Genomic DNA, 72089 nt, shown 5'->3' with positions numbered 1-72089 from the left:
ACACAGCACAGCAGTAATGCAATGTACAGCGTTCAGCAGGTATACACCAAGCCTCACTAGTCACACAGCACAGCAGTAATGTAATGTACAGCATTCAGCAGGTATACACCAAGCCTCACTAGTCACACAGCACAGCAGTAATGTAATGTACAGCGTTCAGCAGGTGAACACCAAGCCTCACTAGTCACACAGCACAGCAGTAATGTAATGTACAGCGTTCAGCAGGTGTACACCAAGCCTCGCTAGTCACACAGCACAGCAGTAATGTAATGTACAGCGTTCAGCAGGTATACACCAAGCCTCGCTAGTCACACAGCACAGCAGTAATGCAATGTACAGCGTTCAGCAGGTATACACCAAGCCTCTCTAGTCACACAGCACAGCAGTAATGCAATGTACAGCGTTCAGCAGGTACACACCAAGCCTCGCTAGTCACACAGCACAGCAGTAATGCAATGTACAGCATTCAGCAGGTACACACCAAGCCTCGCTAGTCACACAGCACAGCAGTAATGCAATGTACAGCGTTCAGCAGGTACACACCAAGCCTCGCTAGTCACACAGCACAGCAGTAATGCAATGTACAGCGTTCAGCAGGTACACACCAAGCCTCGCTAGTCACACAGCACAGCAGTAATGTAATGTACAGCGTTCAGCAGGTATACACCAAGCCTCACTAGTCACACAGCACAGCAGTAATGTAATGTACAGCGTTCAGCAGGTATACACCAAGCCTCACTAGTCACACAGCACAGCAGTAATGTAATGTACAGCATTCAGCAGGTATACACCAAGCCTCGTTAGTCACACAGCACAGCAGTAATGTAATGTACAGCGTTCAGCAGGTATACACCAAGCCTCGCTAGTCACACAGCACAGCAGTAATGCAATGTACAGCGTACAGCAGGTATACACCAAGCCTCACTAGTCACAGAGCAGTAATGTAATGTACAGCGTTCAGCAGGTATACACCAAGCCTCGCTAGTCACACAGCACAGCAGTAATGTAATGTACAGCGTTCAGCAGGTATACCCCAAGCCTCGCTAGTCACACAGCACAGCAGTAATGTAATGTACAGCGTTCAGCAGGTATACACCAAGCCTCACTAGTCACACAGCACAGCAGTAATGTAATGTACAGCGTTCAGCAGGTATACACCAAGCCTCACTAGTCACACAGCACAGCAGTAATGTAATGTACAGCATTCAGCAGGTATACACCAAGCCTCACTAGTCACACAGCACAGCAGTAATGTAATGTACAGCGTTCAGCAGGTATACACCAAGCCTCGCTAGTCACACAGCACAGCAGTAATGTAATGTACAGCATTCAGCAGGTATACACCAAGCCTCACTAGTCACACAGCACAGCAGTAATGTAATGTACAGCATTCAGCAGGTATACACCAAGCCTCACTAGTCACACAGCACAGCAGTAATGTAATGTACAGCGTTCAGCAGGTATACACCAAGCCTCACTAGTCACACAGCACAGCAGTAATGTAATGTACAGCATTCAGCAGGTATACACCAAGCCTCACTAGTCACACAGCACAGCAGTAATGTAATGTACAGCGTTCAGCAGGTATACACCAAGCCTCACTAGTCACACAGCACAGCAGTAATGCAATGTACAGCATTCAGCAGGTATACACCAAGCCTCACTAGTCACACAGCACAGCAGTAATGTAATGTACAGCATTCAGCAGGTATACACCAAGCTTCACTAGTCACACAGCACAGCAGTAATGTAATGTACAGCGTTCAGCAGGTACACACCAAGCCTCACTAGTCACACAGCACAGCAGTAATGTAATGTACAGCGTTCAGCAGGTACACACCAAGCCTCGCTAGTCACACAGCACAGCAGTAATGTAATGTACAGCATTCAGCAGGTATACACCAAGCCTCGCTAGTCACACAGCACAGCAGTAATGTAATGTACAGCGTTCAGCAGGTATACACCAAGCCTCACTAGTCACACAGCACAGCAGTAATGTAATGTACAGCATTCAGCAGGTATACACCAAGCCTCGCTAGTCACACAGCACAGCAGTAATGTAATGTACAGCGTTCAGCAGGTATACACCAAGCCTCGCTAGTCACACAGCACAGCAGTAATGCAATGTACAGCGTACAGCAGGTATACACCAAGCCTCACTAGTCACAGAGCAGTAATGTAATGTACAGCGTTCAGCAGGTATACACCAAGCCTCGCTAGTCACACAGCACAGCAGTAATGTAATGTACAGCGTTCAGCAGGTATACACCAAGCCTCACTAGTCACACAGCACAGCAGTAATGTAATGTACAGCGTTCAGCAGGTATACACCAAGCCTCACTAGTCACACAGCACAGCAGTAATGTAATGTACAGCGTTCAGCAGGTATACACCAAGCCTCACTAGTCACACAGCACAGCAGTAATGTAATGTACAGCATTCAGCAGGTATACACCAAGCCTCACTAGTCACACAGCACAGCAGTAATGTAATGTACAGCGTTCAGCAGGTATACACCAAGCCTCACTAGTCACACAGCACAGCAGTAATGTAATGTACAGCGTTCAGCAGGTATACACCAAGCCTCACTAGTCACACAGCACAGCAGTAATGTAATGTACAGCATTCAGCAGGTATACACCAAGCCTCACTAGTCACACAGCACAGCAGTAATGCAATGTACAGCATTAGCCTCACTAGTCACACAGCACAGCAGTAATGTAATGTACAGCGTTCAGCAGGTATACACCAAGCCTCGCTAGTCACACAGCACAGCAGTAATGTAATGTACAGCGTTCAGCAGGTATACACCAAGCCTCACTAGTCACACAGCACAGCAGTAATGTAATGTACAGCGTTCAGCAGGTGTACACCAAGCCTCACTAGTCACACAGCACAGCAGTAATGTAATGTACAGCGTTCAGCAGGTGTACACCAAGCCTCACTAGTCACACAGCACAGCAGTAATGTAATGTACAGCGTTCAGCAGGTATACACCAAGCCTCTCTAGTCACACAGCACAGCAGTAATGTAATGTACAGCATTCAGCAGGTATACACCAAGCCTCACTAGTCACACAGCACAGCAGTAATGTAATGTACAGCATTCAGCAGGTATACACCAAGCCTCACTAGTCACACAGCACAGCAGTAATGTAATGTACAGCATTCAGCAGGTGTACACCAAGCCTCACTAGTCACAGAGCAGAGCAGTAATGTAATGTACAGCGTTCAGCAGGTGTACACCAAGCCTCACTAGTCACAGAGCAGAGCAGTAATGTAGTGTACAGCGTTCAGCAGGTATACACCAAGCCTCACTAGTCACACAGCACAGCAGCAATGTAATGTACAGCGTTCAGCAGGTATACACCAAGCCTCACTAGTCACACAGCACAGCAGTAATGTAATGTACAGCGTTCAGCAGGTATACACCAAGCCTCGCTAGTCACACAGCACAGCAGTAATGTAATGTACAGCGTTCAGCAGGTATACACCAAGCCTCACTAGTCACACAGCACAGCAGTAATGTAATGTACAGCGTTCAGCAGGTATACACCAAGCCTCACTAGTCACACAGCACAGCAGTAATGTAATGTACAGCGTTCAGCAGGTGTACACCAAGCCTCGTTAGTCACACAGCACAGCAGTAATGCAATGTACAGCGTTCAGCAGGTATACACCAAGCCTCGTTAGTCACACAGCACAGCAGTAATGTAATGTACAGCGTTCAGCAGGTATACACCAAGCCTCGCTAGTCACACAGCACAGCAGTAATGTAATGTACAGCGTTCAGCAGGTATACACCAAGCCTCGCTAGTCACACAGCACAGCAGTAATGTAATGTACAGCGTTCAGCAGGTATACACCAAGCCTCGCTAGTCACACAGCACAGCAGTAATGTAATGTACAGCGTTCAGCAGGTATACACCAAGCCTCACTAGTCACACAGCACAGCACTAATGCAATGTACAGCGTTCAGCAGGTACACACCAAGCCTCACTAGTCACACAGCACAGCAGTAATGTAATGTACAGCGTTCAGCAGGTATACACCAAGCCTCGCTAGTCACACAGCACAGCAGTAATGTAATGTACAGCGTTCAGCAGGTATACACCAAGCCTCGCTAGTCACACAGCACAGCAGTAATGCAATGTACAGCATTCAGCAGGTATACACCAAGCCTCGCTAGTCACACAGCACAGCAGTAATGTAATGTACAGCGTTCAGCAGGTATACACCAAGCCTCACTAGTCACACAGCACAGCAGTAATGTAATGTACAGCGTTCAGCAGGTATACACCAAGCCTCACTAGTCACACAGCACAGCAGTAATGTAATGTACAGCGTACAGCAGGTATACACCAAGCCTCACTAGTCACACAGCACAGCAGTAATGTAATGTACAGCGTTCAGCAGGTATACACCAAGCCTCACTAGTCACACAGCACAGCAGTAATGTAATGTACAGCGTTCAGCAGGTATACACCAAGCCTCACTAGTCACACAGCACAGCAGTAATGTAATGTACAGCGTTCAGCAGGTATACACCAAGCCTCGCTAGTCACACAGCACAGCAGTAATGTAATGTACAGCGTTCAGCAGGTATACACCAAGCCTCACTAGTCACACAGCACAGCAGTAATGTAATGTACAGCGTTCAGCAGGTGTACACCAAGCCTCACTAGTCACACAGCACAGCAGTAATGCAATGTACAGCGTTCAGCAGGTGTACACCAAGCCTCACTAGTCACACAGCACAGCAGTAATGCAATGTACAGCGTTCAGCAGGTATACACCAAGCCTCGTTAGTCACACAGCACAGCAGTAATGTAATGTACAGCGTTCAGCAGGTATACACCAAGCCTCACTAGTCACACAGCACAGCAGTAATGTAATGTACAGCGTTCAGCAGGTATACACCAAGCCTCACTAGTCACACAGCACAGCAGTAATGTAATGTACAGCGTTCAGCAGGTATACACCAAGCCTCACTAGTCACTCAGCACAGCAGTAATGTAATGTACAGCGTTCAGCAGGTATACACCAAGCCTCACTAGTCACACAGCACAGCAGTAATGTAATGTACAGCATTCAGCAGGTATACACCAAGCCTCACTAGTCACACAGCACAGCAGTAATGTAATGTACAGCGTTCAGCAGGTATACACCAAGCCTCACTAGTCACACAGCACAGCAGTAATGTAATGTACAGCGTTCAGCAGGTATACACCAAGCCTCACTAGTCACACAGCACAGCAGTAATGTAATGTACAGCGTTCAGCAGGTATACACCAAGCCTCGCTAGTCACACAGCACAGCAGTAATGTAATGTACAGCGTTCAGCAGGTATACACCAAGCCTCGCTAGTCACACAGCACAGCAGTAATGTAATGTACAGCGTTCAGCAGGTATACACCAAGCCTCGCTAGTCACACAGCACAGCAGTAATGCAATGTACAGCGTTCAGCAGGTATACACCAAGCCTCGCTAGTCACACAGCACAGCAGTAATGTAATGTACAGCATTCAGCAGGTGTACACCAAGCCTCACTAGTCACACAGCACAGCAGTAATGCAATGTACAGCGTTCAGCAGGTATACACCAAGCCTCACTAGTCACACAGCACAGCAGTAATGTAATGTACAGCGTTCAGCAGGTGTACACCAAGCCTCACTAGTCACACAGCACAGCAGTAATGTAATGTACAGCGTTCAGCAAGTATACACCAAGCCTCGCTAGTCACACAGCACAGCAGTAATGTAATGTACAGCGTTCAGCAGGTATACACCAAGCCTCGCTAGTCACACAGCACAGCAGTAATGTGATGTACAGCATTCAGCAGGTGTACACTAAGCCTCACTAGTCACACAGCACAGCAGTAATGTAATGTACAGCGTTCAGCAAGTATACACCAAGCCTCACTAGTCACACAGCACAGCAGTAATGTAATGTACAGCGTTCAGCAGGTGTACACCAAGCCTCACTAGTCACACAGCACAGCAGTAATGTAATGTACAGCGTTCAGCGGGTATACACCAAGCCTCGCTAGTCACACAGCACAGCAGTAATGTAATGTACAGCGTTCAGCAGGTATACACCAAGCCTCACTAGTCACACAGCACAGCAGTAATGTAATGTACAGCGTTCAGCAGGTATACACCAAGCCTCGCTAGTCTCACAGCACAGCAGTAATGTAATGTACAGCGTTCAGCAGGTATACACCAAGCCTCGCTAGTCACACAGCACAGCAGTAATGTAATGTACAGCGTTCAGCAGGTATACACCAAGCCTCACTAGTCACACAGCACAGCAGTAATGTAATGTACAGCGTTCAGCAGGTATACACCAAGCCTCACTAGTCACACAGCACAGCAGTAATGCAATGTACAGCATTCAGCAGGTATACACCAAGCCTCACTAGTCACACAGCACAGCAGTAATGTAATGTACAGCGTTCAGCAGGTGTACACCAAGCCTCACTAGTCACACAGCACAGCAGTAATGTAATGTACAGCATTCAGCAGGTATACACCAAGCCTCACTAGTCACACAGCACAGCAGTAATGTAATGTACAGCGTTCAGCAGGTGTACACCAAACCTCACTAGTCACACAGCACAGCAGTAATGCAATGTACAGCATTCAGCAGGTATACACCAAGCCTCGCTAGTCACACAGCACAGCAGTAATGCAATGTACAGCGTTCAGCAGGTATACACCAAGCCTCGCTAGTCACACAGCACAGCAGTAATGTAATGTACAGCGTTCAGCAGGTATACACCAAGCCTCACTAGTCACACAGCACAGCAGTAATGTAATGTACAGCGTTCAGCAGGTATACACCAAGCCTCGCTAGTCACACAGCACAGCAGTAATGTAATGTACAGCATTCAGCAGGTATACACCAAGCCTCACTAGTCACACAGCACAGCTGTAATGTAATGTACAGCGTTCAGCAGGTATACACCAAGCCTCACTAGTCACACAGCACAGCAGTAATGTAATGTACAGCGTTCAGCAGGTGTACACCAAGCCTCACTAGTCACACAGCACAGCAGTAATGCAATGTACAGCATTCAGCAGGTATACACCAAGCCTCGCTAGTCACACAGCACAGCAGTAATGCAATGTACAGCGTTCAGCAGGTATACACCAAGCCTCGCTAGTCACACAGCACAGCAGTAATGTAATGTACAGCGTTCAGCAGGTATACACCAAGCCTCACTAGTCACACAGCACAGCAGTAATGTAATGTACAGCGTTCAGCAGGTGTACACCAAGCCTCACTAGTCACACAGCACAGCAGTAATGTAATGTACAGCGTTCAGCAGGTATACACCAAGCCTCACTAGTCACACAGCACAGCAGTAATGTAATGTACAGCGTTCAGCAGGTATACACCAAGCCTCACTAGTCACACAGCACAGCAGTAATGTAATGTACAGCGTTCAGCAGGTATACACCAAGCCTCACTAGTCACACAGCACAGCAGTAATGTAATGTACAGCGTACAGCAGGTATACACCAAGCCTCGCTAGTCACACAGCACAGCAGTAATGTAATGTACAGCGTTCAGCAGGTATACACCAAGCCTCGCTAGTCACACAGCACAGCAGTAATGTAATGTACAGCATTCAGCAGGTATACACCAAGCCTCACTAGTCACACAGCACAGCAGTAATGTAATGTACAGCGTACAGCAGGTATACACCAAGCCTCACTAGTCACACAGCACAGCAGTAATGTAATGTACAGCGTTCACCAGGTATACACCAAGCCTCGCTAGTCACACAGCACAGCAGTAATGTAATGTACAGCGTTCAGCAGGTATACACCAAGCCTCACTAGTCACACAGCACAGCAGTAATGTAATGTACAGCGTTCAGCAGGTATACACCAAGCCTCACTAGTCACACAGCACAGCAGTAATGCAATGTACAGCGTTCAGCAGGTATACACCAAGCCTCACTAGTCACACAGCACAGCAGGAATGCAATGTACAGCGTACAGCAGGTATACACCAAGCCTCACTAGTCACACAGCACAGCAGTAATGCAATGTACAGCGTTCAGCAGGTATACACCAAGCCTCACTAGTCACACAGCACAGCAGTAATGTAATGTACAGCGTACAGCAGGTATACACCAAGCCTCACTAGTCACACAGCACAGCAGTAATGTAATGTACAGCATTCAGCAGGTGTACACCAAGCCTCGCTAGTCACACAGCACAGCAGTAATGTAATGTACAGCATTCAGCAGGTATACACCAAGCCTCACTAGTCACACAGCACAGCAGTAATGTAATGTACAGCGTTCAGCAGGTGTACACCAAACCTCACTAGTCACACAGCACAGCAGTAATGCAATGTACAGCATTCAGCAGGTATACACCAAGCCTCGCTAGTCACACAGCACAGCAGTAATGCAATGTACAGCGTTCAGCAGGTATACACCAAGCCTCGCTAGTCACACAGCACAGCAGTAATGTAATGTACAGCGTTCAGCAGGTATACACCAAGCCTCACTAGTCACACAGCACAGCAGTAATGTAATGTACAGCGTTCAGCAGGTATACACCAAGCCTCGCTAGTCACACAGCACAGCAGTAATGTAATGTACAGCATTCAGCAGGTATACACCAAGCCTCACTAGTCACACAGCACAGCTGTAATGTAATGTACAGCGTTCAGCAGGTATACACCAAGCCTCACTAGTCACACAGCACAGCAGTAATGTAATGTACAGCGTTCAGCAGGTGTACACCAAGCCTCACTAGTCACACAGCACAGCAGTAATGCAATGTACAGCATTCAGCAGGTATACACCAAGCCTCGCTAGTCACACAGCACAGCAGTAATGCAATGTACAGCGTTCAGCAGGTATACACCAAGCCTCGCTAGTCACACAGCACAGCAGTAATGTAATGTACAGCGTTCAGCAGGTATACACCAAGCCTCACTAGTCACACAGCACAGCAGTAATGTAATGTACAGCGTTCAGCAGGTGTACACCAAGCCTCACTAGTCACACAGCACAGCAGTAATGTAATGTACAGCGTTCAGCAGGTATACACCAAGCCTCACTAGTCACACAGCACAGCAGTAATGTAATGTACAGCGTTCAGCAGGTATACACCAAGCCTCACTAGTCACACAGCACAGCAGTAATGTAATGTACAGCGTTCAGCAGGTATACACCAAGCCTCACTAGTCACACAGCACAGCAGTAATGTAATGTACAGCGTACAGCAGGTATACACCAAGCCTCGCTAGTCACACAGCACAGCAGTAATGTAATGTACAGCGTTCAGCAGGTATACACCAAGCCTCGCTAGTCACACAGCACAGCAGTAATGTAATGTACAGCATTCAGCAGGTATACACCAAGCCTCACTAGTCACACAGCACAGCAGTAATGTAATGTACAGCGTACAGCAGGTATACACCAAGCCTCACTAGTCACACAGCACAGCAGTAATGTAATGTACAGCGTTCACCAGGTATACACCAAGCCTCGCTAGTCACACAGCACAGCAGTAATGTAATGTACAGCGTTCAGCAGGTATACACCAAGCCTCACTAGTCACACAGCACAGCAGTAATGTAATGTACAGCGTTCAGCAGGTATACACCAAGCCTCACTAGTCACACAGCACAGCAGTAATGCAATGTACAGCGTTCAGCAGGTATACACCAAGCCTCACTAGTCACACAGCACAGCAGGAATGCAATGTACAGCGTACAGCAGGTATACACCAAGCCTCACTAGTCACACAGCACAGCAGTAATGCAATGTACAGCGTTCAGCAGGTATACACCAAGCCTCACTAGTCACACAGCACAGCAGTAATGTAATGTACAGCGTACAGCAGGTATACACCAAGCCTCACTAGTCACACAGCACAGCAGTAATGTAATGTACAGCATTCAGCAGGTGTACACCAAGCCTCGCTAGTCACACAGCACAGCAGTAATGTAATGTACAGCATTCAGCAGGTATACACCAAGCCTCGCTAGTCACACAGCACAGCAGTAATGCAATGTACAGCATTCAGCAGGTGTACACCAAGCCTCGCTAGTCACACAGCACAGCAGTAATGTAATGTACAGCATTCAGCAGGTATACACCAAGCCTCGCTAGTCACACAGCACAGCAGTAATGCAATGTACAGCGTTCAGCAGGTATACACCAAGCCTCACTAGTCACACAGCACAGCAGTAATGTAATGTACAGCGTTCAGCAGGTGTACACCAAGCCTCGCTAGTCACACAGCACAGCAGTAATGTAATGTACAGCGTTCAGCAGGTATACACCAAGCCTCGCTAGTCACACAGCACAGCAGTAATGTAATGTACAGCGTTCAGCAGGTATACACCAAGCCTCGCTAGTCACACAGCACAGCAGTAATGTAATGTACAGCGTTCAGCAGGTATACACCAAGCCTCGCTAGTCACACAGCACAGCAGTAATGTAATGTACAGCGTTCAGCAGGTATACACCAAGCCTCGCTAGTCACACAGCACAGCAGTAATGTAATGTACAGCGTTCAGCAGGTATACACCAAGCCTCGCTAGTCACACAGCACAGCAGTAATGCAATGTACAGCATTCAGCAGGTATACACCAAGCCTCGCTAGTCACACAGCACAGCAGTAATGTAATGTACAGCGTTCAGCAGGTATACACCAAGCCTCGCTAGTCACACAGCACAGCAGTAATGTAATGTACAGCGTTCAGCAGGTATACACCAAGCCTCACTAGTCACACAGCACAGCAGTAATGTAATGTACAGCGTTCAGCAGGTGTACACCAAGCCTCACTAGTCACACAGCACAGCAGTAATGTAATGTACAGCGTTCAGCAGGTATACACCAAGCCTCACTAGTCACACAGCACAGCAGTAATGTAATGTACAGCGTTCAGCAGGTATACACCAAGCCTCACTAGTCACACAGCACAGCAGTAATGTAATGTACAGCGTTCAGCAGGTATACACCAAGCCTCACTAGTCACACAGCACAGCAGTAATGTAATGTACAGCGTACAGCAGGTATACACCAAGCCTCGCTAGTCACACAGCACAGCAGTAATGTAATGTACAGCGTTCAGCAGGTATACACCAAGCCTCGCTAGTCACACAGCACAGCAGTAATGTAATGTACAGCATTCAGCAGGTATACACCAAGCCTCACTAGTCACACAGCACAGCAGTAATGTAATGTACAGCGTACAGCAGGTATACACCAAGCCTCACTAGTCACACAGCACAGCAGTAATGCAATGTACAGCGTTCAGCAGGTATACACCAAGCCTCACTAGTCACACAGCACAGCAGTAATGTAATGTACAGCGTTCACCAGGTATACACCAAGCCTCGCTAGTCACACAGCACAGCAGTAATGTAATGTACAGCGTTCAGCAGGTATACACCAAGCCTCACTAGTCACACAGCACAGCAGTAATGTAATGTACAGCGTTCAGCAGGTATACACCAAGCCTCACTAGTCACACAGCACAGCAGTAATGCAATGTACAGCGTTCAGCAGGTATACACCAAGCCTCACTAGTCACACAGCACAGCAGGAATGCAATGTACAGCGTACAGCAGGTATACACCAAGCCTCACTAGTCACACAGCACAGCAGTAATGCAATGTACAGCGTTCAGCAGGTATACACCAAGCCTCACTAGTCACACAGCACAGCAGTAATGTAATGTACAGCGTACAGCAGGTATACACCAAGCCTCACTAGTCACACAGCACAGCAGTAATGTAATGTACAGCATTCAGCAGGTGTACACCAAGCCTCGCTAGTCACACAGCACAGCAGTAATGTAATGTACAGCATTCAGCAGGTATACACCAAGCCTCGCTAGTCACACAGCACAGCAGTAATGCAATGTACAGCATTCAGCAGGTGTACACCAAGCCTCGCTAGTCACACAGCACAGCAGTAATGTAATGTACAGCATTCAGCAGGTATACACCAAGCCTCGCTAGTCACACAGCACAGCAGTAATGCAATGTACAGCTTTCAGCAGGTATACACCAAGCCTCACTAGTCACACAGCACAGCAGTAATGTAATGTACAGCGTTCAGCAGGTGTACACCAAGCCTCACTAGTCACACAGCACAGCAGTAATGTAATGTACAGCGTTCAGCAGGTATACACCAAGCCTCGCTAGTCACACAGCACAGCAGTAATGTAATGTACAGCGTTCAGCAGGTATACACCAAGCCTCGCTAGTCACACAGCACAGCAGTAATGTAATGTACAGCGTTCAGCAGGTATACACCAAGCCTCGCTAGTCACACAGCACAGCAGTAATGTAATGTACAGCGTTCAGCAGGTATACACCAAGCCTCGCTAGTCACACAGCACAGCAGTAATGTAATGTACAGCGTTCAGCAGGTATACACCAAGCCTCGCTAGTCACACAGCACAGCAGTAATGTAATGTACAGCGTTCAGCAGGTATACACCAAGCCTCGCTAGTCACACAGCACAGCAGTAATGTAATGTACAGCATTCAGCAGGTATACACCAAGCCTCGCTAGTCACACAGCACAGCAGTAATGCAATGTACAGCGTTCAGCAGGTATACACCAAGCCTCGCTAGTCACACAGCACAGCAGTAATGTAATGTACAGCGTTCAGCAGGTATACACCAAGCCTCGCTAGTCACACAGCACAGCAGTAATGTAATGTACAGCGTTCAGCAGGTATACACCAAGCCTCACTAGTCACACAGCACAGCAGTAATGTAATGTACAGCGTTCAGCAGGTATACACCAAGCCTCACTAGTCACACAGCACAGCAGTAATGTAATGTACAGCGTTCAGCAGGTATACACCAAGCCTCACTAGTCACACAGCACAGCAGTAATGTAATGTACAGCGTTCAGCAGGTATACACCAAGCCTCACTAGTCACACAGCACAGCAGTAATGCAATGTACAGCGTTCAGCAGGTACACACCAAGCCTCGCTAGTCACACAGCACAGCAGTAATGTAATGTACAGCATTCAGCAGGTACACACCAAGCCTCGCTAGTCACACAGCACAGCAGTAATGTAATGTACAGCATTCAGCAGGTATACACCAAGCCTCGCTAGTCACACAGCACAGCAGTAATGTAATGTACAGCATTCAGCAGGTATACACCAAGCCTCGCTAGTCACACAGCACAGCAGTAATGTAATGTACAGCATTCAGCAGGTATACACCAAGCCTCGCTAGTCACACAGCACAGCAGTAATGTAATGTACAGCATTCAGCAGGTGTACACCAAGCCTCACTAGTCACACAGCACAGCAGTAATGTAATGTACAGCGTTCAGCAGGTATACACCAAGCCTCACTAGTCACACAGCACAGCAGTAATGTAATGTACAGCGTTCAGCAGGTATACACCAAGCCTCGCTAGTCACACAGCACAGCAGTAATGTAATGTACAGCGTTCAGCAGGTATACACCAAGCCTCACTAGTCACACAGCACAGCAGTAATGTAATGTACAGCGTTCAGCAGGTATACACCAAGCCTCACTAGTCACACAGCAGAACTGCAAAGAGCTAAAATGCAGCCGCTTTTTATCCCATGTAGAAAGTCTTTCCCACTATTTAAATTTGGCAGCAGGTGTTTACAAAGCAAATTATATATTGTTCGGTCGCTAGGAAGACTGCACAGTGTCTATGCACTATATCATTTGTCTGGGAGTTCAAGGGAAATCGGGAGTACCATTTCAATATTTGCACATCGTCTAATGTGAACCCAGGTTTAAAACATACACCAGAAAAAGATGTACTACAGTAACCAGTTACTTATGGAATTTTTAAAACCTCTCCGTGATGCAGAGAGTGCGCCAAGAACTAGGTACTTAGCTAGTGTCAGGAAAACATACACAGAGACAAAGATGCCTGCAGTCTGCTACACCCTCCCACCCGCTCCATCTACCTACAACTCTCTCTAATCACTAGCGCACGCAGGGGGGGTTTCTGAGTACCCAGAAACCTCCCCTGACAGACTGGAGAACAGGCACGATCTTCTTAAGCTCCACCTCTTCACGGCAAAATGGCACAATTTGCGGGTCAATCGAGAGCAGCTGGAGCCAATATGAGGTGATTCCATTAGAATTGCATAATTTGGCTCTGCCCCCTCCTGATTGACTCACGAATTGCGGCATTTTGTTGCTAGCGGGAGGGGCCTAATGACATGGTGCCAGCCTGCCAGGTCCCATCCTCATCACAGGTCTACAACCCGCAGCTGCTGCAAGGTAAATGTGTGTGTGCCATGTATGTGTGACATACAGTAGGTGTGTGTAAGGTATGTGTGACATATGTATGTGTGTGTATGTATATGTATTTGTGTGTATGTATATCTATGTGTGTGTGTATGTGTGTGTATGTATGTATATGTATGTGTTTGTATGTATATGTATGTGTGTGTGTGTATGTATATGTATGTATATGTATGTGTGTGTATGTATATGTATTTGTGTGTATGTATATCTATGTGTGTGTGTATGTGTGTGTATGTATGTATATGTATGTGTGTGTATGTGTGTGTATGTATATGTATGTGTGTGTATGTATATCTATGTGTGTGTAATATATATATATATATATATATATATATATATATATATATATTATATACACCATACTTGCCTGCCTTTTGCTTCTCCTCCCCAGGAGAAGCCTGGGGAGGAGAAGCAGGTGGGCTGTGTGGGGGTGGGACCTGACGGTTCGCATAATTAAGCCCCGCCCCTTCGCTGCAAATTGCCGCGATTGGCTTACATTTAAATAGGAGTTGAGGCTAAATGACGCGAATCATGGAGAATCATGTAATTAAGCCCCGCCCCCTACACGGGGAAGTGGGCAGAATGCGGGAATAGTGCCCACCCTTCAGGGGACGCGGGGGGTTACCCGAAAAATCGAGAGCTGCTATGATATGCTCAGGGGATGTAGTAATGTCGGTCTCAATCCCGACAGCAGAATCCCGGCAAAAGAGTTAGCATAGGCGATGAAATACCGATGCCAGTCCGAACGTCCGGGCGCCCTTAGCGTTAGCTGCGCGGGGGGGGGGGTTTAGAATAAGGGCCCGTAGTGGGGTTAGGATTAGTTTTGGGGGGGAGAGATTAGGGTTAGGCACCCCTAAGAGGGAGGGTTAGGCACTACCAGGGGGAGGTTAGGCACCCCCACCCCTCCACCCCCAGGAGGGTTAGCTTTAGGATCCGGGGGAGGAGGGTGGGTTAGATTTAGGCACCCCTGGGGGGAGGTTAGGGTTAGGCACCGGGGAGCGGGGGTTGGGGGGATGGACAGAGGAGGTTAGGGTACTTACCTGGCCGTGATGGGATCTTGATCCCGTCGGGCATCCGCTGTCAGGATTTGAGGTGCCGGCATTTCAATCCCATTCCATACACAGTATATATATATATGTGTGTGTGTGTGTGTGTAAAGTATAAACCCACCTGTAAAAATCCTGCATTTGCCGCTACTAATGGCAACCTAATGGCATCTACTTAAAGCACAAATACAGCCCACACCCTTTCCATACACACTCCTGTGTGAATTGGGGCTGATCATGATGGCAGGGCTCTTATACAATCCAAAACACATGAGATCCTAGATTTCCCAAAAAATTAAGTTTTGCCTCGTTTTGTGATCCAAACTTTACGGGAAGACCCGAGACGCTCATCTTTACTTTTTCGGACTGAATACATACATACAGTACTCAGACTTACAGTGCAGAGTTTTTGAAGGTGAGGCAGCATTGAATTTCGATACCATCAGGAGTAGGGGCTGGCTGTCTCCTCTGATGGCGATACCGTCAGGGGTAGGGGCAGGCTGTCTCCTCTGATGACGATACTTCCAGGAGTAGGGCTAGGCTGTCTCCTCTGATGGCGATATGATCAGGAGTAGGGCTAGGCTGTCTCCTCTGATGGCGATACTGCCAGGAGTAGGGCTAGGCTGTCTCCCCTGATGGCGATACTGCCAGGAGTAGGGCTAGGCTGTCTCCTCTGGTGGTGATATGATCAGGAGTAGGGCTAGGCTGTCTCCTCTGATGGCGATACTGCCAGGGGTAGGGGCAGGCTGTCTCCTCTGATGACGATACTTCCAGGAGTAGGGCTAGGCTGTCTCCTCTGGTGGCGATATGATCAGGAGTAGGGCTAGCCTGTCTCCTCTGATGGCGATACTGCCAGGAGTAGGGCTAGGCTGTCACCTCTGATGGTGATACTGCCAGGGGTAGGGGCTGGCTGTCTCCTCTGATGGCGATACCTCAGGGGTAGGGGCAGGCTGTCTCCTCTGATGACGATACTTCCAGGAGTAGGGCTAGGCTGTCTCCTCTGGTGGCGATTTGATCAGGAGTAGGGCTAGGCTGTCTCCTCTGATGGCGATACTGCCACGAGTAGGAGCTGGCTGTCTCCTTTGATGGCGATACCATCAGGGGTAGGGGCTGGCTGTCTCCTCTGATGGCGATACCGTCAGGAGTAGGGGCTGGCTGTCTCCTCTGATGGCAATATCATCAGGAGTAGGGGCTGGCTGTCTCCTCTGATGGCAATACCATCAGGAGTAGGGCTAGGCTGTCTCCTCTGATTGTGATACTGCCTGGAGTAGGGGCTAGGCTGTCTCCTCTGATGGCGATACCATCAGGAGTAGGAGCTGGCTGTCTCCTCTGATGGCGATACCATCTGGAGCAGGGCTAGGCTGTCTCCTCTGGTGGCGATATGATCAGGAGTAGGGCTAGGCTGTCTCCTCTGATGGCGATACTGCCACTGTCCCCATACACTAGTGTCACAGATATCTCCTGCTTACCTTTCTCACCCGGAATGACCCATTGTCCCCATACACTAGTATCACAGATATCTCCTGCTTACCTTCCTCTCCCGGAATGGCCCACTGTCCCCATACACTAGTATTACAGATATCTCCTACTTACCTTCCTCTCCCAGAATGGTCCGCTGTCCCCATACACTAGTATCACAGATATCTCCTACTTACCTTTCTCTCCCGGAATGGGCGCTGTCCCCATACACTAGTATCACAGATATCTCCTACTTACCTTTCTCTCCCGGACTGGCCCGCAGTCCGCATACACTAGTATCACAGATATCTCCTGCTTACCTTTCTCTCCCGGAATGGCCCACTGTCCCCATACACTAGTATTACAGATATCTCCTACTTACCTTCCTCTCCCAGAATGGTCCACTGTCCCCATACACTAGTATCACAGATATCTCCTACTTACCTTTCTCTCCCGGAATGGGCGCTGTCCCCATACACTAGTATCACAGATATCTCCTACTTACCTTTCTCTCCCGGACTGGCCCGCAGTCCGCATACACTAGTATCACAGATATCTCCTGCTTACCTTCCTCTCCCGGAATGGCCCGCTGTCTTCATACACTAGTATCACAGATATCTCCTGCTTACCTTCCTCTCCCGGAATGGCCCGCTGTCCCCATACACTAGTATCACAGATATCTCCTGCTTACCTTCCTCTCCCGTAATGGCCCGCTGTCCCCATACACTAGTATCACAGATATCTCCTGCTTACCTTCCTCTCCCAGAATGGCCCGCTGTCCCCATACACTAGTATCACAGATATCTCCTGCTTACCTTCCTCTTGCGGAATGGCCGCTGTCCCCATACACTAGTATCACAGATATCTCCTGCTTACCTTCCTCTCCCAGAATGGCCCGCTGTCCCCATACACTAGTATCACAGATATCTCCTACTTACCTTTCTCTCCTGGAATGGCCCGCTGTCCCCATACACTAGTATAACAGATATCTCCTACTTACCTTCCTCTCCCGGAATGGCCCGCTGTCCCCATACACTAGTATCACAGATATCTCCTGCTTACCTTTCTCTCCTGGAATGGCCCGCTGTCCCAATACACTAGTATCACAGATATCTCCTGCTTACCTTCCTCACCCGGAATGGCCTGCTGTCCCCATACAGTTATATCACAGATATCTCCTACTTACCTTCCTCTCCCGGAATGGCCTGCTGTCCTCATACACTAGTATCACAGATATCTCCTGCTTACCTTCCTCTTGCGGAATGGCCGCTGTCCCCATACACTAGTATCACAGATATCTCCTGCTTCCCTTTCTCTCCCGGAATGGCGGCTGTCCCCATACACTAGTATCACAGATATCTCCTGCTTACCTTTCTCTCCCGTAATGGCCCGCTGTCCCCATACACTAGTATCACAGATATCTCCTGCTTACCTTCCTCTCCCAGAATGGCCCGCTGTCCCCTTACACTAGTATCACAGGTATCTCCTACTTACCTTCCTCTTGCGGAATGGCCGCTGTCCCCATACACTAGTATCACAGACAGGGCCGGATTAAGGTCTGTGGGGGCCCCTGGGCAACAAACATGTGGGGGCCCCTATTAAATGTGACAAACTGGGGGTATGCGCAAAGGGGACCTTATGCAGAGCCCCCAGTAGTGTCTGTGCCCACAGTGGTAGTGCCCCGTATGCAGTGCCAGTAGTAGTGCCCCTTATGCAGTGCCCCCTATGCAATACTCCCATTAGTAGTGCCCCCTGTAGAAATGCCCTCTGTATAAATGCCCCCAGTAGGGCCCTGTAGTTGTGCCCCCCAGTAGTAATTGGGCATGTGCCCAATAGTAATGCCCTAGTAGTAATGTCCCCTGTATAAATCCCCCAGTAGAAATACCCATGCAGTTGTGCCCCCAATAGTAATGCCCCCAGTAGTCATTCCCCCTTTAGTAGAGCCCTCTGTAGAAATGCCCCCAGTAGTAATGCCCCTCTATTAGTGCCCCCAATACTAATGCTCCCTCTGTAGTAGAGCCCCCAATATAAATGCCAGCTGATTAATGCCCCCAGCAGTAATGCTTCCCCCCTGAGTAATGTTCCCAGTAGTAATTCCCCCCCTAGTAATGCCCCCAGTAGTAATGCCCCCAGTAGTAATGCCTCCCCCCTCCACGAGTAATGCCCCAGTAGTAATGCTCCCCCTGAATAATGCCCCCAGTAGTAATGCCTCCCTGAGTAATGCCCCAGTAGTAATGCTCCCCCCTGAATAATGCCCCCCGCTAGTAATGCCCCCAGTAGTAATGCCTCCCCCTCCCCGAGTAATGCCCCTGGTGTAATGTGTAATACTCCCCCCCGAGTAATGTCCCCTTTAGTAATGCCCCCCGCCAGTAATGCCCCCAGTAGTAATACCTCCCCCTCCCCGAGTAATGCCCCAGGTGTAATGTGTAATGCTCCCCCCGAGTAATGTCCCCTTTAGTAATGCCCCCCGCCAGTAATACCCCCAGTAGGCCGCTTGCACTAAAAAAAATAAATAAAAATAAAGCTCATAGTTTACCTTAACCTTAGCCCCGCGTCCGCTGCTGTCCGCTCGACTGCTCCTCCACACTATGGCAGAGACGTCATGACGTCTCTGCCATAGTGCTCTGCGTGAGCCGGAAGCTGGAGCTCATGTGAGCTCAGGCCTCCGACTCCGGCTGCCGCTGTTTACAGTGGGCGCCTGGTAATAGGAGCCTCCCCACGGCGCCGGGGTTAGGTTGGCCGGAGGAGGCAGAACTGGTTCCGCCTCCTCCGGTCCACTTTTACCCCAATGGGTGTGGGGGCCCTTAACGTGTGGGCAGGGCCGGCCCGAGCCTTATTTTTTTGGTAAGCGAAGATAGATTTTGGCGCCCCATGGTGGACTATGGGCGTACAGAAGACATGAGCCTGAAAAAAGGAATGGGCGTGGTCTCGTTGGAAAAGCTGCATCTACGAGCCATACATTTAATCATTTGAACTCGGGACACGGTGCGAGCTGTCCGCAAAGGGGGCATGGACTTTCCTCAAACCACTGTTTCTTCACTCTGGGGATGTGCCCAGCACTCGCGGAGATGATGGGCTCCCCCCAGAGACACCCAAAAGCATCGGGTTTAGCCGTACAAAGCGGCTAAACCCGACTAAAGTCCTGACCGCAGTGCGAAAAGTGCTGTTTGGTCCTAGTGTGTGCATGTGGTAAGGCTCCACTGGGGAAGGTACTGATGCGAATGGCCAAATATTGTCTGTAAATGCGCTGTGGAACATGCATGCGCTATATAAATAAGTAATATATAAATTGACCTCATAGAAAACCTCTATTTGAAGCTAAGTATTTCTATGATAGAAATACATAGCAATATGTCCACTTTAATAATAATAACAAAACATATATATATATGTTGTTGGACTGATACACTTGATGCTGTGTTCGCCCACCAGGGGTTAGAGCACTGCATGGCACTACAGGACTTGGAAATACATTTTTTTATATGCTTCAAAGTCCTGTAGTGCCATGCAGTCCTCTAACTCCTGGTGGACGAACACAGCATCAAGTGTATCAGTCCACCACCACTATTCTACATACATACGCATACACCAATAGTTTGTTTTCCACGAAACTTGTGTGTATAGAAGAGAAAGAGAAAGACACATACACACACAGTATATATTTAAAAGACCGGACATTAACATGTTTATTGGGGAAAAAAGCTGTTGGGAGTGTATATATATATATATATCACTACACATTATCCTTTCATTAAAACACTGAACTAAGTAATCAAATGCACCCCACCCCCCCATCTCTCTCCTACCTCCCCCAAGGCTGCTCCAGGCTCTAGGCCAGTGACAGGCAGCCTGACAGGTGGTATTCACTACTCACCATGTGGGCGTCCTACGATGAGGCTGGAGCGTTTGTATGTAACTCCTCCATCATTTGTGAAGCGCATAATTAAGCAGGCAAGCGAGTGGGCGGGGGTGCTGTGCCGGCGTGATGTCATCACGCCACGTTGCGGAGCCACAGGAGGCGGTGCTGCAGAGTTACCAGGCAGTCAATGTTCTCCCGGTCAGCGTCAGCAAACCTATTCCCGACCGGCAGTCCTAATGTGTGGCCGCGCCGGGAACTGAATTGCGGCCGGCGGCTTCACGGCGCCCTCTGCCAGCTAGCGCTCTACGCGCTTGCGTACTCTGCGTAACGGGCGGGCCGGCCCTGCGTGTGGGGGCCCAGGGACGATCGCCCCTGTCGCCCCCCCGTTAATCCGGCCATGATCACAGATATCTCCTGCTTACCTTTCTCTCCCAGAATGTCCCTCTGACACATACACTAGTATCACAGATATCTCCTGCTTACCTTCCTCTCCCGGGATGTCCCGCTGTCCCCATACACTAGTATCACAGATATCTCCTGCTTACCTTCCTCTCCCGGAATGTCCCGCTGTCCCCATACACTAGTATCACAGATATCTCCTGCTTACCTTTCTCTCCCAGAATGTCCCTCTGACCCATACACTAGTATCACAGATATCTCCTGCTTACCTTTCTCTCCCGGGATGTCCCGCTGTCCCCATACACTAGTATCACAGATATCTCCTACTTACCTTCCTCTCCCGGAATGTCCCGCTGTCCCCATACACTAGTATCACAGATATCTCCTGCTTACCTTTCTCTCCCGGAATGTCCGCTGTCCCCTTACACTACTATCACAGATATCTCCGGCTTACCTTTCTCTCCCGGAATGGTCCTATGTCCCCATACACTAGTATCACAGATATCTCCTGCTTACCTTCCTCTTGCGGAATGGCCGCTGTCCCCATACACTAGTATCACAGATATCTCCTGCTTACCTTCCTCTCCCAGAATGGCCCGCTGTCCCCATACACTAGTATCACAGATATCTCCTACTTACCTTTCTCTCCTGGAATGGCCCGCTGTCCCCATACACTAGTATAACAGATATCTCCTACTTACCTTCCTCTCCCGGAATGGCCCGCTGTCCCCATTCACTAGTATCACAGATATCTCCTGCTTACCTTTCTCTCCTGGAATGGCCCGCTGTCCCAATACACTAGTATCACAGATATCTCCTGCTTACCTTCCTCACCCGGAATGGCCCGCTGTCCCCATACAGTTATATCACAGATATCTCCTACTTACCTTCCTCTCCCGGAATGGCCTGCTGTCCTCATACACTAGTATCACAGATATCTCCTGCTTACCTTCCTCTTGCGGAATGGCCGCTGTCCCCATACACTAGTATCACAGATATCTCCTGCTTACCTTTCTCTCCCGGAATGGCGGCTGTCCCCATACACTAGTATCACAGATATCTCCTGCTTACCTTTCTCTCCCGGAATAGCCCGCTGTCCCCATACACTAGTATCACAGATATCTCCTGCTTACCTTTCTCTCCCGGAATGGCGGCTGTCCCCATACACTAGTATCACAGATATCTCCTGCTTACCTTTCTCTCCCGGAATGGCCCGCTGTCCCCATACACTAGTATCACAGATATCTCCTGCTTACCTTCCTCTCCCAGAATGGCCCGCTGTCCCCATACACTAGTATCACAGGTATCTCCTACTTACCTTCCTCTTGCGGAATGGCCGCTGTCCCCATACACTAGTATCACAGACAGGGCCGGATTAAGGTCTGTGGGGGCCCCTGGGCAACAAACATGTGGGGGCCCCTATTAAATGTGACAAACTGGGGGTATGCGCAAAGGGGACCTTATGCAGAGCCCCCAGTAGTGTCTGTGCCCACAGTGGTAGTGCCCCGTATGCAGTGCCAGTAGTAGTGCCCCTTATGCAGTGCCCCCTATGCAATACTCCCATTAGTAGTGCCCCCTGTAGAAATGCCCTCTGTATAAATGCCCCCAGTAGGGCCCTGTAGTTGTGCCCCCCAGTAGTAATTGGGCATGTGCCCAATAGTAATGCCCTAGTAGTAATGTCCCCTGTATAAATCCCCCAGTAGAAATACCCATGCAGTTGTGCCCCCAATAGTAATGCCCCCAGTAGTCATTCCCCCTTTAGTAGAGCCCTCTGTAGAAATGCCCCCAGTAGTAATGCCCCTCTATTAGTGCCCCCAATACTAAAGCTCCCTCTGTAGTAGAGCCCCCAATATAAATGCCAGCTGATTAATGCCCCCAGCAGTAATGCTTCCCCCCTGAGTAATGTTCCCAGTAGTAATTCCCCCCCTAGTAATGCCCCCAGTAGTAATGCCTCCCCCCTCCCCGAGTAATGCCCCAGTAGTAATGCTCCCCCTGAATAATGCCCCCAGTAGTAATGCCTCCCCGAGTAATGCCCCAGTAGTAATGCTCCCCCCTGAATAATGCCCCCCGCTAGTAATGCCCCCAGTAGTAATGCCTCCCCCTCCCCGAGTAATGCCCCTGGTGTAATGTGTAATGCTCTCCCCCGAGTAATGTCCCCTTTAGTAATGCCCCCCGCCAGTAATGCCCCCAGTAGTAATACCTCCCCCTCCCCGAGTAATGCCCCAGGTGTAATGTGTAATGCTCCCCCCCGAGTAATGTCCCCTTTAGTAATGCCCCCCGCCAGTAATACCCCCAGTAGGCCGCTTGCACTAAAAACAATAAATAAAAATAAAGCTCATACTTTACCTTAACCTTAGCCCCGCGTCCGCTGCTGTCCGCTCGACTGCTCCTCCACACTATGGCAGAGACGTCATGACGTCTCTGCCATAGTGCTCTGCGTGAGCCGGAAGCTGGAGCTCATGTGAGCTCAGGCCTCCGACTCCGGCTGCCGCTGTTTACAGTGGGCGCCTGGTAATAGGAGCCTCCCCACGGTGCCGGGGTTAGGTTGGCCGGAGGAGGCAGAACTGGTTCCGCCTCCTCCGGTCCACTTTTACCCCAATGGGTGTGGGGGCCCTTAACGTGTGGGCAGGGCCGGCCCGAGCCTTATTTTTTTGGTAAGCGAAGATAGATTTTGGCGCCCCATGGTGGACTATGGGCGTACAGAAGACATGAGCCTGAAAAAAGGAATGGGCGTGGTCTCGTGGGAAAAGCTGCATCTACGAGCCATACATTTAATCATTTGAACTCGGGACACGGTGCGAGCTGTCCGCAAAGGGGGCATGGACTTTCCTCAAACCACTGTTTCTTCACTCTGGGGATGTGCCCAGCACTCGCGGAGATGATGGGCTCCCCCCAAAGACACCCAAAAGCATCGGGTTTAGCCGTACAAAGCGGCTAAACCCGACTAAAGTCCTGACCGCAGTGCGAAAAGTGCTGTTTGGTCCTAGTGTGTGCATGTAGTTAGGCTCCACTGGGGAAGGTACTGATGCGAATTTGTGAAACGCATAATTAAGCAGGCAAGCGAGTGGGCGGGGGTGCTGTGCCGGCGTGATGTCATCACGCCACGTTGCGGAGCCACAGGAGGCGGTGCTGCAGAGTTACCAGGCAGTCAATGTTCTCCCGGTCAGCGTCAGCAAACCTATTCCCGACCGGCAGTCCTAATGTGTGGCCGGGAACGTTACGCTCTACGCGCTTGCGTACTCCGCGTAACGGGCGGGCCGGCCCTGCGTGTGGGGGCCCAGGGACGATCGCCCCTGTCGCCCCCCCGTTAATCCGGCCATGATCACAGATATCTCCTGCTTACCTTTCTCTCCCAGAATGTCCCTCTGACCCATACACTAGTATCACAGATATCTCCTGCTTACCTTCCTCTCCCGGAATGGGCGCTGTCCCCATACACTAGTATCACATATATCTCCTGCTTAGCTTTCTCTCCAAGATTGGCCCGCTGTCCTCATACACTAGTATCACAGATATCTCCTGCTTACCTTTCTCTCCCGGAATGGCCGCTGTCCCCATACACTAGTATCACAGATATCTCCTGCTTACCTTCCTCTCCCGGAATGACCCGCTGTCCCCATACACTAGTATCACAGATATCTCCTGCTTACCTTCCTCTCCCGGAATGACCCGCTGTCCCCATACACTAGTATCACAGATATCTCCTACTTACCTTCCTCTTGCGGAATGGCCCGCTGTCCCCATACACTAGTATCACAGATATCTTCTGCTTACCTTTCTCTCCCGGAATGGCCGCTGTTCCCATACACTAGTATCACAGATATCTCCTGCTTACCTTCCTCTCCCGGAATGGCCCGATGTCCCCATACACTAGTATCACAGATTTCTTCTACTTACCTTCCTCTCCCGGAATGACCCGCTGTCCCCATACACTAGTATCACAGATATCTCCTGCTTACCTTCCTCTTGCGGAATGGCCCGATGTCCCCATACACTAGTATCACAGATATCTCCTGCTTACTTTCCTCTTGCGGAATGGCCCGCTGTTCCCATACACTAGTATCACAGATATCTCCTGCTTACCTTTCTCTCCTGGAATGGCCCGCTGTCCCCATACACTAGTATCACAGATATCTCCTGCTTACCTTCCTTTGCGGAATGGCCGCTATTCCCATACACTAGTAGGGGGACAGAATTCATCAAGCTCCGAAAATATTATTTTTTTCGGAGCTTGATTGCGGTAGCATTCACCATCTTCAGATGGCATTTGCTACCGCTACCCGCTCCTTCCCTATGAATCCCTCCGCCCCTGTCCGGCTCCTTCCACCGGACTTCGGGGCTCTTACGCGCATGTGTGGCCTGTAGGTCATGCATGCGCACTGCTCATGCGACCCGTGAAAGGATTCACTGCTCCAAAAGGAGCAGTGATGCCGCTCGCTGGGGCAACTGATTTTCGAATCGGCTGCCTCAGCGTCGGAGCAATGATGAATTGCTCCGGCATCCGCATTAATGGGGTCCGTTCAGACCTCGATAATTAACATCTTGAATAGGCCCCATAGTGTTTTCCCTTTATACTTGGCACTTGGTTAATGAAAACACAGAAATTGGATTATTATCAAACTGTACCATATGACTTGTAAAGCAATATAGTGTTAATTGGAAGATACTTTCTATTACTGTAAGCCATATGTTGCTTTACAAGCCATATGTTGTAGTTTGATATTAATCCAATCCCGGTGCTTTTATTAACCTAGCGCCAAGTATAACGGGAAAACATTGTATGTGTGTTATATGTGTCTTGTGGATGGTGGTTGGTGGAAGTAGCTTGTGCCTCTACTAGTACAGGCTGCTTGGAGTGCGCCAGCTACTATCTCAGTGATTTCTGTTTATAGGAATATACAGTATATGATTGACCGGTGGTCGGGATGCCGGAGGTCAGAAGACCAACAGCGGCGTTCCGATGTTCAGGATCCTGCAGGGGCCAGTAAGTAGCCTAAACCCACCCCCTCTCCCCTCCTAACCCTCCCCAGGTTGTGCCTAACCCTAACCTCCCCCAGTGGTGCCTAACCCTAACCTCCCCCCAGTGGTGCCTAACCCTAACCTCCCCCCAGTGGTGCCTAACCCTGACCTCCCCCCAGTGGTGCCTAACCCTGACCTTCCTTTCCAGCACTCTAAACCTAACTCTCCCCGGGTGATGCCTAACCCTGACCCCCCTCCAGTGGTGCCTAACCTCCACCCGTTCGGTGCCTAAGCCTAACTCACCCTAAACTTAACCCTCCCATCCCCGGCCTAACCCTAACCCGCATACTTTCATCGGGATGCTGGCGGAAATGTGACCGAATCTCTCGCAACCTAGTGAAGTGGACAGAATGGAGGAGACAAAAACGGGAATCGTGGTCCGTATGGAGGGGGTGGGGCTAAATGACACGAAAATGCATTTGCATAGTATCGCAGTCGCGACTCCAGCAACAGACCAATGAGCGGACGCAGCGGCATTCACCTCTGAATCAGGCTATTTTAAATGTTTGGTGGCTATTTTTGGGAATGAAACTTCTATCTTTGTTACCACTGAGCAATCTCTGTATATTTGATTTTAAAGAATGAGAATATTTGAATAGGAACGTGGAGAGAGCTCGTTTACAGGGGGGTCTCTGCCTTGAGGGAGGTTTCATACATTTTTGTCTCTTTAGAAGGGCTATGAATTTTCTACCACTTGAGGTTGGGGGGATTTGGTCTCACCTTGTGCTGTCAATGGGACGCATTTTGCACCTTCCAGCTACGCATTTCTCGCGTTATGATTTTTTAAATGTTTTAAAAACATCATAACATGCAAATGTGTCACATGCAATCAAGGCAGCCATGTTGTACATTAACTCTCAGGATACTGTGAGCTTTATTTATCAACGAGTGCTCGAGCCAATCAGCTTCCAACTGTCACTTTTGTAACAGATGACAGTTGGTAGCTGATTGGCTGGAGCACCATTATTATATGCAGCGAGTTTTATTACTTGTTGTGAATGATAACACTCGTTGATAAATGAGCCATAAATCAGCCTAAGCCGAGTAGTAATTTTTTTACTAAAGAACAGTAAAAAAGAAAATAATTAATGGAACAGACCAAATGCGGCAGACGCTGGTTTCTGTAGGGATAGTGAATTTTTTTTCTACCACGAGCAGTTCCTGATGAGACCCACAAAACTGGGTCCACATTAGGTGAGCGCGCCCTAGCGTGATGGAATATAGTGATTTCTGGAGGTGAAGTAAAGTCTTGTGTAGTGAAATGAGGGTAACAATCAGGCAAAGCGTGATACGGAATATTAGAGGGACACAAGATGATCATCAAAGGGTGGAAATGAGGGAGGGGGTAAAGCCTGGCTCAGCATGAATAGAAAACTTCAGAATTTGGCATATGCTAAATAATTACTGAGGGTTTTATATGGCTCGTGACTGCCTGCGGGCTTCTCAAGTATTTATGGAAGGTTTTTATTCTTTTTACACTCACATAGGAAAAATGGAACCCGAAAAATGTTATGAAAATTAGACTCCTATACTGATGCATTGGTTAATAAAGAATCTAGTTGCTTCTTATAGCAACAATTTAACAAATCTGCATATAAAGTAACCCCTTGTTAGTGTGTAACTGGTATGAGGTGTTTAAATAGATAGTTTATGATACAAGGAGGGTGTGCAGGACACAGGTGATGTTACATGGTGGGTGTGCAGGACACAGGTGATGTTACATGGTGGGTGTGCAGGACATAGGTGATGTTACATGGTGGGTGTGCAGACCACAGATGATGTTACATGGTTTGTGTGCAGGACACAGGTGATGTTACATGGTGGGTGTGCAGGACACAGGTGATGTTACATGGTGGGTGTGCAGGACACAGGTGATGTTACATGGTGGGTGTGCAGGATACAGGTGATGTTACATGGCGGGTGTGCAGGATACAGGTGATGTTACATGGTGGGTGTGCAGGACACAGGTGATGTAACATGGCTGGTGTGCAGGATACAGGTGATGTTACATGGTGGGTGTGCAGGACACAGGTGATGTTACATGGTGGGTGTGCAGGATACAGGTGATGTTACATGGTGGGTGTGCAGGACACAGGTGATGTTACATGGTGGGTGTGCAGGACACAGGTGATGTTACATGGTGGGTGTGCAGAACACAGGTGATGTTACATGGTGGGTGTGCAGGACACAGGTGATGTTACATGGTTTGTGTGCAGGACACAGGTGATGTTACATGGTGGGTCTGCAGAACACAGGTGGTGTTACATGGTGGGTCTGCAGAACACAGGTGATGTTACATGGTGGGTGTGCAGGACACAGGTGATGTTACATGGTGGGTGTGCAGGACACAGGTGATGTTACATGGTTTGTGTGCAGGACACAGGTGATGTTACATGGCTAGTGTGCAGGACACAGGTGATGTTACATGGCGGGTGTGCAGGACACAGGTGATGTTACATGGCGGGTGTGCAGGACACAGGTGATGTTACATGGTGGGTGTGCAGGACACAGGTGATGTTAGATGGTGGGTGTGCAGACCACAGGTGATGTTACATGGTTTGTGTGCAGGACACTGGTGATGCTACATGGTGGGTGTGCAGGACACAGGTGATGTTACATGGCGGGTGTGCAGGACACAGGTGATGTTACATGGCGGGTGTGCAGGACACAGGTGATGTTACATGGCGGGTGTGCAGAACACAGGTGATGTTACATGGCGGGTGTGCAGGACACAGGTGATGTTACATGGCGGGTGTGCAGAACACAGGTGATGTTACATGGCGGGTGTGCAGGATACAGGTGATGTAACATGGGGAGTGTGCAGGACACAGGTGATGTTACATGGTGGGTGTGCAGAACACAGGTGATGTTGCATGGTGGGTGTGCAGGACACAGGTGATGTTACATGGTGGGTGTGCAGGACACAGGTGATGTAACATGGCTTGTGTGCAGGACACAGGTGATGTAACATGGCGGGTGTGCAGGACACAGGTGATGTAACATGGCGGATGCGCAGGACACAGGTGATGTTACATGGCGGGTGCGCAGGACACAGGTGATGTTACATGGCGGGTGCGCAGGACACAGGTGATGTTACAAGGCGGGTGTGCAGGACACAGGTGATGTAACATGGTTTGTGTGCAGGACACAGGTGATGTTACATGGCGGGTGTGCAGGACACAGGTGATGTAACATGGCGGGTGTGCAGGACACAGGTGATGTTACATGGCGGGTGTGCAGGACACAGGTGATGTTACATGGCGGGTGTGCAGGACACAGGTGATGTTACATGGCGGGTGTACAGGATACAGGTGATGTTACATGGCGGTGATGTTACATGGCAGTTGTGCAGAACACATGTGATGTTACATGGCGGGTGTGCAGGACACAGGTGATGTTACATGGCGGGTGTGCAGGACACAGGTGATGTAACACGGCAGGTGTGCAGGACACAGGTGATGTTACATGGTGGGTGTGCAGAACACAGGTGATGTTACATGGTGTGTGTGCAGGACACAGGTGATGTTACATGGTTGGTGTGCAGGACACAGGTGATGTAACATGGTTTGTGTGCAGGACACAGGTGATGTTACATAGCGGGTGTGCAGGACACAGGTGATGTAACATGGTGGGTGTGCAGGACACAGGTGATGTTACATGGCGGTTGTGCAGGACACAGGTGTTGTTACATGGCGGGTGTGCAAGACACAGGTGATGTTACATGGCGGGTGTGCAGGACACAGGTGATGTAATATGGCAGGTGTGCAGGACACAGGTGATGTTACATGGCGGGTGTGCAGGATACAGGTGATGTTACATGGTGGGTGTGCAGGACACAGGTGATGTAACATGGTTTGTGTGCAGGACACAGGTGATGTTACATGGCGGGTGTGCAGGACACAGGTGATGTAACATGGCGGGTGTGCAGGACACAGGTGATGTTACATGGCGGTTGTGCAGGACACAGGTGTTGTTACATGGCGGGTGTGCAGGACACAGGTGATGTTACATGGCGGGTGTGCAGGACACAGGTGATGTAATATGGCGGGTGTGCAGGACACAGGTGATGTTACATGGTGGGTGTGCAAAACACAGGTGATGTTACATGGTGGGTGTGCAGGACACAGGTGATGTTACATGGTGGGTGTGCAGGACACAGGTGATGTAACATGGTTTGTGTGCAGGACACAGGTGATGTTACATGGCGGGTGTGCAGGACACAGGTGATGTTACATGGCGGGTGTGCAGGACACAGGTTATGTTACATGGCGGGTGTGCAGGACACAGGTGATGTAACATGGCGGGTGTGCAGGACACAGGTGATGTAACATGGCGGGTGTGCAGGACACAGGTGATGTTACAAGGTGGGTGTGCAGGACACAGGTGATGTTACATGGTTTGTGTGCAGGACACAGGTGATGTTACATGGTGGGTGTGCAGGACACAGGTGATGTTACATGGTTTGTGTGCAGGACACAGGTGATGTTACATGGTTTGTGTGCAGGACACAGGTGATGTTACATGGTTTGTGTGCAGGACACAGGTGATGTTACATGGCGGGTGTGCAGGACACAGGTGATGATACATGGCGGGTGTGCAGGACACAGGTGATGTTAAATGGTTTGTGTGCAGGACACAGGTGATGTTACATGGTGAGTGTGCAGGACACAGGTGATGTAACATGGTTTGTGTGCAGGACACAGGTGATGTTACATGGCGGGTGTGCAGGACACAGGTGATGTTACATGGCGGGTGTGCAGGACACAGGTTATGTTACATGGCGGGTGTGCAGGACACAGGTGATGTAACATGGCGGGTGTGCAGGACACAGGTGATGTAACATGGCGGGTGTGCAGGACACAGGTGATGTTACAAGGTGGGTGTGCAGGACACAGGTGATGTTACATGGTTTGTGTGCAGGACACAGGTGATGTTACATGGTGGGTGTGCAGGACACAGGTGATGTTACATGGTTTGTGTGCAGGACACAGGTGATGTTACATGGTTTGTGTGCAGGACACAGGTGATGTTACATGGTTTGTGTGCAGGACACAGGTGATGTTACATGGCGGGTGTGCAGGACACAGGTGATGATACATGGCGGGTGTGCAGGACACAGGTGATGTTAAATGGTTTGTGTGCAGGACACAGGTGATGTTACATGGTGAGTGTGCAGGACACAGGTGATGTTACATGGCTTGTGTGCAGGACACAGCTGATGTTACATGGCGGGTGTGCAGGACACAGGTGATGTTACATGGCGTGTGCTCAACACAGGTGATGTTACATGGCGGGTGTGCAGGACACAGGTGATGTTACATGGTTTGTGTGCAGGACACAGGTGATGTTACATGGTTTGTGTGCAGGACACAGGTGATGTTACATGGCGGGTGTGCAGGACACAGGTGATGATACATGGCGGGTGTGCAGGACACAGGTGATGTTAAATGGTTTGTGTGCAGGACACAGGTGATGTTACATGGTGAGTGTGCAGGACACAGGTGATGTTACATGGCTTGTGTGCAGGACACAGCTGATGTTACATGGCGGGTGTGCAGGACACAGGTGATGTTACATGGCGTGTGCTCAACACAGGTGATGTTACATGGCGGGTGTGCAGGACACAGGTGATGTTACATCATCTGCTGCCCCGCTCTGTCAGTCCCTCCATTGGTTGCCAGTTTTCTACCGTATTCAATACAAAATACTGTTACTTACACATAAGGCCATTAACCGAATTACACCAACATACATCTCTTCACTCATCTCAAAATATCTCCCAACCCGACCTCTCCGCTCAGCACAAGAACTGCGTCTCTCATCCCCACGCATTACTTGCTCCCATTTACGGTTACAGGACTTTCTTCGGGCTGCACCTACTCTATGGAATGCCTTACCACACACAATAAGACTTACCTCTACTCTTCAATCCTTCAAGCGTTCCCTGAAAACTCACCTCTTCAGACAAGCTTATCAGATTCCAGAACCGACCACATAACCTTCATAGCTTCCATGTCTTATCACATCCCCTCTCACAGTCCATACATAACCTCACATATTGTCTTTCTTTCACATACTCCTGACATTTTGCCGACATTCCTGTGTGACTGGATCAAGCAGCCCACCAAGAAACTCTGCATTCTGGCCAGACCAAATTGCAATATATATAGCACCTATCCTTGTGTATCAATGCCTGTTTCCCTATAGATTGTAAGCTTGCAAGCAGGGCCCTCTTACCTCTATGTCTGTCTGTTATTACCCTGTTTTGTTCTATCAATGTTTCCAATTGTAAAGCGCAACGGAATATGCTGCGCTATATAAGAAACTGTTAATAAATAAATAAAATAAAATAAATAATGGTGTGTGTGCAGGACACAGGTGATGTTACATGGCGGGTGTGCAGGACACAGGTGAAGTTACATGGCGGGTGTGCAGGACACAGGTGATGTTACATGGTGGGTGTGCAGGACACAGGTGATGTTACATGGTGGGTGTGCAGGACACAGGTGATGTTACATGGCGGGTGTGCAGGACATAGGTGATGTTACATGGTGGGTGTGCAGGATACAGGTGATGTTACATGGTGGGTGTGCAGGACACAGGTGATATACATGGTGGGTGTGCAGGACACAGGTGATGTTAAATGGTTTGTGTGCAGGACACAGGTGATGTTACATTGTTACATGGTGGGTGTGCAGGATACAGGTGATGTTACATGGTGGGTGTGCAGGACATAGGTGATGTTACATGGTGGGTGTGCAGGATACAGGTGATGTTACATGGTGGGTGTGCAGGACACAGGTGATGTTACATGGCGGGTGTGCAGGACACAGGTGATGTTATATGGCGGGTGTGCAGGACACAGGTGATGTTACATGGCGGGTGTGCAGGACACAGGTGATGTTACATGGCGGGTGTGCAGGACACAGGTGATGTTACATGGTGGGTGTGCAGGACACAGGTGATGTTACATGGTGGGTGTGCAGAACACAGGTGATGTTACATGGTGGGTGTGCAGGACATAGGTGATGTTACATGGTGGGTGTGCAGGATACAGGTGATGTTACATGGTGGGTGTGCAGGATACAGGTGATGTTACATGGTGGGTGTGCAGGACACAGGTGATGTTACATGGCTTGTGTGCAGGACACAGGTGATGTTACATGGTGGGTGTGCAGGATACAGGTGATGTTACATGGTGGGTGTGCAGAACACAGGTGATGTTACATGGTGGGTGTGCAGGACATAGGTGATGTTACATGGTGGGTGTGCAGGATACAGGTGATGTTACATGGTGGGTGTGCAGGATACAGGTGATGTTACATGGTGGGTGTGCAGGACACAGGTGATGTTACATGGCTTGTGTGCAGGACACAGGTGATGTTACATGGTGGGTGTGCAGGATACAGGTGATGTTACATGGTGGGTGTGCAGGACATAGGTGATGTTACATGGCTTGTGTGCAGGACACAGGTGATGTTACATGGTGGGTGTGCAGGATACAGGTGATGTTACATGGTGGGTGTGCAGGATACAGGTGATGTTACATGGTGGGTGTGCAGGATACAGGTGATGTTACATGGTGGGTGTGCAGGACACAGGTGATGTTACATGGCTTGTGTGCAGGACACAGGTGATGTTACATGGTGGGTGTGCAGGATACAGGTGATGTTACATGGTGGGTGTGCAGGACATAGGTGATGTTACATGGTGGGTGTGCAGGATACAGGTGATGTTACATGGTGGGTGTGCAGGATACAGGTGATGTTACATTGTGGGTGTGCAGGACATAGGTGATGTTACATGGTGGGTGTGCAGGACTCAGGTGATGTTACATGGTGGGTGTGCAGGATACAGGTGATGTTACATGGTGGGTGTGCAGAACACAGGTGATGTTACACGGTGGGTGTGCAGGACACAGGTGATGTTACACGGCAGGTGTGCAGGACACAGGTGATGTTACATGGTGGGTGTGCAGGATACAGGTGATGTTACATGGTGGGTGTGCAGAACACAGGTGATTTTACATGGTGGGTGTGCAGGACACAGGTGATGTTACATGGTGGGTATGCAGGATACAGGTGATGGTACATGGTGGGTGTGCAGGACACAGGTGATGTTACATGGTGGGTGTGCAGGATACAGGTGATGGTACATGGTGGGTGTGCAGGATACAGGTGATGTTACATGGTGGGTGTGCAGGACACAGGTGATGTTACATGGTGGGTGTGCAGCACACAGGTGATGCTACATGGTTGGTGTGCAGGACACAGGTGATCAAGGGTGTATTTAGGGGTCCGAGCACCCCTGGCAAACTAAGGGAGTGGCGCCCCCCTCCAATGATTAAATGAATGCTCCCACTGGAAATAAATTAACATACACTGATTCATTGCCCCCACAGCCAGAAGATAAATAAAAATAAACATTAATTCCCCCCCCAGCCCCCCTGCAGAAGACTAAGTGACCTCACCTGCTGGGCTGTCACAGATAGCTGCAGAGCTAATTGCAGGAGACCAGCTTCCAGGCGCTTCAGAAAGTCCAGACCAGTGAGTGTCTCCCTCCAGGGAGTCCAGACCAGGCCAGTGGGTTGGAACTTGGGGCCCGATTCAGACCCATTTCCAAGCGGCTGTTCGCTCCTACATGGCTGATGTTATTCATTTGCGCATGCATCGCAGTGACTGAACTAGTTTGAGCGATCGGTCGCCCAGCAAAGACAGCCCAGTGGAATGAGTGACAGGAGAGGCCGTTTGTGGGTGGTAACAGAGGCAGGGCAGTAGTAACGGGGGAGTGGAGTTGCGAACGCAGGCTTGCCTGAGTGTTACAACGCCGTTTCAGAGGCATTGTACTATAACATGCAGCGTCATAGTACTCGTCACCTGGTTGATTTTTAATACAGAACTGCTCGCAGTGCTTGCGGTAGGGTAAAGTCAACCACAAGCGCTGCGGTCTGATCCGATGATTCCCGATGTACCGATGGTTGTATATACTTCCTGGAGATGACGTTCGCTAGTGGGCAGCTAAAGACAGGCTGGTGGGCGTCTGTAAACACAAAGTGATCGCACGCCAAGACATAGTGGGCGTGCTTATGCCTTGCCGTGTGATCTCCTGCCTTGACGTCACTTAGCTGAATTTGAATATGCTGGGAGCGAGCGGCCGCATCTAGTGAGCGGGTCTGAATCAGGCCCTTGGTCCCACTCCCTTCCTTAGCACCTCATCACCGTCCTCAGCCCTTCATCACTGTCTTCATCCCCTCATCACCTCCCTCAGCCAGCCCCATCACCTCCCTCAGCCAGCCTCCATCACCTCCCTCAGCCAGCCCCCATCACCTTCCCCAGCCAGCCCCCATCACCTATCATAGCCCCCATCACCCCATCACAGACAGATCTCAACATTGCTGGTCCGAGACCTCATGCTGCTGTACACTCGTCCTGTCTGCCTGTTCCTCCTCACCCCCGCAGGTCCCGGCCGCCAGAGGCAGCAGTGCAGCATGTGCCCTGATCGTCCCCTTACCCCTGCTATGAAGGTAATCTAGATGCTGCCATTAGGAGTGCGACCCATCACACGGCGCCCAGCGCTGCCAGATCCAGACTGAGTCTGTCACTCTGTAGTGACTGTGACAAACTCAGTGTGTATGTGTATACTAAGCACCGGGTAGCTGGGAAATCACTGGGGCGGGCAGCAGGGAAACGGTGTGCCCACAAAAGGATAGAACTAGCTGCGGGTGGCAATGGCGCCCACCCTCGGCCGGTGCCCCTGGCGAGTGCCATCCTGGCCAATAGGAAGATACGCCCATGCAGGTGATGTTACATGGCGGGTGTGCAGGACACAGGTGATGTTACATGGTTTGTGTGCAGGACACAGGTGATGTTACATGGTTTGTGTGCAGGACACAGGTGATGTTACATGGTGGGTGTGCAGGACACAGGTGATGTTACATGGTTTGTGTGCAGGACACAGGTGATGTTACATGGCGGGTGTGCAGGACACAGGTGATGTTACATGGCGGGTGTGCAGGACACAGGTGATGTTACATGGCGGGTGTGCAGGACACAGGTGATGTTACATGGCGAGTGTGCAGGACACAGGTGATGTTAGATGGTGGGTGTGCAGGACACAGGTGATGTTACATGGTTTGTGTGCAGGACACAGGTGATGTTACATGGTGGGTGTGCAGGACACAGGTGATGTTACATGGGGGGTGTGCAGGACACAGGTGATGTTACATGGCGGGTGTGCAGGACACAGGTGATGTTAGATGGTGGGTGTGCAGGACACAGGTGATGTTACATGGTGGGTGTGCAGGACACAGGTGATGTTACATGGTTTGTGTGCAGGACACAGGTGATGTTAGATGGTGGGTGTGCAGGACACAGGTGATGTTACATGGTGGGTGTGCAGGACACAGGTGATGTTACATGGTGGGTGTGCAGGACACAGGTGATGTTACATGGTGGGTGTGCAGGACACAGGTGATGTTACATGGTGAGTGTGCAGGACACAGGTGATGTTAGATGGTGGGTGTGCAGGACACAGGTGATGTTAGATGGTGGGTGTGCAGGACACAGGTGATGTTACATGGTGGGTGTGCAGGACACAGGTGATGTTACATGGCGGGTGTGCAGGACACAGGTGATGTTACATGGTGGGTGTGCAGGACAAAGGTGATGTTACATGGTTTGTGTGCAGGACACAGGTGATGTTACATGGTGGGTGTGCAGGACACAGGTGATGTTACATGGTGGGTGTGCAGGACACAGGTGATGTTACATGGTTTGTGTGCAGGACACAGGTGATGTTACATGGTGGGTGTGCAGGACATAGGTGATGTTACATGGTGGGTGTGCAGGACACAGGTGATGTTACATGGTTTGTGTGCAGGACACAGGTGATGTTACATGGTTTGTGTGCAGGACACAGGTGATGTTACATGGTTTGTGTGCAGGACATAGGTGATGTTACATGGACATGCCCAGATACACTTTTTAGAAGACGTGTCTTTTGCAGGCGCTGGAGGTCAGGAGTGACATTCCAGGGATTACGATGATATAAGATGTGAATTCAGTTACTGTTGTTGTGCTGGTTACCATCGCCATGACTCCTGTTCCTCACATAAAGGTCAGTTACGTTACTGCCGACATTGCAAATTCTCCTGTACACGTCTTAGGGGCCTGCGGTAATACTTGCAGTGTGGATGGATGGATGCAATGTGCTCTTCTGAGCTGATTTCTTCCTACAGAGCAATCTCTAGCGACTTCTATTTCTTGCTCAAATTTAAAAAAAACGTCCAGCTAATAGTTCTTCTTTCTTTAGCGTTGTGGCTAAATTATATCAAGTTCTGATCCGGATGTAGTTATTAGGTTGATATATACAATGTTTTCATTGTTAAAATGTCCATAGGCAACATGAATGTCGACACTGGAAATGTTGACATTCTAAGAATGTCGACATTAGGGCTAGGCTGTGGGCAAGAGGGTTAGGCTGCAGGGGAAGGTTAGGGCTAGGCTGCAGGCGGCAGGGTTAGGTTGCCGGGGGGGACCCCGGGGGGTTAGGCACTACAGAGAAGGTCAGGAGTAGGGATTAGGGAATACTTACCCGAACACTGGGGGACTGACGGTTTGACTCAGAAGTGACGGTCACATGACTGCCAAACCCCAGAAGCAGCACTGGAGCCGCTGCAGCCGCCAGGAGCAGGTAAGTCATTAAGTCATTGCTGAGCATCCAGGGACGGTATATCGAAATACTAATGTGTTGACATTAAATTAGTGTCGACATTATGCTCATGTCAGGGCCGAAACTAGGATATCTGTCACCTGGTGCAAGGCAGCAATTTTGCGCCCCCTCCCTTCCCGTCCCTGGATTTTGTCCTTGCTCCTCCATAAGGCAGTGCATTACTCAGACGTCCCTGGTATAGTGACTTACATTATTCCACACACCATAATGCCCATTACACATTATGCCACACACTGTAATGCCTATTACCAAAGTGCCACTTACATATTTGCCTGACACCATTTTATGCCCCACAGTAATGCTTCTAATTACTTTAAAATTACCTGCTCGTTGCCATGGTTTCATGCTTGTTGTCAGGGGATTTATGCTCATTGCCAGGGGGTTTTGTGCTTGTTGTCAGGGGTTCCATGCTTGTTGCCATGGGGTTCCATGCTCGTTGCCATGGGGTTCCATGCTCAGCCAGGGTGGTTTATGCTCGTTGCCAGGGGGGATTAAGGGAGAAGATGCAGCTCTCAGCATCTCTCCCTGCAGCGCCAGCGTTCCCGGCACTTCCGGGAACGCTGTGTGCATTGCGCACTGCTAACAGACACTAGAGGTCCAGTAGGACCTCTAGCATCTGTCTCTTCCCTGGCGGCGGACATTTTTTGATGGCCGTTTTCAGCAGAGTCCATGCGGACGGCTAGTCCGCATGGAATCTCCTGAAAACGGCCATCCAAAAATGGCCGCCGCCAAGAAAGAGACAGACACTAGAGGTCCAGTAAGGACCTCTAGTATTAGTCTCCTCTTCGGCGGCGGCCATTTTCAGATGGCAGAGTCTGCTTTTTCACCCCCCCACAATCCCCTCCCGGTGCACGTGCACCTCTAGCCCCCCCCTAGTTGCGGCCCTGCTCATGTCGACATGATGGAATATATTTACTAAAGTGTGGGTTTTTAGAAGTGGAAGTGGAGATGTTGCCCATAGCAACTAGGGGTGTGCACCGGCCACTTTTTCGTGTTTTGTGTTTTGGTTTTGGATCTGGATCTTTCTTCGTGTTTTGGATCTGGATTGGTTTTGCCAAAACCACCCTTCCGTGTTTTGGGTTCTGGGTTTTGGATCTGTATTTTTTTGAAAAAAAGCATAAAAACAGCTAAAATCACAGAATTTGTAGGTTTTTCTGCTCCTATGCTATTATTAACCTCAATAACCTTAATTTCCACTCATTTCCAGTCTATTCTGAACACCTCACACGTCACAATAGTGTTTTTATGTCCAAAAGGTTGCACCAAGGTAGCTGGATGACTATGCTAAGCGACACGAGTGGGCGGCACAAACACGTGACCCATCTAGGCGTGATACTGCAGTGGCAGACAGGATGGCAGTTTGAAAAACTAGGCCCCAAACTGTACATAATGCAAAGAAAAAAAAGAGGTGCAAGATGGAATTGTCCTTGGGCCCTCCCTTATGTTGTATAAACAGGACATGCACACTTTAACAAACCAATCATTTCAGCGCCAGGGTCTGCCACACAACTGTGGCTGAAATGATTGGTTCGTTTGGGCCCCCACAAAACAAGCTGGCAATTAATCTGTCCCTGCACAAACTGCGCCTACGGAGGCAAGATGTCATCCTCATCCTCCTCATCGACCGATTCCTCACCCTCTTCAGTGTGTACATCCTCATCCTCACAAAGTATTAACTCGTCCCCACTTGAATCCACCACCACAGGTCCCTCTGTACGTTCTGGAGGCTGGTCTCCCTGGAAGAGCTGACAAGGTTCCCGGCTGCACTAAACACTCTTTCGGAGTACACACTGGAGGGGGGGCAACTCAGGTAAAATAGAGCCAGTTTGTACAGGGGCCTACAAATTGCCTCTTTTTCCTGCCAGTACAGGTATGGACTGTCTGACATGCCTACTTGGATGCTGTCACCGATGTAATCCTCCACCATTCTGTCAATGGTGACAGTATCATATGCAGTGACAGTAGACATGTCAGAAATTGTTGCCAGGTCCTTCAGTCCGGACCAGATGTCCAAACTTGGTCCTGCCTGCCCTGCATCACCGCCAGCGGGTTGCTTAGGATACCTAAGTTTTTTCCTGGCAGCCCCAGTTGCGGGAGAAAATGAAGAAGGAGCTGTTGACGTGTCACGTTCCGCTTCAGCTGACAGTGTGTTCACCACCAGGTCTTTGCACCTCTGCAGGCTTGTGTCGGCCGGAAAGAGAGACACCACATAGGCTTTAAACCTAGGATCGAGCACGGTGGCCAAAATGTAGTGGTCTGATTTCAACAGATTGATCACCCTGGAATCCTGGCAAAGCGAATGAAGGGCTTCATCCACAAGTCCCACATGCCGAGCGGAATCGCTCCGTCTTAGCTCCTCCTTCACTTTCTCCAGCTGCTTCTGCAAAAGCCTGATGAGGGGAATGACCTGACTCAAGCTGGCAGTGTCTGAACTGACTTCACGTGTGGCAAGTTCGAAGGGCTGGAGAACCTTGCACAACACGGAAATCATTCTCCACTGCGCTTGAGTCAGGTGCATACCCCCTCCTTTGCCTATGTCATAGGTGGATGTATAGGCTTGTATGGCTTTTGCTGCTCCTCCATCCTCTGAAGCATATAGAGGGTTGAGTTCCACCGCGTCACAACCTCTTGCTTCAGGTGATGGCGGGGCAGGTTCAAGAGTGTTTGCTGGCACTCCAGTCTTCGGCACGCAGTCGCTGAATGGCGAAAGTGGCCAGAAATTTTTCGGGCCACCCAAAGCGTCTCCTGCACGCCCCTGTCGCTTTTCAGAAAATTCTGCACCACCAAGTTTATTGTGTGAGCAAAACATGGGACGTGCTGGAATTTGCCCAGATGTAATGCCCGCACAATATTGGTGGTGTTGTCAGATATCACAAATCCCCAGGAGAGTCTAAGTGGGGTAAGCCACTGGGCGATGATTTCCCTCAGTTTCTCTAAGAGGTTGTCGGCGGTGTGCCTCTTACTGAAACCGGTGATACACAGCGTAGCCTGCCTTGGAACGAGCTGGCGTTTCTGAGATGCTGCTACTGGTGACGCTGCTGCTGTTGCTGTGCAAGGTGATACATCTACCCAGTGGGCTGTCACAGTCATATAGTCCTTAGTCTGCCCTGTTCCACTTGTCCACATGTCCGTGGTTAAGTGGACATTGGGTACAACGGCATTTTTCAGGACACTGAGGACACTTTTTCTGACGTTTCTGTACAGTCTCGGTATCGCCTGCCTAGTGAAGTGGAATCTAGACGGGATTTGGAACCGGGGACACACTACCTCCATCAATTGTCTAAATCCCACTGCACTAATGGCGGATACCGGACGCACGTCTAACACCAACATAGCAGTCAAGGCCTCAGTTATACGTTTTGCTTCAGGATGACTGCTGTCGTACTTCATCCTCCTCGCTAAGGACTGTTGGAGGGTCAATTGTTTAGTAAAAGTAGTGGTGTTCCTACTTCCTCTCTGGGATGATGAACGACTCCCAGCAGCAGCAACAGCAGCAGCGGCAGCAGTAGGCGTAGCAATGCAGGATCCTCCGGAGGAATCCCGGATAGGAGAGTCAGTCATGCCAGTGACATGGCCTGCAGGACTACTTCCGATCCTGACTAAGGAGGAAATTGACGAGGAGGGAGTTGACGGTGTGGTTTGCAGGCGCTTGGATACAACAGGACAACGGGATTTAGGTGTCCCTGGACTGCTTACGGTCTTAGCCAAAGTTTCTGAACTTGACAGTAACTTTTTATGAACGCGCTGTAGGTGCCGTATAAGGGAGGATGTTCCTAGGTGGTTGACGTCCCTACCCCTACTTATTTCACCTTTACATATGGTACATATGGCAAGACAGTTGTTGTCCGGATTTGGATAGAAATATTGCCAGACCAAAGAGGTGGAATGTTTGGTCTTCTGCCCAGGCATGACCGTGATGGGCTTTTTCATCCCACGGACAACAACTGTCTCCCCCAGAGCCTGATTTAAACAAACCACATCACCATCAGAATCCTCCTCGCCAACTTCCTCCTCAGCGCCAGCTACACCAGTATCCTCATCCTGTTGTACTTCAACAGTGACATCTTCAATTTGCATATCAGCAAGTGGACTGTGGGTGCTCCTTTCAGCACTTGCAGGGGGCGTGCAAATGGTGGAAAGAGCCACCTCTTCCCGTCCAGTGCTGGGAAGGTCAGGCATCGCAACCACCACCACACTTGGACTCTCCTTGGGGATTTGTGATATCTTCTTAGAAAGCACAGTTCTTCGCTGTGCTTTTGCCAGCTTAACCCTTTTGATTTTTTTAGTGGGAGGAGGGCTTCCATCGTCATGTGAAGCTGAACCACTAGTCATGAACATACTAGGGATCGACCTTAGCCGTTCCTTGCCACTCCGTGTCGTAAATGGCATATTGGCAAGTTTACGTTTCTCTTCAGCTGATTTAAATGTTTTTTTCAAGGTCATTTTCCTGAACTTTGTCATTTGGGATTGTATGTGCCCTCTATTATGACATTGGGCATCGGCCTTGCCAGACGACGTTGATGACATGTTATCGTCTATGTCATGACTAGTGGCAGCAGCTTCAGCACTAGGAGGAAGTGGTTCTTGATCTTTCTCTATTTTATTTTTATCGGAGAAAGTTTGGTCCTCCATTTATGTTATATCGATTTGATATATACGAGCGGCTAAACACAGAAAATATTTTTTTATTTTTGCTGGAGAGTAGTGCACTTTGTGGGTTACACCAGCCTTTAAGAAATGAGCCAGCCGACTCTTTACTTATGGGACACAGGCGCACGCTTGGCACTGCTCCTTTGTTGATGCACGTGCGGCTACTGCGCACACAATTCACAAACACAGAAAATATATATTTTTTTGGTTTGGACTGGAGTGTACTTTGGGGGTTACAGCACCCTTTAACGGTCAAGCCAGCCGGCCCTTTATTTATGACACAGGCGCACGCTTGGCACTACTTTGTTGATGCACGTGCGGCTACTGCGCACACAATTCACAAACACAGAAAATATATATTTTTTTGGTTTGGACTGGAGTGTACTTTGGGGGTTACAGCACCCTTTAACGGTCAAGCCAGCCGGCCCTTTACTTATGACACAGGCGCACGCTTGGCACTACTTTGTTGATGCACGTGCGGCTACTGCGCACACAATTCACAAACACAGAAAATATATATTTTTTGGGTTTGGACTGGAGTGTACTTTGGGGGTTACAGCACCCTTTAACAGTCAAGCCAGCCGGCCCTTTACTTATGACACAGGCGCACGCTTGGCACTACTTTGTTGATGCACGTGCGGCTACTGCGCACACAATTCACAAATACAGAAAATATATATTTTTTGGGTTTGGACTGGAGTGTACTTTGGGGGTTACAGCACCCTTTAACGGTCAAGCCAGCCGGCCCTTTACTTATGACACAGGCGCACACTTGGCACTACTTTGTTGATGCACGTGCGGCTACTGCGCACACAATTCACAAACACAGAAAATATATATTTTTTGGGTTTGGACTGGAGTGTACTTTGGGGGTTACAGCACCCTTTAACGGTCAAGCCAGCCGGCCCTTTACTTATGACACAGGCGCACGCTTGGCACTACTTTGTTGATGTACGTGCGGCTACTGCGCACACAATTCACAAACACAGAAAATAATTTTTTTTTGGGTTTGGACTGGAGTGTACTTTGGGGGTTACAGCACCCTTTAACGGTCAAGCCAGCTGGCCCTTTACTTATGACACAGGCGCACGCTTGGCACTACTTTGTTGATGCACGTGCGGCTACTGCGCACACAATTCACAAACACAGAAAATATATATTTTTTGGGTTTGGACTGGAGTGTACTTTGGGGGTTACAGCACCCTTTAACGGTCAAGCCAGCCGGCCCTTTACTTATGACACAGGCGCACGCTTGGCACTACTTTGTTGATGCACGTGCGGCTACTGCGCACACAATTCACAAACACAGAAAATATATATTTTTTTGGTTTGGACTGGAGTGTACTTTGGGGGTTACAGCACCCTTTAACGGTCAAGCCAGCCGGCCCTTTACTTATGACACAGGCGCACGCTTGGCACTACTTTGTTGATGCACGTGCGGCTACTGCGCACACAATTCACAAACACAGAAAAAATATAATTTTTTTAGCACTTGGGGGGAGCACCCCTGATGGACAGAGCACCCCCTGGACAACACTACAGCACCCCTTTAGGACTGGGACACTGCACAGGACTTTGGAGTGGACACAGCCCCTGTGGAGAACTGACTGCACAACACAGTCCAGCCAGCCCCTATGGACTTTGAAGTAGTGGACACAGCCCCTATTAACAACAGCAGCACAGCACAACACAGCCAGCCCCTATGGACTTTGAAGTAGTGGACAACAGCAGCACAGCGCAGCACAGCACAGCACAACACTACTCTGCACTACACTACACTACACTACACAGCCCAGCCAGCCCTAACTCCCACCCTCCCTCTTCACTGTCCACAGCCGAGTGAGAAAATGGCGCCGACGCGGGTACCTTATATAGGATCCAAAACCCGCGAGACCCGGAAGGCGGGATGACGACGTTTTGCCTCGATTTCAGATCCGAGTCAGGCGGGAAAAGTCGAGCCTGACTCGGATCGGCCTCGGATCGGGGGGCTCGGGGGGGTTCGGATTTCAGAAATCCGAACCCGCTCACCCCTAATAGCAACCAATCCAATTCTTGCTATTATCTTCCAGAAGGTACTAGATAAATAAGTATAATCTGATTGGTTGCTATGGGCAACATCTCCACTTCTAAAACCCCGCACTTTAGTAAATATACCCCAATGAATGACGATATTTTAACTATCGACATATTATATTGCACCCGTGGCAAGCAACTATTTGGATTTTTTTTATTTGCCATTTCCACTTGGATTACTATCGAAAACAAGACTCCCATTGGCTTTCAAAAGTGGCAAATCACTTTGCCATATCCATTCCAATATATTGCGTACGGATAGGGTATTGGGAGTTTAGCATTTACTATTCGCACTATAAAGTCATAGCTCTCTGACCATCGTGTGCGTACGCAGTGATATGGAAGGAAAAGGGGGTTCTATTTGGGAGTGGATAAGGAATATATAGGAAAACATATATGTATAATTTGTATAGCTTGTCAGAAAAACTCCACCAGTCAAAAGTATTTATAATGTAGCAATTTACCAGAAATGGCCGAGAGAGATTATTTCTTCATATTGTGCCACAGGGTACCAATAATACATAGCAATGCTTCACCTATAGTAACCCACGTGTTTCAGACCCCACACGCATCAACACCCCACAAATGCCACTGATCCACCACCACCACCTCACCTGGCGCATAGTGAATACCCAGAATAAAAATACATTCATCCATTTGTTTAAGACCATACCCCTCCCACCTAAACATGCGACAACACTACAATCACACACGGAGCACAATAAATACCCCTACCACAAATACAGTCATTCATTTGTTTCAGACCCAACGCCCCAGCAAATGACCTGTAATGGCTACCATACAATATAGCAAACAGAATACATATAACACATCATCTAGGGGCCTATTCATCATATGTTAAATGGCCCGTTACCCATGCAGAAACGGTAGTAATTTAAGATACTGGGCCATTCATCATCGGGGGTCCGGAAAGGACCACCTGATGGCGCTTGTTCTCATTGCCCTGCTCCTTCCTAAGGGAAGAAGTTCCAGGGGTGTGAAGAGAGATCTGAGCAGTTGCCTCCACCGCATCCTCACTGGCTCCCCGGCGGCTTTGCGCATGCGTAGAAGCGTCGATGGGGGACAGGTAAGTAACGCAGCTAGTTCTGTAGCTGCGCTACTAATTGCGGGGACAGCTGCTTTTTGAAGCCGCTGCCTCCGCATCGGAGCAATGATGAATTGCTCCAGAGTTAAGTATCCCCCGCTGCGAGATAGATACTTAATCATCGGGGTCCAAACTGCCAATGATGATGAATAGGCCCCTCAGAGACATAGGTGTCTATTCATCATTACATAATTACCACTTTACATCATGCCTCACTAACAAAAGTATCACCTCTGAAAAGCTGCTCTTTTTGCGGAGGTATCCATAAGAATTTCTTCACTGCGTGTCTTCCCCCCTCCCCTGCCGCCAGTGTACATCTCGGACCCCCTTCACCCACCTGGCCACTGGTGTCCGAACCCCCCTCCCCCGTGGCTGCCGGAGTCCATCCCACCCACACTGCTGCTGCTGGACTATATTACCTCCACGGTGCCGCCGGTGTCCTTCCCAGCCCCCCTTCCCCCAGCAGCTGCTGGTGTCCTTCATGGCCCCCCCTTTACCCCTTGGCCACTGGTACCCTTCATGGCCCCTCCTATACCCCTTGGCTGCTGGTGTCCTTCCTCCGGCACCCCTGTAGCACAAGCTCCCCCCTGACACTTGTGCAGAAGAGCACAGGAGGGGGACAGTGACAGCCAGAGATGTCGGAGGTAAGTAAACACAGCTGTAGGGATCTGAAACGATCCCACTGTTGCACAAGCTGCTGTGTAAACAGCAGCTTGTGAATGGTATCGGGTGCTGTACGCCATCTCGGAGTGGCGTACAGTATCACTGTCAAGTTCCGAAAAAAATGCTTTTTCGGAATTGATGAATTACATTATTTCTACGTCCCTATAATAAAGTATGGGGACTGGGGATATTATCGGGGCAGAATTGTCACCAGGAGATATCAGTGATATCTTACATGCTTAATGTATAACCCTGAGCCTTCACTTTTACACAAGTAGGGGAAAATGTTAATATTCACCCTCTTTTGTAAAAATTAAGGGATAATGAATAGACCCCATAGTTGTACAATAATCCCTCCCCCCACACAGAGCCGGCCCTAAGCATAGGCATAACAAGCATATGACTAGGGGCATTCCAGAGCTACCATAAGTGTAATTAACGTTTCAGTCATTTTATCAACTTTCGACGATGTGTATATTATATATACAGTATATATATATATATATATATATATATATATATATATAATATTATATGTGAATGGAGCAAATCAGTGGCACTTGGAGACTTGTGAAGAAGTTTAATGTAACATCTCATATCACATCACACCGACGCTTTTATATGCTGTGATGCACATAGATATTTGCTTTTCCTGTATAATTGCCGCTAACATTTACACTTAGCTATTTCCATCTTATCTTTTTTTCTGTAACAGGATGTCCAGCCACATCGATCCGCTGGCGTCCTGGTTGTCTTGACAACGGGAGGCATGCAGCGTGGCGACGTCATCATTGCAGGACTCCGGCTGCGACACAGGGAGTCCCAGGCGGCGTCCGGCTCACTTCTCTTGGCGGGCTTCTCCCTTTATAAGGTAAGCTGTCTTTTAGTTCTTCTGCCTTGACAAAGGGGCATGTGAGCTCCGAAACGTCGGTGTGATGTGAGGGGTCACATTAAACTCCTTCACAAGTCTCCAAGTGCCGCTGATTTGTTCCACTTGTTTGCAGAAGGCACAGGAACATGTATTGGTCGGCTTAGAGGAGTGCCGATCCGTCTGAATAAATTTACTGGTAATCTCCTATACCGAGCTGAACAGCCCCCTCAGGAAGAAAAAAAACAGACGGCACTTGTCAGTAGTTGTAACAAAGTGATATATTGTCACAAATCACATAGGTGCTGTTAATGTTCAAGACCCATTGGTTTTTTCATCAGGACATGTCCTGATGAAAAGACAGATGGGTCGTAAAACGACAGCACCTACTGAGGAGGGCCGCCTGTTTTTTCCCTAGGGGCTGTTCAGCTCGGTATGGGAAGTTGTTAGGGGGCACCAGTCAAAATTTTGCCTAGGGCATCAAATGGGCTATGGCTGGCTCTGCCCCCACAACATAAGATGGGTATAGCAGGGGTCCTGCTCCTCTGTCAGTGTGGCGGTTGCAGCATGTCCATCTGTGACCAGGAGTGTGGATGCTGGAGTAATGGAGAGGTGGGCCACGGGCAGGCAGAGATGGTCAGGAAGCTGCTGTGGGGCAGGCTGAGGAGGGCAGCAGGACAGGCTGAGGTGGACTTCCAAGTGTGCGGAGGGGTCTGCTGGGTGCGTGGAAGCAAGCTCCAGACTGAAATCACCATTTCTGGACTGCCTGGAGGAATCTTGGATGGTGCCCTCTATGTATATTCACTCTGGGGAACAGCCTCAGTATGCTGGCACAATCCTGCTAGCTTACACATAAAAAAAAATCGGTATGATTTACCGGCGGACAGGATGCCGGTGGTCAGAAGAATGTCAGCGGCATCCTGACAGGGGCCTAACCCTCCGCCCCTAAACCTAACCCTCCCCAGGTGGTGCCTAACCTCCCCCTGGTGGTGCCTAACCCAAACCCCCCTCCCCACAGGCTAATCCTAACCCTCCCCAGTCGGTGCCTAAACCTAACCCACCCAGGAAGGTCCCTACCATAACCCCCAGATCCCTGGCCTAACCATAACCTGGATACTTACCTTCGGGATTGCACCGTCGGCATTCTGATGGGCATCGGGATCCTGACATCCGGCATGCCATCTGCCGGTATCTTGACTGGATCCTGAAGTAGAGAGCACTCACCAGTTCCAGCAATATCAAAAATCCAGTAATTTATTAGTTACATAGCACCAGTGTTACAAGAATATCCAAAGTGTCAGTCCCATTATGGACTTTTGTCACAGCTAGTAACACTCCACAACCACACAAGTAAAAAGATAGCAGCTGTGCTATGTAACTAATAAACTACTGGATTTTTATTATTGCTGGAAATGGTGAGTGCCCTCTACTTCCATCTTTAGATAGATAGATAGATAGATAGATTTGAGAGATAGATGAGATAGATAGATAAATGGATAGATAGATAGATAGATAGATAGATAGATAGATAGATAGATAGATAGATAGATAGATATGAGATAGATAGATAAATAGATAGATTTGAGAGAAAGCTGAAATAGATAGATGATAGATAGATAGATAGATAGATAGATAGATAGATAGATAGATAGATATGACATAGATAGATATGAGATTGATAGATAGATAGATAGATAGATATGACATAGATAGAGATAGATAGATATGAATTAGATAGATATAAGATGTGTATGAGATAGATAGATATGAGATAGATAGATTTGAGAGAGAGATAGATGAGATAGATAGCTAAATAGATAGATAGCTAAATAGATAGATAGATATGAGATAGATAGATAGATAGATAGATATGAGATAGATAGACAGATATGAGATAGAGAGATAGATATTAGATAGATATTATTAGATAGATAGATAGATATGAAATAGATAGATATGAGATAGATACAGTATATATATATATATATATATATGAGATAGATAGATATGAGATAGATAGATAGAAGATAGATATGAGATATACGATAGATAGATAGATAGGTAGATAGATAGATAGATAGATAGATACGAGACAGATAGATAGATAAATAGATATGTAGTCCAAAATATCAGCACTCAGGGGACTGTTACTGACACTCACTGAAGATCCATCGTTTCGGATATAATTGCTGTGTCAGAAATATTGTGAGTGCAGCTATTTTGGACTGTTTCTGATGACAAGTGAGAAGGGGGCACGGCGGTCCCGGGAGTGAGAAGGGGGCACGGCGGTCCCGGGCCTCCGCCAGGCCTCTCCAACAAACCTTGGCCCAGGTAATTAGTACCCCTGTAAATATATATGTATAAATATATATTAAACCATTGGGTTTGTGTACAACACTGAATCAGGCCCATAGTACATAAAAGGGATATATTAATAAAAGACTGATCCACAATAAGTATAAACTCTATAAAATAGATGTACAGTAAATATGATCAACAGGAAAATCTGTAACAAGTTCACATTAGTGGTTTAGCATCAATAAATGCTAAGAATGAGAATCTGTAACATTAGTGGACAATAGTATACAAAACAGGAAAAAGAAGGGTTTAGATGCCTATGATACTATAATAAACTATATTTTAATGGTAATTGGTGAATGATAATTGCTCATTGAGGGGCTTATTCATGTACACAAAATGGCCCGGTAACCATGCGGAAATGTTACCGGGCCATTCATCATCAGGTGTCCCAAATGGAAAGCTTAAAATTTTTCAAAGTTTGCTTGCGAGAACAAGCGCCATCTTCAGATGTCTTCAGATGTCTTCAGGTGGTGCTTGTTCTCAGATCCCGGCTCCTTCCTATGGGAATTAGTTCCAGGGATGCGAGGAGGGATCCGCGCGGCTGTACGCATGCGGGCTGACGGGGAAGAGATAAGTAACACAGCTACTTCCGTAGCTGCGCTACTAACCACGGGGACAGCTGCTTTTCGGAGTAGCTGACCCCACACCGGAGCAATGATGAATTCCTTCGGTGTCAAGTTTCCCCGCTGTGAGTTGGATACTTAAGTATCCCTCGCAGCGAGATTATACGGCCCCCGATGATAAATAGGCCCCTGAGCCTCAACGGTTGCACTGTTTGTGGACGATTATATCCATAGAGCTTCTCTCCTTAAAAGTGCATTTGCGTAATAGCCGCTACTGGCATTAGGAGGAATCCAGTCCATCATTTTATATGTAACACTAACCAGGTTATGCCTTTGGTCTCTAAAATGTCTTGCCGCCGGCTGGCCATTTGGTTTTCCTTCCAGATCTAGATGTATAGTAGACCCGTGTAGGGCCATTCACTCTTTAAAGAGCCTAGTTGTCTCACCTACATATAAGATTCTGCAGGGGCATTTAAAGTATGTAGTATACAAAAAATGTGGATGTACAGGTTAGGGGATACTGAATTTAATATGTACTGCCCAACTGTGCAGAGCCGTAACTAGACTTTTTGGTGCCCTGTGCCAGAAAGATCATTGGCGCCCCCCTCATTTTTCAAAGAGACATAATGCACCCAAAAAAGTGCCATGGCTTCATGGGGAAGGACCAGGGAAGAGATAGGAGAGGCCAGGAGATGCTGGGGATGAAATAAGAGGAAGCTAAAAGCAAGAATGATAATAAACAGAAATTTGACAGGCCCAAACAGCGCCCCCTGACCTGTGGTGCCCTGTGCGATGGCACCGGCCGCACTACCCTAGCTACGGCCCTGCAACTTTGGGTGTGTAAAACTCTCCAGTATCCAGGTACTGGCGAGTGACGCATCCTATACACTTGAAGTTTCCAGTTTTCTTGGTCAAAAAGTGTTGTGGTCGGTCCAGTCTATGGTTGGTTGTATTATTACGAACCACTGCATTCTTTGTGTCCAGCTCATCTGTAACAAGGAACTAGGGGATATACAGTATATACTAAAGTGCGGGTTTTTAGAAGTGGAGAATTTGCCCGAATCCACCAATCTGATTTTAGCTATTATCTTCTAGAAGGTACTAGATAAATGATAAGTAGAATCTGATTGGTTGCTCTGGGCAACATCTCCACTTCTAAAAACCCGCACTTTAGTAAATATGCCCCTAACTGTTTATTTTATAACTCTGGCAAATCTGAAAAACTGACTCGAGGCCAGATGGTTCTTGCTAAATTAAAAATATTATGACTTGCTGTTGTGAAGTCATTGACCAAGATTATTTTGTCCAAGAACAGAAGTTATGCCTCTGGGTGATGGCTTTATGCTTCTAGCAAGGTATTTCTGTATATGAATTTATGGCGTAGTGAGGTGGATATCTGAATGTCATTTAAAGTAATTGCTACATCCAAAAAATGCACTTTTCAACTCATCAGGTCATCACTGTCCCTTGTGGTCATCACTGTCCCTTGTGGTCATCACTGTCCCTTGTGGTCATCACTGTCACAAATTAACCACTGTCCCTTGTGGTCATCACTGTCACAAATTAAAGCCTGGACCCAGACCATAGAAGGATTATGGTCTAGGTCCAGGCCACTAAGGATAATTGTCAATCTCAGTATTTAATCTAGATATAAAACATCTAATGGCTGGGTTAGAGGAGATGGGATTGAAATTAGATTTTCTTTTCTTGAAGGGCAAGATGGTTTGCTCTGTATGGTTGTCCACCCCAAAATGCTCTTTGAGACGTAATTGTCTGTTTAATCAATGTAGATCTACTTTACTATTATAGGTATTGTCTGTCTAATCATTGTATATACTTTACTATTGAAGTTATTGGGTTCATCAGTTGGGACAAATGATATGTCCTTTTCGAGAACAGTAATTTCTTCAGGTGTTAAAATTCTAGAATAGAGATTGAAATTTTTGTAGAAATTTTTTTTTTGTAAATTTTTTTTTTTGGGGCATTCCTCGTCCACTGGCCTCCCTGCCTGGTATAGGATTTCCCAGAGTATCCCCTTCTGCTCGGGTGACAACCTTTTGCGTTTGTGACCTCTGAGTATCCTCTACACATTCTTCTTCATTTGTGTAGGATGCTGGGGCAGGTTTCTGTCCCAAGTTTCAATTTTTCTTTTGTTATTTGTTGTGGCAAGGTCACTGGCATCATAGTGGAAGGCAGATATATTTGCCTTCCACTATGATGCCAGTGATCTTGTCACAATGTATTGGTGAATGGTCTGGGTGGTTTTCCTGTACGATTACTTTTTTGATTGACCCAAGAATACACCTGCTCAGCTTAGTCCTTATTAACTGTGGCAAGCTTATTTTTTATTAAAGTTGAGCAGATCTGTTTTCTGTTTATCAACTTGTGCTGACAAGTGTTCTAACCATTTAACAGATGTTTCCACTCCTACCTTCTCCAGGTTATTTTTATCAAATTTTTAGATTTTTTTCTTTAACAATGCTCAACTCTCTTACTGATTCCTCATTTTTGAGATCAAATGAGCATGTGTTCAGAATGGCTGCCCATCTTCTACAGAAGTCTTGATGGAAACAACCTATAGTCTGTGCATTCTGTATTTGGAAGCCCCTCTAGATTTTTTGTGTCCTGATAATAGTGATAAAAGCACAGGGAAATATGTAAATGGGAGCTATGTGTGCCCTAGGTTCCTTGCTTCTGTCTGGTGAACAGAAGCTAATTGGCAACATTGATTGTCAGTGCACCTGTGAGAGGCTGATATAAGGTGTGTCAATTAGTAGTCTCTGTCTCTCACTACCTGGGGAACAGGTCAGAGGCCTGTTGGGAGCCACTGTGATTACTGGCTGTAAGTAATGTGCTTATACTGTTGTTTTGTATAAGGGACTCTGAGACTCTGAGAGAGGGAATTATTTTGTTTAGTAAGAGACCTGGACAGGATAGGCTTTTCTTTTTTTATGTATCATTATTCTGTAAATTATTCTGTAAATAAAACTTTATTCTGTAAATAAAACTATGACATACACATATATATAAAAAACACTTAGAATTTTTTTAATCTGCCAACACAATTGATTGGGTGTTTCTCTGCTTTCTCCTACAATAGCACCATATAGAAATGGTATTATCTTTTGGAGAAAAGTTTGGTGAAGAGATTTTCTCATCTCTATAAATAGCACAAGTGATCATCCCCCATTAAGACATAAGGGGGCTGCAATACTAAGAGAAGAGCAGTGGCGTAACTAGGGCAGGGCGAGCAGGGTGCATGCCCTGGGCGCCGTGGGACTGGTGGAGCGGGGGGGTGCCGCCGGCCACGGTACTGGCCCGCCCTAGTTAGCCAGTGTAGCGCTGACCGCAGTGAATGCGGTCAGTGCTACACCTTTACACAGGACTGGCGCTAGGCTTCCAGCACCGGTCCTGTGCTGCACAACTGAGCACCTTCCCTCCCCCTGAGCGCTTGCCCAATAGCGCCAGGAGGAGGGTGGCAGGGCTCATGCTCATGCTGTGCATAACACACACATCGCCGCCAGCGTTGGTGGCGATGTGTGTGTTAACCAGCAGCCAATGAGAGTCAGACGACTCTCATTGGCTGCTGCTGCTACTGCACACACATCACCGCTGAGCGGCAGCGATGTGTGTGGGAATCAGCAGCCAATGACAGTCTATCTGACTCTCATTGGCTGCTGCTGCTGCACACGCATCACCGCCAGCGCTGGCGGCGATGTGTGTGTTAAACAGCAGCCAATGAGAGTCAGATAGACTCTCATTGACTGCTGCAGCCGCAGTGCCCACTGCAAGAGCCGGCTCCCTTCCAGCTCCTGCAGTGGGTAATGGGAGAGACGTCATGACATCATGACGTCTCTCCCATAATGCAGAGCGCGCCAGCCCGGGAGGACTGATGTGCGGACGGAGGCGGCGGGAGCGTGGATTCAGGTAACAATTTTTCTTTTATTTATTGTTTCATTTCTGCATGTATTTATCGGGAGCGGGAGGGGGGGATACTACTGGCAACTGGGGGCACTGCATTGGGGGGGAACCACTACTGGGGACTACTACAGGGGGGGATACTGCTGGGGGCACTGCATTGGGGGGGCCACTACTGGGGACTACTACAAGGGGGATACTGCTGGGGGCACTGCCTTGGGGGGGACCACTACTGGGGACTACTACAGGGGGGATACTGCTGGGGGCACTGCATTGGCGGGACCACTACTGGGGGCACTGCATTGGGGGGGACCACTGCTGGGGACTACTACAGGGGGGATACTGCTGGGGGCACTGCATTGGGGGGAACTACTACTGGGGACTACTACAGGGGTGATACTGCTGGGGGCACTGCCTTGGGGGGGACCACTCCTGGGGACTACTACAGGGGGATACTGCTGGGGGCACTGCATTGGCGGGACCACTACTGGGGGCACTGCATTGGGGGGGACCACTACTGGGGACTACTACAGGGGGGATACTGCTGGGGGCACTGCATTAGGGGGAACTACTACTGGGGACTACTACAGGGGGGATACTGCTGGGGGCACTGCCTTGGGGGGGACCACTACTGGGGCACTGCATTGGGGGGGGGACCACTACTGGGGACTACTACAGGGGAGGATACTGCTGGGGGCACTGCATTGGGGGGGACCACTACTGGGGACTACTACAGGGGGGATACTACTGGGGGCACTGCATTGGGGGGACAACTACTGGGGACTACCACAGGGGGGGATACTGCTGGGGGCACTGCATTGGGGGGAGGACTACTGGGGACTACTACTGGGGGGATACTACTGGGGGCACTGCATTGGGGGGGGACCACTACTGGGGACTACTACAGGGGGTACTGCATCAAGGGGGACTCCTACTGGGGCACTCTATAAGGGGCTTACAACTGGGGGCACTGCACAGGGGGGACCACTACTGGGGTACTGAAAAGGGAGAACCACTACAGGGGGCACTGAAAAGGGAGATCCACTACAGGGGGCACTGCATAAGGGGGATCACTCCTGGGGGCACTGTATAAAGGGCACTGTATATGGGGGATCACTACTGGGGGGCTGCATATGGGGGATCACTACTGGGGGCACTGTATAAGGGGAACTAATGGCAGCCTGCATAAGGGGGACTACTACAGGGGGAACTGTGTAAGGGGCACTGCATATGGGGGATCATTACTGGGGGCCTGTATAAGGGGAACTAATTGAGTTCTGCATAAGGGGGATCACTACTGGGGGTACTGTATAAGGGGCACTACTAGGGGCCTGCATAAGAGGCACTACTGGGGGCCTGCATAAGAGGGACCACTACTGGGGACATTGTATACTGGGGGTACTATATAAGGGGTTCTACTGGGGGCCTGCATAAGGGGGGCACTGCATAAGGGGGACTGTATAAGGGCACTGCATTAAGGTGCAAATGGAAAGAAATTATCCCAGTGACAAGAAAGGATTGTGTCATGCTGACACGCCCCATTTTTCAGTGGCCACGCCCCTGTGGCCACGCCCATTTTTCGGCGCAGGCGCATGCACATAGGGGGATGGGCTCCTTTTTCAAATTTGCCCTGGGCTCCAAAAACCCTAGTTACGCCACTGGAGAAGAGATAAGAAAACTCAGTGAAACCCGTGATGTCACTGCAGTTTTCTGTTTTACAGATAGAGAGAAGATGAAAAATGTCCTTTCTCCAGCTGAAATGCTGGAGAACGACATTTCTGTGTTTACTAAATAGAGCCCCAAGACACTTGATGCACCAGAGCAGCTATGGTTAGCGGGAATCAGTTTCGGAAGTGCCTACACAGCCGCCATATACCCATACAGCTGTGCATAGAGGTCCAAGCGATCACAGAACCACATCTGTTACCAAGTAGCAGAATATAATATCATCCAACTGGTGCCTGAGGGCTGGATGAGGCTCTCCAAGGCTGTCTGTGTTCTGCACTTATCCTGATGATATCCATAACCACTATTACATGACATCAGCCCGACACCACGTAACTGTTGTGTACAGTATAATAATCCAACACATGTTTCATTTTTATGTCACAATCAGCAGATGAACCGTAGGTTTATTTGGGCCACGTGGCTGTTGCAATTGAAGAAGTCGGTCTCCTACTGTGACTCATAATCCTGTAACTGAGAGTCTTCATCTCTGGGAACCTATAATTACAGTTCCTGGAAGAAGCACTGGGGAGGGAGTAGGAGCCACTGGAACGTGGACTGTATGGAGAGCACGGGCAGTCAACATGGGACATGGACAGAGCCTGGCAATAGGAATAATGGTGGAAACAGGGTAATAAAACACATGTTTGTATAGAAACTTTGTGACAGTAATTAAATGCCCATCGTTAAATACGCTGCTATGCCAACAAGAGTCACTGTCCATCCCCGAAACAGTTCTGCACAGATCACAAATTCTTCTTACTGGCTACTAAGTCTCAGCTTTTATGGAATTATACGGCACCTGCACTGAATTGTTAAGATAAACTATTTCTGCAATTCCTAAGGCAATGAGATGTGTATGTCAATGGGCAAAAACAAAGGGTCTCATTCAGACCCGCTCGCAAGTGCCTATGCGCTCGCAAGCGGGTCGATGGTGAAGCGCTACGCACGCACCGCATGCGCAAGCCCCGGAGCGAGAGAGATATTCTCTCACTCCGGGGCTCGCTACAAAAGGGGCAGCTGTCGATGTTGATCGACAGCTCGCCCAGTTTTGTAGGCGTGGTGGGGGGGTGGCCGGACAAACGGAGGTGTTCCTGCCGTTTGTAGGCGGCCCTGCTGACATCACCAGTGATGTCAGTAGGGTGCTTCCTGCTCTGTTAGAGCAGGAAGCTGTCTGGGGCTTGCGGCAAACAAGACCCTACCACAAGGGTCTCGCCGCATGCCCCGATGGTCGCGGTGGTCTTGACCATCGCGACCATCAACCTGGCCACTTGCTAAAGCTGTGGGCGGTCACCCACAGCTTAGCAAGCTGCCAGGAGGCCGGCTCTTTACAGAGAAGCGGCCACCCGCATTCTGAGCCGAGCGCTCGCATTTTGCGAGCGGCTCTTAATGATGTCCAAAGTGTTTACTTCACAGTTAACTGTGTTTCCTACTAGTCATAGGTAGATTGATATAAAATGAAGTATTCTCCGGTGTTGGAAAATGGTAAGATTATGATTATTTTACTTTAAAAGGTCAATTTCATTGATGAATTTTGTTCAAAATCTGCACAAAAAACCCGAAGCTTATAACATACAGGATGATTTCATCACAAAAAGATTTGAAGTAGAGATGTGCACCAACCCCCGTGTTTTGGCAGGGCTGGCAACAGAAGTCTTGGGGCCCAGTACAACGATGTCTCTGAGGGGTGAGAGTGTGTGTGTGTGCCAACTGCAGCCAGGAAGCTTAAATGGGGGGACACAGCCACCGCCAGCAGAGTTCTCAGCCCCCGCAAGTGCCAGCCGCTGGCACTCCATTCCGGCAGTGTGCACAGCGACTCTTAGCATGGTAAGAATCACCCGGCAGCGACGTCAGATCCCAGGGCGTGCGCAGTACAACTTCCTTTCCACCAACACTGGGACTGGGAGGGTTACCCTGGATGGCGGCACTATAGTCCCGTTTCAACCTTGGAGCCCCATTAAAACTTGAGGCCCAGGACAGGAGTACCCTTTGTACTCCCCTGTTGCCGGGCCTGTTGTTTGGATCCAGATTCCTGTTTTGGTTTTGGATCTGTATTTAAAAAAAACCCCAAAACACCTAAAATGACGCCAGTTTGACCTGTTAGCATACAATCCAAAACCTGAGTTTGGTTCTAAAACTGAGTTCCGAACCGGGGGAAGATCTGAACAGGGACTCGGTTTGACTCAGTACCCCAAAGTGATTCTAAATCGTTACCTCTAAATTTGTTTGTTGTCGGTTTTCTGAGAACTAGACCTTCACATCTATAATTTGGAGATAGAGAATATTCAGGAGAACTGGTTGGAGAAGTGTAGAGCCACTTGTTGGACCATCCAACAAGAAGATCTGTTGAAGGCCCACATTCACTCTGACTCCAGCAATACCTTCTTTGGCCTTCATTACAGACTTTATCGATCAATCTCAACAAATAAAGGACATCCTGGAAATACACTGACACGTACTTGAGCTGGCAATTTCGATCTGGGCGGAGGTTGAATCTGAATACCAAGCAATGGACTTGGCAAGGACGCATACGCCAGCAGGTGGACAACAGGTAAGGTAGTTCCCTTTTGCCAGCAGAGATGCTAGTCCCGCAGATATGATCGCACACTCAAGTGTGAGTGGACCGCAGGTAGCGATGGAGATATGCTACGGTAGGGCTGCACTTGATGGTAAGTGTTGCAGGTATGAATGGAAACCACTGACTTGTACATAACTTGGCCGCAGGAAGAAACAGTGGCTGGCTACAGATGGTGCAGCTGTACTGTAGACTGATGTGGATGATAGATAACGCAGCTTGGCTGCAGGCTAGTAACACGGCTTGACTGCAGGCTGATAACATGACTAGACCGCAGGCTGGTAACACGGCTGAACTGCAGGCTGATAACTTGACTAGGCCGCAGGCTGGTAACACGATCATAGCAGACTGGGAGATACTCAACCAGGAACACAGATGATTTAGCACAGGTAAATGGCTCTGACAAGACAGGAGACCGGGAGCAGGATGGAACCAAAACAGACTGGACACTAAGAACAGGCTATCACCAGCAGGGAATGCTGGGACTGACTGCAATTTAACAGGAGGAAAAACCAATGCATACCAGCTTCCTTGATTAGAGATTAAATTGCAGCTGAGCTGCACACACAGTGTGTTACAGCTTGATTACAGGTTGGCTGCAGCTGAAACTTCCACATACCGCCAGCTTCCCTGCTGCCTAGGAAAAGCCAGGACTGGAAACTGTAAGACAGTCAGAAATTCCAGCAGCGGATGGTAACACCCTTCTGGTTAAGGATTCTTAGGCATAGAAAGAGTTTGTAAAGATCCTAGAGGTGGTGATAGACATAATAAACTAGAATAGAAATGTTCTGGATTTATAACCTTAAAACGTTATCACCCAATGGTCTCAATATTGATATAATCCATGTCTATGGGGTCTATTCATAGACCCCATAGGGTGGTGGCTCCACTCTCTCTCCCCTGCACTGCCCATTCCATCACTTCTGGCTCAAGGGATCTGTCGCCCAGCGGCCCTGGTCATAGAGCTGGTCTATGTCTACAGGCCCACTACTGTCCCTGTTCCCCAAATGAGCAGGAGTCCAAGCGTGCTCCACACACTTTAGCATCGGAGGGTGCTAAAGTGTATAATTGAAGGATGGTAACAACAATCATGACTGGGTGCCATGGAGCGGAGGATGGATGGAAATGGACCCGTAGAGGCACAGGCAGTTAGGACAAAGCGGGGAGGGATCTGAAAAGATCTCTTTCCTGCACAGGCTGCCCTGTAAACGGCAGCTTTGCAACTATCGGGTGCTGTACGTCATCTTAGGATGGCGGACAGTATCACTCACAAAAAAGCATTTTTTTTGGAACTTGATGAATGACACAATTTCCACATCCCCATACTAAAGTATCCAGACAGTGGAAATTATTGCTATAAAAAATAGGTTTCCAATAGAGCTCTCCTCACTGCTGCTGCACCTGACACTAGCACCTATCAGCCAGATGCTATTAATTAAGTGTGAAAAAATTGTGTAAACACTGTGTCACAAAAAACAGCTTCTATGACACCTGAGGATAATCACGATGGTATCTCCCCGGCGCGGTAGATGTAATAAGGACTCGGCTCCCACCCGGGACCTGACCACTTCTTCAAACACTCTCTCCTGAGTGCTCGTGACTCTCACTCACGGCTGATGTATGCGGCTCTCACCCGCAACAGATGATCTGCAACTGATGGTGTGTGGGTCCAGATTATCCTCAGGTGTCATAGGATCACCTCCTGAACAAACACTTACCTTTTTGAGACGGAGCATATTTTGTGCCTTGAACTCGGGGTCCCTGCAGGTCCAGTATGCCCATCTTGTATTTGTATGTGCAGATTGTATATCGTGGGATGATACGGAAGTTTCCTTTTTTTGAGGAGATTGGAAAATAAAACTTTTTTGCTTTGTTTGTGGAGATTGTTTGTTTTAATTAAAGACTGTTTTTACGGAATAGCAGCACCTTTGGACTTTCTTTTGGTTAATCATCTATACCACTATTGGATATATAGACGGTTTCTTTTGATTCTATCATTCAAGTCTTTCTAAGAATACAGCGTTATTTGTCCTCAAAGATTATCATCGAATATACACATTGAAGTTGTCTGTTTCTTGGGAACATAAAAGATCACAGCGCTGTTTTTTGGGACACAGTGTTTACACATTTATTTCACAGTGGAAATTATTGTGGCAGGACTTTAATCTGGAGATATCTCTGATATCTCCTGCACTACTAGGTAGATGAATGGGGCTGTAACTTAAAATGATAAATATGTAAAATAAGAGTTAAAAACATTATTTATAGTATGATGAATGGACCCCCCTATATATATCTCTCAGCTATCATTGGTCACCCATGGGATGGGGGGGGCATGGGCAGACGTAGCATGTGCGGTTATGCTCAGAGTTTTTCTGAAATATATGCTAAAAAGTGTGGGGAGAGTATTCGCAGGGACAGAGCATTCTCGCAAGCTCGGTCCCTGCACGCAATATTTGATACATCCTTGCGATATATTCAAATATCACATTGTGAAATTGGGGCAAAATGATCACATCCCATCTGAGATGAGGATTGTGATAAATACGCCCCGAAGCCTTTATATCCTGAGGATTATGCTTCACTGCGCTCATTCACTTCTTACTGCTTCAGGCAGCGGCCAGGTGCTAGGAATCGCGTCCAGTCTTCTTCTAGAAACAGTGGCATCACAAGGGGGGTGCGGGCCGCACCCGGGTGTCACCCGCCGAGGGGTGACACCAAGGTGCAGACCGCTCATTAGTGACATGAACTGGGTGCTGCACTGTAGTACTCCTGACACTGTGAGGGAGCCGGCACTGCACACAGGACAGGGCAGTCCGTACCTCCTGCATCCCCTTCTTGGATCCCCGGTAAAAAGCACAGGACGGGGGTTTGGGCAGCAAACTTCCCATGCCCCTTCCCGCGAGGTCACACCTCCTTTCTGCAAGGCCACTCCCCCCTTTCTGACGCGCGCACAGCATCCCTCCCCACACCAGGTGACAACGGAGGGAGGCATTTTTTGATTATTTTGATTTTATGCCTGATGCTATTTATTTTACACTCTAGCTGCCCCTTTTACCCCACAGGAACTCCCACTGATGCTGAGTCTCTCTGCATCTGAATTTGTTCTGCAACTCGCAGTGGTAACCATCAGGGCGCATGCGCTGCGTGACTCTAACGCCTGCGCAAACTAAAAACAACGCTTGCGTCTAACATAACCACTATGTCCACCTCTGAACCAGGCCCACTCTGTGCTAAAGTTTTAACATGACTGATGTCATGGACATTACGATAGAGATACTTACTGTAACTAAGGACCTGATTCAGGTTGAAGCGCAAGGCTGCGTTCGCACGCAGCCAGCCGATGTTTGCATTCTGCGCATGCGTATAAGACATGGTGCATGTGCGCGAACCAGGCGCTGGGATCGAGATTGCGATCACAGGCAGTACACAGACCCAGTACTCAGTGATTGACAGGAAGTGCTGTTAGTGGGTGGTTACAGGGGTGGTCGTGCGAACACTGGCATGTCAGTGCTTTCGAACGCCGTTTCAGTGTGTATAAATTATCCACAGCAAACCCATATGCAGCCTGAGCGCAGGAAGTTTTGCAATTCCCGCGGGAGGGTCAGGTCAACCACTATTCTGCGTCTTGGTCCGATGGTTCTCGATTGTACCGATGTTTTCGCAATCTTGCACATTATTCTGGATAGTGAAGGCCAGGGCCAGATTAACAATGGGGCGGATGGAGCTCCAGCTCCAGGCCTCCACATAAAAATAGGCCCATTGTCATGACAACATGATGTTGACTGGCCATCTGCTCTCCACACGGTCAGCCATAGATCATAAGTAGTAAAATTGTATTTCTATTTACCTCACAAAATTAAGCATTTTTTTCTTTTACATATATAGGGCGACATTGGGGAGAGTATAGGGGTGTACACGCCCACATGACACTGGCCACACCCATACAGCACTGGTCACACCTCCTCTGCTTCTCATAATAGGCCCTTGGTCATTTTCAGCTCCAGGCCCATGTGGCCTTCAATCCGGCCCTGGTGAAGGTAAGTGGGCGTCTTTATGAAGTGCTGGATGTCTTCATAATATGGTGCGGCGGCATTGCGTATGCACTCCTTAGCATATTTTCACAGCGGCCGGGTGCGTGTGAACGCAGTTTTGCGATCCAACCTGAATCAGGCCCTAAGTTTGTGCAAAGAGTTTACAAAGATGACTCAACTGGAGGATAATGAGGCTGAATATGAAGACAGCCTGTGGTGTAATGATGTCAGTTCTTAGAACGGTTTCAATCCCTTCTGCCTGAAATCACGGAGTTCTTGGAATCATTCGGAGAAAGTCCATCTCAGCTGCATGATGCTTTTTAACTGATTTAATGGATTACTGCAATGCATTCAACCTTGAACTACAGGGCAAGGATAAAACCGTTGTCCAAATAATTAGTTCCTTAAATGCTTTGAAATCATAATTGCAGTTTATAAAGTCACAACTTGCAAAGGGAATTTTAAAGAACTTCCCTAAATTTAAAAAAAAAAAAAATGGTAGAAGACTCCTCTATCTGGACCTCTGCAGTGCTACTTCTCATGCGTGGTCTACTGACCGCATGTGTGGCGGCCATTGCTGGGGAGGGTTCCGAAGGCACCCTATTGCGGTAAGTTTTGCAAAATCTAACCCAAGGCTAAAGTAAGAGAACAGTCGTTGAAAAAGCACAGACTATGGCCCTGATTCAGAGCTGGACGCAAGTGGCTGCTCGTTCGCTCCGAGCGATGTTTGCCCAACTGCGCATGCGTACGGATCGTAATACGCATGCGCGAACCACTCAGTGCGGCCGAAATTCATGTGCTCGCAAAATAGCCAATGCCTGCTAATTTGAGTGACAGAATGAGGCGTATGTGGGTGGTAACAGGGGAAGGTGCTTGAAAACGGGGAGTGGAGATCCGATCGCAGGTGTGCTTAAAGGTCAAAACGGGCGTTTTATGGGTGTGCATAATTAATACAGCAGCGTCATTGACCACGTCACTGGGTTATTTTATAGCCAGAACTGCTCGCAAAATTGTGGTAGCAAAAACCAACCACAAGAATAGCGAGCAGTTCATACCCTGGTCGATGTACTCGATTAATCTAATAAATAGTGGACATGACGTAGGATGCGAGCGGTCAGGGGGCGTAGTTTCCCAAAAAACGGCCGCAAGTTTTGTATGCTCGTTCAGACCTAGAGGCGTGAACAGACCGCAAACAGCGAACGGTTCATTTGAATAGCCAGCCCTATTTTCTTGACGAGCGAGCGCAAATAGCGTCCGGCTCTGAATCAGGCCCTATGTGTAGTGATGCAGGCTGGATAAGAGATTCTGGGCAGCATAGCTGCCTTACATGGTCCTTACTGCAGTACAGCTCAAGAATTGAGCACCTGCAGTGTGCAGTCAAAAGTAAAACACCATTGGAGGAGTGGTCTGTAAAAAGATAAGTGTTAATCATCTCTGTGTAATTGGATGTAAAGAATATGCCCAGGTCCCTAAAGAAAGAAGACACAAGTTAGATCTATCTCATGCGTTATACTTGGATATTGTAAACAAAGTAAAGGATACAGATTGTGGGACATTGTTAATCAAAAACTCAGTCAAGAGACGTAGGGGTAAATTTACTAACATCGACGGTGTTTAGCTCTATTTATCATCCATCTGGTGTCAGCTTCAACTGAAACCTAACGGCGATGTCTGACATTTGTCGCAGCTCTAAAGTCTGTCGGTTTGAACTGTCAGTTCAAAACCAGGTGGTCACTTGGCCATCTGTATTTTTGTCAATTGATGCGCTGCCAGATTTAGCATCTGCCATACCAAATTTGTTGCGCACAACCTCAGTGTACCCTTGTTGGTCAATAGTTATTGGTAGATGCTATGATTGTAATAAGTATCGGCAATGTGCGATTGCAGTTAACCCACATGGTTGATAATGTAACCAGGGATTGTTTTATTAATCTAGTAGAAAGCATATGCAGAATAACACAGGGCCAAACAGTATGCAGCAGCTATAGGATGCAATATCTACAGCTGCAGCCATGAACATGTGGGGTTAATGCAGGTTGGTATAGTGTGCCCATATGCACATACACACACTGTGGTGGCAGCGGGATGTATGATATATATAGTGGTGGTGGCACAGTGGTATTGTGGGGTTTAGAGCAGTGGCACACAATCATTCTTCACAACGAGATGATGGAGATGAGAAGATGAGCAAAAACTGACACTGCACAGTACAGCACTTGGCTAGGTCAGAGGTCACACTTTCAATGCTCCTGGGTCCTAATGCCCAGAGGAAGAGGAGATTTCCTCCAATAACCCCTTCCCTCACTCAAGGCTGTCTCTGGTTACATGGCAATAACATAAACGTTCCACATCTTGGATGTTTCACCTGTAACCAAAAACACTGGGTGATTTGCAAAACAAAACATAGCATAACACATCAACATTTCAAATGCATTCAAGTCCGCATTTTTGTAGAAAGGAATTTAGTACATGTGAAGTCAGACCTTTGGTTAACATGTCAGCAATAATTTCCTCACTTGTCACATACATCTCTCTGAATAAGGTGCTATCTACCAAATCTCTAATGAAATGGTGTCTTATAGCAATATACAGTACATAGATCTACCATTATATATGCTCGTGTGCCAACATTTGCATTCATTAAAGTTCCAATGCCACCCTGGTAGGGAACTTTCTTAATTTTCTCTATTTCTGCCTCTGTTATTAGACACATAGCTTTTGATTTTGAGATTTTCATGCTTTTGTCAATTTGTGTGCTGACTGGTTTGACATCTGTCATTCCAAACTTGTTAAATCTGCCTCAATGTAACTTTTTCGGTTTATAGTAACAGTCCCAGCACTCAGATTCTGTATGATCCTCAAACCAAACAATTAGTGCGCCAACTCAAGGTCTTTTAGTCTGAATCTGTCACTTAGCAACAACTTGATATCAGCTATTTGTTTCTTTTGACCTCCAAGCAATAGATCATCTACATAGACAACTATGATCAATAAGCATTTCTTTCTCCATCTGTAATGTGCTCGTCCCTATGCCTGGAGAGACTTTGCAGGACATTATCATATTTCACTAATGAGATCACAGTTGCAATTGCATTAGGGTGAATCTCGGAATCAGGCCCAAAGTTCATCACAAGCAGTACACTATCTAGCTTAAGGTACCATCAGAGGCCAATTTTCCGTCTAGAAATGTATTTTCCACTAGCTCACTGTTTAGCTCACTATCATTTATTTTGCATACTAAGGAGGCACTATTATTTATTAATTATACTAAGGAGGCACTATCATTTATTTAGTATACTAAAAAGCACTATTCTTTATTTCTTATACTAAGGAAGGCACTATTAATTATTTTGCATACAAAGGAGGAATTGTTATTTTTTTGTTATACTAAAGAAGCACTATTATCTATTTCTTATAGTAAGGAGCCACTATTATTTATTTCTTATACTAAGGAGGCACTGTTATTTTTTTCTTATACTAAAAAGGTGCTATTATTTATTTCTTATACTAAGGAGGCACTTTTATTTATGTCTTATACTATTGAGGCACTATTATTTATTTTGCACCCAAAAGACTTTACACCCTACTACAGAGACCGCTATATGCCTAATAAGGAATCCGGAGTCTCCTCACTTTAGAGTGAGTGGAGCCGCTGTTACTCCTGCTGAGCCCGGGTGCCACGGGATCACGTGAAACGTGACACCCGGAAGTCTCGCAGGACACAGTGTGGACTACATCCCATAGATGCAGGACATCGGAGGCCAGGAGGACATAGAGGAAGATTAAAAGTACACCCAGAGGTGTACAGAAAGGATGCAGAGGGTAAGTAAGTGCACCTGGGGGATACGGGACACGGCCCCACCAGACACTGCTTACACCCCTCGCGTAGTGACACTTTCACAGCCCAGTTCAGCCCACCACCGAGTGATTAGATTAGAAGATACCACTGCATGCCCAGCAACCGTATGCACTTTTACTTACCCAGGAACTAACCTATCTCAGCTTAGTTGGGCATTTAAGCACGAGACTATCCACCAGAATTTAAAGGTACAAACCCAGATTACATACAACAATAATCCAGTGTACACATACCTATGGCTGTACATTTTTTGTTTTAACGCACGAGCTTTGTGACTCCTCATTAATAAACACAGTAGCTAGAAATATATATACAGTATGAGCCTCATTTGTCTCATTTGTTATTTTTTTATATCAAAAACCCTTTTGGGGGTTTACCTTGTAAACATGAAAAGTTTATTATAAAACAGATATAACTTGTATTATAATTCTATTAAAATATATATGAGCAATACAACAAACAGAAGAGACATAAAAATATATCTATATACAGGGCCGTCATCAGGGGGGGACTGCCGGCTCTGGAGTCCCGGGCCGGGACAGAGAGAGGGGCCCGTCCAGAGATGGACTTACCAGTGATTGGGGGTGGTCTAGGTGCCATTAATGATTGGGGGCCTCCTGCTCCCTGGCCGCTCTGTGTGCCTGTAACACGAGTGAGAGATCTGAGAAGGCTGAGGCTGCAGCAGGGGCTAAAAGAAAATGGCTGCCCCCATAGCAGGCTACAGAAAGAAGGCTGCCATCAACCAATGGGGAGCCAGGTTTCCTTTCCTAGGGACCCAAGGAGGCGGAGAGGGCAAAGGGGGCGGTGCTTATTGGGGGAAAGAAGAAGATAAATAGGTGACCAAGAGGAACTATACTGTGTGTGGCATAAATCTACATGCAGAAGTGTGTGTGTGTGTTCACTGACAGAGGGTTATGTGTGTGTGGGGTCACAGAGAGACAGAGGGGATTGCTGAGAGAGATGAGAATATGGAGGGGATCGCTGAGAGAAAGAGGGAAATATAGAGGGGATCGCTGGGAAAGGGGAATATGGAGGGGGCTGCTGAGAGGGGAATATAGAGGGGATCGCTAAGAAAGGGGAATAAGGTGGGGGCTGCTGAGAGGGGAATATAGAGGGGATCGCTGAGAAAGGGGAATATGGAGGGGGCCGCTGAGAGAATGTGGAGGGGATCTCTGTGAGAGAGAGAAAGGAATATGGAGGGGATTGCTGAGAGAAAGAGGGGAATATGGAGGGGATCGCTGAGAGAAGGGAATGTGGAGGTGATCGCTGAGAAAGGGGAATATGGAGGGGGCCGCTTAGAGAAGGGAATGTGGAGGGGATCGCTGTGAGAGAGAGAAGGGAATGTGGGGGGGATCACTAAGGGGCCTATTCATCATTACTAAAAATACAATGGAGGTAATTAGGTGTAGAGCTGGCATGGAGTTCTACCTAATTACCAGAGGAATTCATCATTCCTCCTCCCTATAACTATCTATTCCGAAAAGCTGTCATTTTTGCGATTGGGAAATAGATACTTTTCCCTGTCTACACTAACTTACCGCAGCTGTAATCAGTGCTGCGCATGCGCCGTTACATCTGTAAAACCAGCGCATGCGCAGCACTGCCTACAGCTGCGGTAATTGTGTCCTCCCCAACCCCCCCTCCACCCCTCCGCTCACCTCCCTGTCCCCCACTTACCTGGCCCCTGCAGCCACTTCTGGCTCCGTCTGCTGTGCTGAGACTCTGCTCTCCCGGCAGAACACAGTAAAGTTTAGAAATTCAAAAAAATTTTTTTTTTTTTCTAAACTTTACTTTGTTCTGCCGGGAGAGCAGAGTCTCAGAGCAGCCACCAGAGCAAGAGGAGAGACTGTCTCCTGAGGAAGCTGCTGACATTCTGTAGGCAGAGAAACGTGTAGAGAGAAGGATCAGACTGCTTGCTGACTAACCGGACCACTGGTGGTTCAAATTTAGGACTGGCTAAAATACTATTGAGACCAAAGATCACCAACAGGTGACTGCATCGGACTTACCATCTATACTGGTGTATATACACTTGTCTGCAGAGAGCCAAGAGAAAAGTCCAAGCCGGCTAAGTGGTTGAGCAGGACCGTGAGTTACACCTTATAAAATAAGCATGCATGCATAATTGGTACACTCGTTTCTGCCTGTGGCAAACCTTATTGCACTAAACCAACGGCTTTGCAGTCTATACTAAAGTTGGAGTGGCTTATCCAAAGAATAGCCACCTTATAACGGGAATATTCAATAACTATACCCTGCTATAGAGGGGAGTCTCATATGGTTTTGTGAACAGCATCGGAGCTGAGAACTTTTAAAAAAAAATCTAAATCAGAACTGTGTTATACCAATCCTGTGTTGAGGAAATCAATATCCGGGTCTTTAGCAACATTGTTTCATTGGGAGTAACAGACTTTGCTACATTAGATTACATTATTGCTACATTAGATACGGATCTTTTAAAATAAAGTGTGGCTTACAGTTTATGGAGAATAGCCACTACATTGAATATCACTAAGAGTTGAATAAATTGTGCTTACAATTCATGATCATATGTTTTAGAGATAAGTTCACAAGGGCACACAAGTGCTATTATCGTTTATTTTTTCTTTATGCTGCTAATTTGTGCTAATTGCGTTTATTATCTTATTTATATATTTATTTTTATTATATATTTTTTTGTCCATACCTATGCATTTTATATGTGGTTTTAATTAATTTAATTTGATTTACCTTGCTTATTAAATTTTATGCTGGTTAGCGCCTGTCAATGTGTGTTTTTGGGTTTTGTTACTATTGGAGGGTCCAGTTCCTCCAGTCTGACGGCTGCTGTCATTGTTATACTACTATTTAGATACCTCCTTTTAATATACATTATTGTATTCACATTGTAATTTTTGGGAATATTAGAACTTAGAGGAGCCCGGCGCCTGTCTGTGTTTTTTTCAACTAGGAAAGAGAATGGCACTGCAGTGGCAGACAGGGTGGCAATGCCCCAAACATGGCATAATGCAAAGAAAAGAGGTACAAAGATGGATTTGTCCTTGGGCCCTTCCACCGATGGGGGTAATGCCAGTGCTGCACCTGCCCATTTCAATTCTTGAATGGGTGGATGAACTATTAATGGGAGGGGGAAGAAGGATTTAATGTCTGGTACTAAACATCTCTTATCATTGTGCTTTTGGGATTATGGATGGGAAGGCTGGGAGGGAGGAGGGAGAACATCTTCAGATACCATCACAAAATATCCTCTACATGTGGTGCTTCAGTTGCATCAAACCAAACATGTCTGTTATGATCAAGTAAAGCCAAGTACTCCAGGGTGGTTTCTACAAATCAAGGTTGAAAAAAGACATAATAGTATTTTACAAGTACACCTATTTGTGATTTGAGTTGAAATAAATGTGTCAGAGCAGCGGCACAAACGCACAGTGCTTACATGGATACACTGGGGTATGGAAACAAATACTGGGGTACGGCCTGCAGCATCACAGTACTTATATGGATACACTGGGGAACAGCCTGCAGCATCACAGTACTTATATGGATACACTGGGGTAAGGCCTGCAGCGTCACAGTACTTATATGGATACACTGGAGTATGGCCTGCAGCGTCACAGTACTTATATGGATACACTGGGGAACAGCCTGCAGCATCACAGTGCTTATATGGATACAATGGTGTACGGCCTGCAGCGTCACAGTGCTTATATGGATACACTGGGGTAGGGCCTGCAGCGTCACAGTGCTTATATGGATACACTGGGGTACGGCCTGCAGCGTCACACTGCTTATATGGATATACTGGGGTACGGCCTGCAGCATCACAGTACTTATATGTATACACTGGGGTACGGCCTGCAGCCTCACAGTGCTTATATGATACACTGGGTTACGGCCTGCAGCGTCACAGCACTTATATGGATATACTGGGGTACGGCCTGCAGCGTCACACAGTGCTTATATGGATACAGTGGGGTACGGCCTGCAGCGTCACAGTGCTTATATGGATACACTGGGGTACGGCCTGCAGCATCACAGTGCTTATATGGATACAGTGGGGTACGGCCTGCAGCGTCACAGTACTTATATGGATACACTGGGGTACGGCCTGCAGCCTCACAGTGCTTATATGTATACACTGGGGTACGGCCTGCAGCGTCACAGTACTTATATGGATACACTGGGGTACGGCCTGCAGTGTCACAGTGCTTATATGTATACACTGGGGTACGGCCTGCAGCGTCACAGTACTTATATGGATACACTGGGGTACGGCCTGCAGCGTCACAGTACTTATATGGATACACTAGGGTACGGCCTGCAGCGTCACAGTGCTTATATGGATACAGTGGGGTACGGCCTGCAGCGTCACAGTGCTTATATGGATACACTGGGGTACGGCCAGCAGCATCACAGTGCTTATATGGATACACTGGGGTACGGCCTGCAGCCTCACAGTACTTATATGGATACACTGGGGTACGGCCTGCAGCCTCACAGTGCTTATATGTATACACTGGGGTACGGCCTGCAGCGTCACAGTACTTATATGGATACACTGGGGTACGGCCTGCAGCGTCACAGTGCTTATATGGAATGGATACACTGGGGTACGGCCTGCAGCGTCACAGTGCTTATATGGATACACTAGGGTACGGCCTGCAGCGTCACAGTGCTTATATGGATACACTAGGGTACAGCCTGCAGCGTCACAGTGCTTATATGGATACAGTGGGGTACGGCCTGCAGCGTCACAGTACTTATATGTATACACTAGGGTACGGCCTGCAGCGTCACAGTGCTTATATGGATACACTAGGGTACAGCCTGCAGCGTCACAGTGCTTATATGGATATACTGGGGTACGGCCTGCAGCCTCACAGTGCTTATATGGATACACTAGGGTACAGCCTGCAGCGTCACAGTGCTTATATGGATACACTGGGGTACGGCCTGCAGCCTCACAGTGCTTAGATGGATACACTGGGTTACAGCCTGCAGCCTCACAGTACTTCTATGGATACACTGGGGTACGGCCTGCAGCGTCAAAGTGCTTCTATGGATACACTGGGGTACGGCCTGCAGCGTCACAGTGTTTATATGGATACACTGGGGTACGGCCTGCAGCGTCACAGTGCTTATATGGATACACTTGGGTATGGCCTGCAGCGTCACAGTGCTTATATGGATACACTGGGTTACGCCCTCATCACAGTGCTTATATGGATACACTGGGGTACGGCCTCATCACAGTGCTTATATGGATACACTGGGGTACGGCCTCATCACAGTGCTTATATGGATACACTGGGGTACGGCCTCATCACAGTGCTTATATGGATACACTGGGGTACGGCCTGCAGCATCACAGTGTTTATATGGATACACTGGGGTACGTCCTGCAGCGTCACAGTGTTTATATGGATACACTAGGGTAAGGCCTGCAGCATCACAGTGCTTATATGGATACACTGGGGTACGGCCTGCAGCGGCACAGTGCTTATATGGATGCACTGGGGTACGGCCTGCAGCATCACAGTACTTATATGGATACACTGGGGTACGGCCTGCAGCGTCACAGTGCTTATATGGATGCACTGGGGTACGGCCTGCAGCGTCACAGTACTTATATGTATACACTGGGGTACGGCCTGCAGCATCACAGTGCTTATATGGATACAATGGTGTACGGCCTGCAGCGTCACAATGTTTATATGGATACACTGGGGTACGGCCTGCAGCGTCACACTGCTTATATGGATATACTGGGGTACGGCCTGCAGCATCACAGTACTTATATGGATACACTGGGGTACGGCCTGCAGCCTCACAGTGCTTATATGTATACACTGGGGTACGGCCTGCAGCCTCACAGTGCTTATA

This window comes from Taudactylus pleione, unplaced genomic scaffold (assembly GCF_031769625.1).
Source record: "Taudactylus pleione unplaced genomic scaffold, aTauple2 ptg001579l, whole genome shotgun sequence".
NCBI classification, from domain to species: domain Eukaryota; kingdom Metazoa; phylum Chordata; class Amphibia; order Anura; family Myobatrachidae; genus Taudactylus; species Taudactylus pleione.
Note: the sequence above shows the minus strand (reverse complement) of the source record.